At 44.4% G+C, this 57,429-nt stretch overlaps 1 protein-coding gene across 1 annotated transcript; it reads right to left on the bottom strand.

Moving 5' to 3' along the window:
• Positions 1-14,517: 14,517 nt before the first annotated feature.
• LOC138663163 (zinc finger protein 300-like) lies at positions 14,518-32,947 on the bottom strand. The gene is made up of 4 exons (XM_069749310.1): positions 32,828-32,947; positions 32,647-32,744; positions 32,358-32,448; positions 14,518-17,034 (listed from the first exon to the last, which is right to left on the bottom strand). The coding sequence occupies exons 1-4, from the start codon at positions 32,910-32,912 to the stop codon at positions 16,073-16,075; spliced, it is 1,236 nt and encodes a 411-aa protein (XP_069605411.1). The 5' UTR covers positions 32,913-32,947; the 3' UTR covers positions 14,518-16,072.
• Positions 32,948-57,429: the final 24,482 nt, after the last annotated feature.

Raw genomic sequence — 57,429 nt, 5'->3', positions numbered from 1 at the left:
CTGTGCTGTTAGTTCGGCACGGTGGGTCTTTTTGCCCCTTTGCGTGGTTTTCGTTTTAGGGTTTTTTGTAGACTGCATAGTTCTCTTTGCTATCCTCGCTCTGTCTAGAATATCGGGCCTCACTTTGCTGAATCTATTTCATTCCTACGTTTGTCTTTTCATCTTGCTAACAGTCATTATATGTGGGGGGCTGCCTATTCCTTTGGGGTATTTCTCTGAGGTAAGTCAGGCTTGCATTTCTATCTTCAGGCTAGTCAGCTCCTCAGGCAGTGCCGAGTTGCATAGGTAGTTATAGGCGCAATCCACTGCTGCTTATAGTTGTGTGAGGATAGATCAGGTACTGCAGTCTACAGAGATTCCACGTCTCAGAGCTCGTCCTATTGTTTTTGGTTATTGCCAGATCTCTGTATGTGCGCTGATTACTGCACGCTGTGTTGCCTGATTGCCAGCCATAACACCCCCCGCAGCAACGCGATGTGATCGCGTTGCTGCGAGGGTCTCCTCACCTCCCTCCCTGCTCGAGCCCCGGATCCAAGATGGCCGCGGATCCGGATCCTGCAGGGAGGGAGGTGGCTTCACAGAGCCTGCTCAGAGCAGGCACTGTGAAGCAGCCTGCACTCCTATCAGATCAGTGATCTGACAGAGTGCTATGCAAACTGTCAGATCACTGATCTGTGATGTCCCCCCCTGGGACAAAGTAAAAAAGTAAAAAAAATTTTCCAAATGTGTAAAAAAAATAAAAAAAAATATTCCAAAATAATGAAAAAAAAAAAAAAAATATTATTCCCATAAATACATTTCTTCATCTAAATAAAAAAAAAAAAAACAATAAAAGTACACATATTTAGTATCACCGCGTCCGTAACGACCCGACCTATAAAACTGTCCCACTAGTTAACCCCTTCAGTAAACACCGTAAGAAAAAAAAAAAAAAACGAGGCAAAAAACAACGCTTTATTATCATACCGCCGAACAAAAAGTGGAATAACACGCGATCAAAAGGACAGATATAAATAACCATGGTACCGCTGAAAGCGTCATATTGTCCCGCAAAAAAAGAGCCGCCATACAGCATCATCAGCAAAAAAATAAAAAAGTTATAGTCCTGAGAATAAAGCGATGCAAAAATAATTATTTTTTCTGTAAAATAGTTTTTATCGTATAAAAGCACCAAACCATAAAAACATGATATAAATGAGGTATCGCTGTAATCGTACTGACCCGAAGAATAAAACTGCTTTATCAATTTTACCAAACGCGGAACGGTATAAACGCCTCCCCCAATAGAAATTCATGAATAGCTGGCTTTTGGTCATTCTTCCTCACAAAAATCAGAATAAAAAGCGATAAAAAAATGTCACGTGCCCAAAAATGTTTTCAATAAAAACGTCAACTCGTCCCGCAAAAAACAAGACCTCACATGACTCTGTGGACCAAAATATGGAAAAATTATAGCTCTCAAAATGTGGTATTGCAAAAAATATTTTTTGCAATAAAAAGGGTCTTTCAGTGTGTGACGGCTGCCAATCATAAAAATCCGCTAAAAAACTCGCTATAAAAGTAAATCAAACCCCCCTTCATCACCCCCTTAGTTAGGGAAAAATAAAAAAAAATGTATTTATTTCCATTTTCCCATTAGGGCTAGGGTTAGGGCTAGGGTTAGGGCTAGGGTTAGGGCTAGGGCTAGGGTTAGGGTTAGGGCTAGGGTTAGGGCTAGGGTTAGGGCTAGGGTTAGGGCTAGGGTTAGGGCTAGGGCTAGGGCTAGGGTTAGGGCTAGGGTTAGGGCTAGGGCTAGGGTTAGGGTTAGGGCTAGGGTTAGGGTTAGGGCTAGGGTTAGGGCTAGGGTTAGGGTTAGGGTTGGGGCTACAGTTAGGGTTGGGGCTAAAGTTAGGGTTAGGGTTTAGATTACATTTACAGTTGGGAATAGGGTTGGGATTAGGGTTAGGGGTGTGTCAGGGTTAGAGGTGTGGTTAGGGTTACCGTTGGAATTAGGGTTAGGGGTGTGTTTAGATTAGGGTTTCAGTTATAATTGGGGGGTTTCCACTGTTTCGGCACATCAGGGGCTCTCCAAACACGACATGGCGTCCAATCTCAATTCCAGCCAATTCTGCGTTGAAAAAGTAAAACAGTGCTCCTTCCCTTCCGAGCTCTCCTGTGTGCCCAAACAGGGGTTTACCCCAACATATGGGGTATCAGCGTACTCAGGACAAATTGGACAACAACTTTTGTGGACCAATTTCTCCTGTTACCCTTGGGAAAACACAAAACTGGGGGCTAAAAAATAATTTTTGTGGGAAAACAAAAAGATTTTTTATTTTCACGGCTCTGCGTTATAAACTGTAGTGAAACACTTGGGGGTTCAAAGTTCTCACAACACATCTAGATAAGTTCATTGAGGGGTCTAGTTTCCAATATGGGGTCACTTGTGGGGGGTTTCTACTGTTTAGGTACATTAGGGGCTCTGCAAACGCAATGTGACACCTGCAGACCAATCCATCTAAGTCTGCATTCCAAATGATGCTCCTTCCCTTCCGAGCCCTCCCATGCGCCCAAACGGTGGTTCCCCCCCACATATCGGGTATCAGCGTACTCAGGACAAATTGGACAACAACATTTAGGGTCCAATTTCTCCTGCTAACCTTGGAAAAATACAAAACTGGGGGCTAAAATATAATTTTTGTGGAAAAAAAAATATTTTTTATTTGCATGGCTCTGCGTTATAAACTGTAGTGAAATACTTGGGGGTTCAAAGCTCTCACAACACATCAAGATGAGTTCCTTAGGGGGTCTACTTTCCAAAATGGTGTCACTTGTGGGGGGTTTCTACTGTTTAGGTACATTAGGGGCTCTGCAAACGCAATGTGACGCCTGCAGACCATTCCATCTAAGTCTGCATTCCAAATGGCGCTCCTTCCCTTCCGAGCCCTCCCATGCGCCCAAACGGTGGTTCCCCCCCACATATCGGGTATCAGCGTACTCAGGACAAATTGGACAACAACATTTAGGGTCCAATTTCTCCTGCTAACCTTGGAAAAATACAAAACTGGGGGCTAAAATATAATTTTTGTGGAAAAAAAAATATTTTTTATTTGCATGGCTCTGCGTTATAAACTGTAGTGAAATACTTGGGGGTTCAAAGCTCTCACAACACATCAAGATGAGTTCCTTAGGGGGTCTACTTTCCAAAATGGTGTCACTTGTGGGGGGTTTCAATGTTTAGGCACATCAGTGGCTCTCCAAACGCAACATGGCGTCCCATCTCAATTCCTGTCAATTTTGCATTGAAAAGTCAAACGGCGCTCCTTCCCTTCCGAGCTCTCCCATGCGCCCAAACAGTGGTTTACTGCCACATATGGGGTATCAGCGTACTCGGGACAAATTGGACAACAACTTTTGAGGTCCAATTTCTTCTCTTACCCTTGGAAAAATAAAAAATTGGGGGCAAAAATATAATTTTTGTGAAAAAATATGATTTTTTATTTTTACGGTTCTGCATTATAAACTTCTGTGAAGCACTTGGTGGGTCAAAGTGCTCACCACACCTCTAGATAAGTTCCTTAGGGGGTCTACTTTCCAAAATGGTGTCACTTGTGGGGGGTTTCAATGTTTAGGCACATCAGTGGCTCTCCAAACGCAACATGGCGTCCCATCTCAATTCCTGTCAATTTTGCATTGAAAAGTCAAATAGCGCCCCTTCCCTTCCGAGCTCTCCCATGCGCCCAAACAGTGGTTTACTGCCACATATGGGGTATCAGCGTACTCAGGACAAATTGGACAACAACTTTTTGGGTCCAATTTCTCCTGTTACCCTTGGTAAAATAAAACAAATTGGAGCTGAAGTAAATTTTTTGTGTAAAAAAGTTAAATGTTCATTTTTATTTAAACATTCCAAAAATTCCTATTAAACACCTGAAGGGTTAATAAACTTCTTGAATGTGGTTTTGAGCACCTTGAGGGGTGCAGTTTTTAGAATGGTGTCACACTTGGGCATTTTCTATCATATAGACCCCTCAAAATGACTTCAAATGAGACGTGGTCCCTAAAAAAAAATGGTGTTGTAAAAATGAGAAATTGCTGGTCAACTTTTAACCCTTATAACTCCCTAACAAAAAAAAAAATTGGTTCCAAAATTATGCTGATGTAAAGGAGACATGTGGGAAATGTTACTTATTAAGTATTTTGTGTGACATATCTCTGTGATTTAATTGCATAAATATTCAAAGTTTGAAAATTGCGAAATTTTCAAAATTGTCGCCAAATTTCCGTTTTTTTCACAAATAAACGCAGGTACTATCAAAGAAATTTTACCACTATCATGAAGTACAATATGTCACGAGAAAACAATGTCAGAATCACCAGGATCCGTTGAAGCGTTTCGGAGTTATAACCTCATAAAGGGACAGTGGTCAGAATTGTAAAAATTGGCCTGGTCATTAACGTGCAAACCACCCTTGGGGGTAAAGGGGTTAAAATATAGAATTAATAAAGATAAAAATATAGCTATAAAATTCTCCTTTTGGATTTATTTTTTCTTTTATATAAAATACTAATTATGAAAATTGTGGTGAAATTTTTAAAAACAATGATGAAATAATCTTTATATCCTCACTTGGAATGAAACAAGGAGAATTCCTTCTGTCCTTCTCGTGGGTTAAAGTTTAAATGAAGTTCCCGTAAAAGATAAAGAGAGAAACTAGGAAGCTACAAGCAGATTTATCCTATCAGCCTGTATGATCGCTAGTTACCATTGTGCTTTAGTGATTTCCTCCCCGTTCAGAGAGATTAGTGTGCCAGTAAATCATTAAGCCGGTGATGCGCCCGACAAACAGCCTGTGCAAGGTAATTATCTGGTCATGAGCTAAAAAGAAAAAAATCATGTTTGTTTGTGATAAGTTAAGTGGGTTTTATCTGACTGTGCAGTGGAGCCGAGCACAAGTAAAGGTACCGTCACACTAGATGATATCGCTAGCGATCTGTGACGTTGCAGCGTCCTGGCTAGCGATATCGTCCAGTGTGACAGGCAGCAGCGATCAGGCCCCTGCTGTGCTGTCGCTGGTCGGGGAAGAAAGTCCAGAACTTTATTTGGTCGCTGGACTCCCCGCAGACATCGCTGAATCGGCATGTGTGACACCGATTCAGCGAGGTCTTCGCTGGTAACCAGGGTAAACATCGGGTTACTAAGCGCAGGGCCGCGCTTAGTAACCCGATGTTTACCCTGGTTACCATTGTTAAAGTAAAAAAAACAACCGCTACATACTTACCTACCGCTGTCTGTCCCCGGCGCTCTGCTTCTCTGGTCTGGCTGTGAGCACAGCGGCCGGAAAGCAGAGCGGTGACGTCACCGCTCTGCTTTCCGGCTGCCTGGCGCTCACAGCCAGACCAGAGAAGCAGAGCGCCGAGGACAGACAGCGGTAGGTAAGTATGTAGCGTTTGTTTTTTTACTTTTTAGGATGGTAACCAGGGTAAACATTGGGTTACTAAGCGCGGCCCTGCGCTTAGTAACCCGATGTTTACCCTGGTTACCGGGGATCTCGGGATCGTTGGTCGCTGGAGAGCTGTCTGTGTGACAGCTCTCCAGCGACCAAACAGCGACGCTGCAGCGATCCGGATCGTTGTCGGTATCGCTGCAGCGTCGCTTAGTATGACGGTACCTTTAGGGGAAAGGAGCGAGAGGACTTGACGAGGAGCACAAATAAAGAACGGCTCGTTCCTGAGATCGCTCCATCTACTACTCCCTAGGTAATAATGAATATAATATATAAACCCTTAGTGTACTTTGTGAGTGTTTAAAATTGGTACATTTTCAGTTATTGAAATACAAGCCAAACTGCCGTATTCCCAGAACTTTGATCTGTTTTTAGACCTTCAAACTTTTGTCAGAAAACTGACGCTAAAAAGGCATTTTTTATTGAAAGAGATAAATTCACAAAATAAGTCGGATAAAACAACATCAGAGAAAAACCTTAAAGAAGCAGATGAGTTATTTCATTTGGACGTACCAGTGAAATCTAATTTCTATCCACTAGAAGATAAGGGACATCACATTAATGTTTTTAGTGATCTGATACAAAAACAGTTTGAAAAACTTTCCAGCAGTAATGTCAGCACACATATGCATAATAATAAAAAGAAAAAAATGAATCTCAGTCCAAGCGAAAAAAAAGCACTAAAATCTTTAGCCCAAAATGAAAACATTGTTATTAGATCAGCTGATAAGGGAGGAGGTGTGGTTGTACAGAATCGTAAAGACTATTGCAGGGAAGCGAATAGGATCTTATCAGACACAAATTATTATATAAAAAGCTCTTTGAATAAGTTTCTTACTTCCATACAGAAATATAATGAATTAATTGTTGAAGGAACAGCGCTAAATATTTTTAATAACAAGGAGAAGAATTTTCTCTGTGTCAAAAATCCAAGTATTCCTTTTTTTTACCATCTACCTAAGATGCACAAGGATACTGCTAATCCTCCGGGAAGACCAATCATTTCTAGTATTAACTCGCTAACCTGTAATCTTGCCTATTACATAGATAGAATCATGTTACCACACGTCTTTAATCTCAATAGCCATCTCCGTGACTCCACCCATTTACTTCAACTTCTACAGGGAATCCCTTGGAAAACAGGATATTGTTTTCTTACTATGGATGTATCAGCATTATATTCGAATATTCCGCATGATATTGGGTTAATATGCGTTAATTTCTTCCTTTCCAGTGATAGCAGGCTTTCTATAGCACAAAAAAATTTTATAATGAAAGGTTTGGAATTTATCTTGAAAAACAACTACTTTATGTTCGAAAGAATTTTTTCATCAGTTGAAAGGGACTGCAATGGGCTCTAAAGTAGCACCAACTTTCGCTAATCTGTTTATGGGGGTTTTTGAAGAAATATTTATTTCAAATGAACTATGGAAGAAAGAGATCATTTTTTATAAAAGGTTTATTGATGATCTGATTTTTATTTGGGACAACACAGAAAATAATATTAACTCATTTATCCAATATATTGATAATAATAATTGGGGTCTGTCCTTTTCTGCAAATCATGATGTGAACTGTATTAATTTTCTTGATATTTCCTTTTATATCAAAGATGATTCTATTTGTAGTAGAACATGTTTCAAGGAGATTGACAAAAATAGCTATATTCATTTTAATAGCGGACACTACTCAAAATGGCTACATAATATTCCTAACAATCAGTACCATAGAATTAGGAAAAATTGTACCACAGATCAAGATTTTAGGGAACAAGCAACTCTATTAGAAAGGAGGTTTTCAGCTCAAAAATATCCATCATTTTTAACCAGACATGCTTTTAATAACTCTGTGAATAGAAGCCAGGAATCATTAATAAATGATAAAACCAAAACCCCAACCAACAAAGAATATACACTCAACTTTATTACTCAGTTCAGTTCAGAACATAAAGAAATACGAAATATCCTTAAAAAAAACTGGCATATTTTGATGAATGATCCTATTCTTAGTAAAATTTTACCCAGAAACCCCAAAATTACTTTTCGCAGAGCCCCTACAATTAGAAATATGATAGCTCCCAGTCGCCTTAAACCTCACAATGATACATCTAACAATGAGATCATAAATACAATAAGGGTATGTTCACACGTTCAGGATTTCCATCCTTTTTTTTTCCTGACTGTTTTTTAAAAAACTGCAGCTCTTGGCAGAAAACGCAGGTCCTTTTTTTGGTCCTTTTTTGGTCCGTTTTTGATGCGTTTTTTGATGCGTTTTTTGATGCGTTTTTTTGATGCAGTTTTCTAGCCAGAGTCTGTGTGTTTTCTAGGAATTTTTTTAGGGTTAAAATGGCTGAAAATACCCTAACCCTACCCCTACCCCTAACCCTACCCCTAACCCTAACCCTACCCCTATTCTAACCTTAGTGAAAAAAAAAAAAAAAAAAATTCTTTATTTTTTTTATTGTCCCTACCTATGGGGGTGACAAAGGGGGGGGGGGGGTCATTTACTATTTTTTTATTTTGATCACTGAGATAGGTTATATCTCAGTGATCAAAATGCACTTTGGAGCGAATCTGCCGGCCGGCAGATTCGGCGGGCGCACTGCGCATGCGCCCGCCATTTTGCAAGATGGCGGCGCCCAGGGAGAAGACGGCCGGACGGACACCGGGACGCCGGGTGAGTATAAGGGGGGGAGATTAGGGCACGGGGGGGGCATCAGAGCACTGGGGGGGGGCATCGGAGCACTGGGGGGGGCATCGGAGCACGGGGGGGCGGGATCAGAACACGGGGGGGGCAGCCACACTCCGCCCACGCACTTCCGCCCGCTCCCCGCACTTCCTGCTGCAGCGGTTCTGCACATCAAATCGCAGTAAAACCCGCAGATATATTTTTGATCTGCGGGTTTTACTGCGGTTTGGACCTCACAATGGAGGTCTATGGGTGCAGAACCGCTGCGGCTCCGGAAAAAGAATTGACATGCTCCTTCTTTTTTCCGGGAGCTATTCAGCGCGTCTTTTTTTTAACAATTTCCGGACCATGTGCACAGTGTGTCCTGTTTTCCATAGGGTACAGTGTACTGTACCCTGCATGGAAAACAGCTACGGAACCGCAGCGGCAAAACCGCCGCGGTTCCGCGGTAAAAAACGCACTGTGTGAACATGGCCTAAAAGGTATTTTTAAGTGCGGTTCAAAGAACTGTTTATGTTGCTTTAGCATCAAACACAAATCTGATAGTATAACATCATTTGTGACGAAAGAGAAATTTATGATCAATCACTTTCTAAATTGTAACTCGGAATTCGTTATATATGTAATAGAATGTCAATGTGGCAAACAATATGTGGGGAGAACCACACAACCTCTGCATTTAAGACTAAATTCCCACAGGCACAATATTAAAAAAGGCTTTCTTGCCCATGGTTTGTCAAGACACTGTACTTTGTTACATGAAAAAAATTTTAATAAATTAAAAATTAGTCCCATCGACCATATTCCAGCAAATGTTCCCAATAGAGTAACGAAACTAAATAGAAAGGAAGTCTACTGGATATATAAACTAGGCACCCTAAAACCAGGGGGTCTAAATGAAATCACTGAAGTTTTTATTTAGATAATGTTGGTCCTAATTGTAGAGGAACATTTAGAATATTATTAATGTACTAATCAAAAGGGGTATAATTAATTGCACATCTTTATATATATTATAAGGATAAATTAAACAATAAGGAGTTTGCACTCATGAAGATCCTAGCACAACACACTTTAAATTTTAACATTAATTAAAACACTAGCTCTATTAGTCCACTAATATCTAAATTTATAGCAACTTTGATGCAATAGTCACATAGTATCAGAACAATTAGGGAGATCAAACCCTAGAAGTTCTGGGAATACGGCAGTTTGGCTTGTATTTCAATAACTGAAAATGTACCAATTTTAAACACTCACAAAGTACACTAAGGGTTTATATATTATATTCATTATTACCTAGGGAGTAGTAGATGGAGCGATCTCAGGAACGAACCGTTCTTTATTTGTGCTCCTCGTCAAGTCCTCTCGCTCCTTTCCCCTTACTTGTGCTCGGCTCCACTGCACAGTCAGATAAAACCCACTTAACTTATCACAAACAAACATGATTTTTTTTCTTTTTAGCTCATGACCAGATAATTACCTTGCACAGGCTGTTTGTCGGGCGCATCACCGACTTAATGATTTACTGGCACACTAATCTCTCTGAACGGGAGGAAATCACTAAAGCACAATGGTAACTAGCGATCGATCGTACAGACCGATAGGATAAATCTGCTTGTACCTTCCTAGTTTCTCTCTTTATCTTTTACGGGAACTTCATTTAAACTTTAACCCACGAGAAGGACAGAAGGAATTCTCCTTGTTTCATTCCAAGTGAGGATATAATGATTATTTCATCATTGTTTTTAAAAATTTCACCACAATTTTATATAAAAGAAAAAATAAATCCAAAAGGAGAATTTTATAGCTATATTTTTATCTTTATTAATTCTATATTTTAATACATTATTTAATAAATAAATGCAAATATATATGAATCAGGTATAGAAGGGTGGCAGCCGAATTTGTTCACCAGGAATAACTCCTCTGGTGGCGACATTGATAGTGAAGGGAGCAGAATGGGGATGGTTGAATCCCTCAAACAATTTCTTGTCCCGGGATCTCGCACACATTTTTATTATATTTTTTTTATTTTTTATACCTTCCAATCTGAAAAATAAGTGAAATTTTAGTATATTGTTCATCGATTATAATTATGATAGTAATGATTTACATATGTGTTAAAAATAGCTTGTTTCTATGGAATACGGTTTTATTTGAACTTTGACACTGTCTGTCACATGCCAGAAGACTGCTTGGCGCCGTTATTTGAATTCAGAATGTATATAAGCGGGGCAACAGTACCATGTGTCATATCTCTGTGTGGAAACTTCCTGAAGAAGAAGCCATGAGCTTCGAAACGCGTTGAATAAACCACCCGAACATCTTACAAGTATATCTGGATCTATTATTTGTCGCAGCAGCGCGGATGTAATCCACATTTCATCTATTATAACGGTTCTGAGAGGTCGCAGCGCCGACCTGTGGATCTGCAGCAGCTGACAAACTACACGCTTGTACTGTGTACTACCAGGTGAGCAGTTCTCTCACAATTGATCAGAAACAATCCTGGGGATAAGACCCTATTTGCGCTTTTTTTGTCTCCTATCTTTCAATACATACTAAATTACAGCATACAATATTATACTGTTCACGACCTTTGACGTATATTTACATCAAAGTTCATGTCCCTTCATTTGATGTGGGCTTTCACGCCCGTGGTCAGCATTCACAGATTTTCATTACTGCAACGTATAGAACAATTGATCAGAAGATCACAGCCTCAAGTCTCCTTGACTATTGAAGTCAGTAAAATGTGTGAAAAAAAGTTCTGAAAAAAATAAAAAACCCTTTTGCCCCATTGAAAATAAAACAATAAAAAATACACATATTTGGTATAGCGGAGTTCAGAAACGTCCGATCTATCAAAATATAAAGTAAATTAATCCGATCCATAATGGTGTAACGAGAAAAAAATTAAGTCAGACTTACGTTTTTTTTTGCCTGTCTCAACATTGCAATAAGAGGTGATCAAAGCATTGTATGTACCCAAAAATGGTATTAATAAAAACATTGGTTCGGCAATCAAAAAAATAAACCCATCCCTAGAGCATAAAAATGAAAATACTACGGGTCTCAGAAAATGGTGAAATAAGCCCCCAGAAAAAATTTCTTACAAAATTCTGAATTTTTTTTCACTTCCTAAATAAAGAAAAACAACTACATGTTTAATATCTGAGCACTCGTACTGACCTGGAGAATCATATTGTCAGGTTAGTTTTACCATATAGTGAACATGGTAAATAAAAGAACAAAGAAAAAACAATTGTGGAATTGGTACTGGGAAATCTTAGTGTCATTCATGTCCTTTCCAGGGAAATTGAGGGTTTGGAGTATTTACATTTTTTGACTATTTGATAGACAACAATTTTTTTGGTTGATTCGAACTGTCATAAATGGAGTTAAGAGTTATACAGATCAAAGGCTGGGGGCATCTGATCATCGCTTGCATCCTCTGGAGCAGGGATCAGATTGAAGCAGGTTATCTGATGGAGAGCAGACAATGGAGTCTGTATACAGATTAATGAGCGGTAGCTGTCACTGGATAAACATTTGGGTGAATGTTGTGAATTCTGCTCTTGGGCTCCCTCCGGTGGTTGTTGATGGTAATGCAGTTGTGCCTGGGCGGCAGTCCTGGACAGGTGTTTCTGCTAATTGCAATTCGGACTGGGGTATTTAGCTTTGCAGGACTCATTAGTCCTTGCCAGTTGTCAATGTTCTATTGGAAGTATTGGTTCTCTGCCTGGCCTCTCCTGCTTGCTGCCATTTCAGCAAAAGATAAGTGTCTGCTTCATTTTTTTAGGCACACAGGCTGTGTGTCTATTTTCTGTGCTGTTCATAGTTTCTATTTTGTTCCAGCTTAGACTGTCCTGTTGTTTTCTCAGTCTGGTTGGATTCGCTGGAGTCGCAGATATACTCTCCACATCTTTAGTTAGGTGGTGGAGCTTTTGTATTTTTCTGCTGTGGATATTTTGTAGTTTTTGTGCTGACCGCTTAGTATCCTGTACTATACTTTCATGCTGTTCCAAGGCTGCCTGATCATAACAGGTGAGCAGATGTGTCCCTGTAGGCCTCCACTTCATTTTTTCTCATTAATGTACACTCTGCACCCCATCTTGACTGAAAAAAAAAGAAACGTAGAAATTTTTGCAAATTTATTAAAAAAGAAAAAATGAAATATCACATGGTATTCAGACCCTTTGCTCAGTATTGAGTAGAAGCACCCTTTTGAGCTAGTAGAGCTATGAGTCTTCTTGGGAATGATGCAACAAGTTTTTCACACGTGGATTAGGGGATCCTCTCCAGTTCCATCAGGTTGGATGGTGAACATTGATGGACAGCCATTTGTTATTTTAGCTGTGTGCTTAGGGTCATTGTATTGTTGGAAGATGAACCTTCGGCCAAGTCTGAGAACCAGAGCACTCTGGAAGTGGTTTTCATCCAGGATATTTCTGTACTTGGCTGCATTCATGTTTCCTTCAATGGCAACCAGTCATCCTGTCCCTGCAGCTGAAAAGCACACCCGTAGCATGATGCTGCCACCACATTTCACTTTTGGGATTGTATTGGGCAGTTGATGAGCAGTGCCTGGTTTTCTCCACACATACCGCTTAGAATTATCACTAAAATGGTCTATCTTTGTCTCATCAGACCAGAGAATCTTATTTCTCATAGCCTGAGAGTCATTCATGTGTTTTTTTTAGCAAACTATGTGTGCTTTCATATGTCTTGCACTGAGGAGAGGCTTCCGTCGGGCCACTCTGCCATAAAGGCCCGACTGGTGGAGGGCTGTAGTGATAGTTGACTTTGTGGAACTTTCTCCCATCTCCCTACTGTATCTTTGGAGCTCAGCCATAGTGATCTTGGGGTTGTTCTTTACCTCTCTCACTAAGGCTTCTTTCACATTTCCGTTGGAACGCGGCCGTCGCTAATTGTCGGCGCGATGTACCGACGGACGTTGTGAAAATTCTGTGCAATGTGGGCAGCGGACGCAGTGTTTCAACGCGTCTGCCACCCACTGTAAAGTCCCAGGGAGGAGGGGGCGGAGTTCCAGCCACGCATGCGCGGTAGGAATTGCAAGACCCGACGTACAAAAAAACGTTCTCTTGAACGTTTTTTCGCTACGACGGTCCGCCAAATACAGACGCATCCAGTGCACGACGCATGGAACGTGTGTCCATACGTCGGGATGCGTTGGTAATACAAATCTATGTGCAAAAAACTCATCCTGCGGGCAACTTTGCAGGATGCATTTTTTGCACAGAACGACGCATTGTGACGGCCCCTAAAACAACGGAAGTGTGAAAGAAGCGTAAGGCTCTTCTTCCACAATTGCTCAGTTTGCCTGGAGGGCCAGGTCTAGGAAGACTTCTGGTGGTCTCAAACTTCCTCCATTTAAGGATTATGTAGGCCATTGTGCTCTTAGGAACCTTGAGTACTGCAGAAATTATTTTGTAACCTTGGCAAGATCTGTGCCTTGCCACAATTCTTTCTCTGAGCTCCTTGGCCAGTTACTGTGAAACCATGATTCTCATTTGGTCTGACATGCACTGTGAGCTGTGAGGTCTTATATAGACAGGTGTGCGCCTTTCCAAAACAAGTCCTATCAGTTTAACCACAGCTGGACACCAATGAAGGAGTACAACCATCTCAAGGAGGAGCACAAGGAAATTGACTTAAATATGAGTGTCTCAGCAAAGGGTCTGAATACTTATGACCATGTGATATTTCAGTTTTTCTTTTTTTAATAAATATGCAAAAATGTCTACATTTCTGTGTTTTTGCTGGGGTGTAGACTGCACATTAATGAGAAAAAAAATAATTTTTTTGAATTTACCAAATGGCTACAATGAAAAGGAGTGAAAAATGTAAAGGGGTTTGAATACTTTTCGTACCCACTGTAAGGGCTCATACGCACTTGTGCGAGACTCGGATGAGTCTCGCACGGCTATACCCGGAGCTGCTGCCAGCACTCAGATCGGAGCGTGCGGCCGCATAGGAAAACGTGCAGCCAGCCGCACGCTCCGCTCCTCTGTGCTAGGTGCAGTGCCAGGTATTGTCGTGCGAGACTCATCAGAGTCTTGCGCAAGTGAGTATGAACCCTAAGTTGTAGGAGCTGACAAAAGAAGCAAACATTAGCTATTTAAAATGATCAAAAATCAAAGTTTAAGAATAATATGACAACAGTGTATGGTTCTTGACCAACTGAAGAACACACGCATAAAATGCAAAACTCAACATATAGATCATAGTCTAATCCTTCTGGTTTACAGAAAATAGACTTGTAGATAATTAAGATTGCGGTGTCACATCAGATTTATATTTTTTTATGTTTGGCTGCTGTCACACACAGATGATTATTATTACAAAAACTGCATCGCCATATTTTGAGAGCTATAATTTTTCCATAGACACATGACTTTTTTAATTGCTTTTTATTCCGATTTTTGGGAGGCAGAATGAACAAAAAAAAAAAATACATAGTGGATGCTTTCCTGAAACGGAAAGTACTTGCAAGCAGCATAATACAAAGAATAGCAGGTTTACCCAGAATCCTTTGCAGTAGGCGGAGCTATGCAAATCATCTCTTTCCACCCCAGTCTAATCCACAGCGCTTGGAACCGCCAAGCGTGCAATGCTGCGGATTAGTTTCTAAATTTACACAGCCAACCAATTCCTACCTGTGGACACGTGTTTCGGGCTTTTCGGTCTCTTTCGTCCCGCTACATTTAGCATAACTTGGGTCTCTCCCTAAGGTGGCTAGCATACATGTATCAAAAAAAAAAAAAAAAAGTAATTCATATATTATTTTTATTTTTTTATGCCGTTCCGCATGTAGAAAAATTGATAAGACCGTTTCATTCTTCAGGTCAGTACGATTACAGCGATACCTCATTTATTTTTTAATGTTTTAGTGCTTTTACACAATAAAAACTATTTTATTCAAAAAAGAATCACTTTATTTTGAGAGCTATGACTTTTTTATTTTTCTGCTGACGGACCGGTATGGCAGCTTGTTTTTTGCAAGACAAGATGACATTTTCAGCTGTACAATTTTTATGTAGACTGTTTTTTTTTTTATCGCAGATTTTTCCACTTTTTGGTCAGCAATATGACCAAAAAGTGGAAAAATTTGTTTGTTTTTATGGTGTTCACTGAAGTTTTATAGGGACTAGTGGGACAGTTTTATAGGTCGGGTTGTTCCAGAAGGGTCGATACCAAATATGTGTACTATTTATCTTATTTTAAACATAAATATATTTATTATATTAATATTTTTTTCTTTATTTTGTGATTTAATTTTTTTTTTTTTTACAATTTATTAACTTTTTTTTTTTACTCTTACATTGTTCCAGGATGGGACATCAACTGTATAATGACAGATCGCTGATCACAGTGCCATATCTATGGCGGTTTGTCGGAACACAGCTCCTGTGGTGCTGTATATATGCAGCGCAAGTCGGAAAGGGGTTAAATAATGCTGTCTACAAATGAACAATGAGCCAAGTTATGCCCTTTCAAATACCTGTCTCTTCCAACATGGACAATAGGAGATATTCTTTCTAGTACAGACCATTTGCTATCTCCCCTATAAGCTGAGAATCCAGGAGCTAAGGTTCCAGGATTGACACCTACCTCCAGCAAAAGCCCCTTTGTGCTTACAATACTGGTATATCCTGTTTCACCCTTTTGTCAACTAAATATAACTCTACTGTCTGATTGGTTCCCTTATTGATTATTTCCTTCAGTCTGCATGAGTTTTTAGATGATGAAAAAGATATGATTCCCAGGAATAACATTTCCTACAATCTTAACATAAAGAATGGTTTCTACCATGTGTGAGTTCTCTGATGTGCAACAAGTTTTGAACTCGTACTATAATTCCCATATTCTGGTCATGAATATGGCTTCTGTCCTGTGTGAATTCTCTGATGTTTAAGAAGATCTGATCTCTGGCTAAAACATTTCCCACATTCTATACATGGATATGGTTTCTCTCCTGTGTGACTTCTTTGATGTTTAAGAAGATCTGATCTCTGGATAAAACTTTTCCCACATTCTGAACATGAAAATAGCTTCTCCCCTGTGTGAGTTCGCTGATGCATAAGGAAATGTGCTTTCTGGTTGAAACATTTGCCACATTCTGGACATGAATATGGCTTCTCTCCTGTGTGGATTCTTTGATGTTTAAGAAGATCTGATCTCTGGATAAAACATTTCCCACATTCTATACATGGATATGGTTTCTCTCCTGTGTGACTTCTTTGATGTTTAAGAAGATCTGATCTCTGGATAAAACATTTCCCACACTCTGAACATGAAAATGGTTTTTCTCCTGTGTGACTTCGTTGATGCATAAGGAAATGTGATTTCTGGTTGAAACAATTCCCACATTCTAGACATGAATATGGCTTCTCACCTGCATGATTTCTGTGATGGCTAACAAGATCTGGTTTCTTAGTAAAACATTTCCCACATTCTGAACATGAAAAAGGCTTCTCCCCTGTATGACTTCTGTAATGTGTAAGCAAATTTGACTTACGGTTAAAACATTTTCCACATTCTGAACATGAAAATGGCTTTTCTCCTGTGTGAATTCTCTCATGTGTAAGCAATTTAGATTTATGTTTAAAATATGTCCCACATTCTGAACAGGAAAATGGTTTCTTGGCTGTGGGAATTATTTGATGTTCAACATCACTTTTGTGGTTTTCATTCTGCTTAACAGTCTGTGATGAATCCAAATAGGTGACTGATTGAAAAAGCACAGATGATTGATTTTTGCTCTGAAGGGCTGTAGGTATAGCTGGAATAATGGCATGCTGTTCATAGGTTTCCGGTTTGACATCACAGTCATCTGCCAAGAATAAAATGGATTTTTATTATTTTTCAATATCAATGCCTTATATTTTACGTCATTTATATATTCATAATTCTATACAACTCAAAGTATAATGATACTATAACCTAAGACAGTGGTGAGGCACCTGTTCACAAATCCCATTGTACTGAACCTTTAAAGAACAATTGAGAAATATAATACACAAACGTAGAAAAGTTTGAAATAATAAAACGGAGGATTAAAAGTACGCTTTATTCCATTACATTCTATAGCAACAGCTAAAAATATACACCATAAAAACATGTAAGAATCTTAAAGGGGTATTCCCATCTCTGATCAACTATCCCAATATGTAGTAGGTGTAATAATAATATTAGGAAATATATAGTATAGTTTTTCTGACTCACTATGTTGCTCACCCCATATGCAGGGCATTGCATTAGCTTAGGTATCCATGGTTACTACCACTCATATAGTGACTGTTAGTTGTTAGTGGTCATAACCTAACCATACCTAAGATACGGCAGTGCCCTGGACATGGGGTAAGCGACAGAGAATAAGGAAAACTATACCACATTTCTAATTGGAAGTATTTGCTATTATTACACCTACTATATTTTGGGATATTGTTCTGGATGGTCTGTGTTGGGGAAGCTATCGTCCTTCGGTGGGTCTGGACTGACTAAGATATGCCGCCCAGGCAAGTTGGTGATCCCTGTGAGGCAGCTTTCCCGGAAGAGTGGACTGACAAGGAGTCAGCAGGTGGAGCAGGAGCTCCCGTCAGGTACCTATACAGACTGTTGGTGCTTGTAATGTTCTATGAACTGTGTGGTCTCCCACGGTCACTGAACGGAGTGAGGTTCAGCGTGTTTAGAGACCGCGACCCAATGTCATATGTGCTGTATGTATGACTTGGGACATTGGTGAACTGTACGGCGTACGGACACCCATGGTAACTGGGCGAAGTGAGAAGTCCAGCATGTTTAGTGTCTATGAGACAAAGCCGTTAATGAAGGGTTTAAGATAAATCTGCGAGTTAATATCACCAGTTGGTGCCTATTGTGTTTGATGAAATATATAATGTGAACTGTGCACAACCCGGTTTATGACACTTTAATAAACCGTATAGACTGTGTTTAAGCGAAAAATCATGCCTGACCACGTTAATTCCGTGCCAAGCGAGTGTCCCCCAATACACTCAGTAAGAGCAAAATATATATATATATATATATATATATATATATATATATATATATATATATATATATATATATATATATACGTCTGCAAAATGTTCAGTTTGTCTGATTTCTCTCTTTAAAGGCATATTTTGGAGTAAAATGTAAAATTGTTCTTTTATTCTATAAACTTCTGACAACATGTCTCTGAATTTCCAAATAATAAATTTAGTATTTTTTTCTTACTAAGAAAAATGGTCAAAATGAAATATAAAAAAACCCATGGCTTTCAGACCTCAAATAATGCAAAGAAAACAAGTTCATAATCATTTAGAAATAACAATACTAATGTTTTAACTCCGGAACAGTTCAGAAATTAATATTTTGTGGAATAACCATGATTTTTAATGAGCTTTCATTTGTCTTGGCATGCTTTCCACCAGTCTTTCACACTGCTTCTGGCGCAAAAATGTAAGTAGTTCTTGTTTGTTTGATGGCTTGTGACTATCCATCATCCTCTTGATTAAATTCCAGAGGTTTTCAAAGGAGTTCAGGTCTGGAGATCTTCTTTCCATGACGTCCTCTTCTGATCTTCAGCCACGGCTCCGGCGCAGGCGTACTTTGCTCTGCCCTGTTGAGGGCAGAGGATAGTACTGCAGTGCGCAGGCGCTGGGCCTCTGACCTTTCCGGCGCCTGGGCACTGCAGTACTATCCTCTGCCCTCAAGAGGGCAGAGCAAAGTACGCCTGCGCCGGAGCCGTGGCTGAAGATCAGAAGAGGACGTCATGGAAAGAAGATCTCCAGACCTGAACTCCTTTGAAAACCTCATGGAAAGAAGATAGGAGGCGCCGGAGCGGACCGGTGACGCCCATCCGACCTGACCAGCAGCGGGACCGCCCCTGGGTGAGTATAATCTAACGTCTTTTTCTCCTTTTTCAGGTAACATCGGGGGCTTATCTACAGCATTACAGAATGCTGCAGATAAGCCCCTGATGCCGGTGGGATTACCTCACCCGCGATTTTCGGGGTGACAGGTTCCCTTTAAAACCTACAACACTGCCCTTCACCTCTCCAAACAAACCTATTTCAACACCATCATCACCTCAAATCTAATATCCCGAAATGTCTCTTTGACACTTTTCATTTCCTATTCAACTCAAGAGTGCAGTCTACAACCACGGATCTCTGCGCTGACGATCTTGACAATTATTTCAAAGAAAAAAACGGACCTTATTAGACAGGAAATTATCTCCCAATCCACTCATACCATGCACTGTCCTCCCTCCCCTACTACATCTCGCACACTCTCCTTGCATCTATTTGCCCTACCACTTGTACCAGTGACCCCATTCCGTCACATCTCCTCCAGTCCCTTTACACTGCTGTCACCTCTCACCTAACAAAAATATTAAACCTCTTTCTCTTCTGGTATATTTCCCTCCTCATTTAAGCATGTCATTATACATCCATTACTTAAAAAGCCATCCCTCGACCAAAACTGTGCCACTAACTATAGACCTGTCTCTAATCTTTCCTTTATCTCTAAACTCCTGGAACGCCTGGTCCACTATCTCTCAGATAACTCTCTTCTCTCTACAATCCAGTTTCCGCTCTTTACACTCTACTGAAACTGCCCTCACTAAAGTCTCTAATGATCTACTAAGCGCTAAATCTATTGGTCACTACTCCATGCTAATTCTCAAAGCTCTCTCTGCAGCATTCAACACTGTGGATCACCAGCTCCTCCTCAGTATGTTCAGCTCCATTGGTCTCAAGGACACCGTTCTCTGCTGGTTCTCCTCTTATCTCTCTGACAGCTCCTTCACTGTATCTTTTGTTGGCTCCTCCTCCTCTCCGCTTCCCCTTACAGTTGGGGTTCCTCAAGAATCGGTTCTAGGCCCCCTCCTTTTCTCTTTGTACACTGCCCCTACAAACAATCAGATTTGGTTTCCAGTACCATCTCTATGCTGATGACACCCAATTATACATCACTTCTCCAGATATCATGCCTGCCTTTTTAGAAAACACCAGTGATTGTCTTACCACTGTCTCTAACATCATGTCCCGTCAAAAACTGAACTTCTTGTGTTTCCTCCCTTCACTAACCTCCCTATGTCCGACATTGCCATTTCAGTGTGTGGTTCCATCGCTTGTCCCCAGCAACATGTCCGCTGTCTTGGGGTCATACTTGATGTCGAGATTTCATTCAACCCTCACATCTGATCACTGGCTAGCTCTTGTTATCTGCACATCAAAAACATTTCTAGAATTTGACCTTTTCTTACTTTCAACTCTGCAAAAAAACTCTTACTGTTTCTCTTATTCATTCCAGTCTGGACTATTGTAATTCTCTTCTAATCGGTCTCCCTTCTTACCAAACTCTCCCCACTCCAATCTGTCTTGAATGCTGCAGCCTGGATCATATTCATCAACAATCATTATTCTGATGCCGTTACCTTGTGGCAGTCATTACCCTGGTTACCCATCCATTCCAGAATCCAGCACAAACTTATTACCCTCACCCACAAAGCACTCCATGGCTCGGCACCAACCTACATCTCCTCCCTCATCTCAGCCTACCACCCTACCCGTGCCCTCAGTTCTGTTAATGACCTGAGGTTAACATCCTCAATAATCAGAACCTCCCACTCTCATCTCCAAGACTTTTCATATGCTGTGCCAATTCTTTGGAATGCACTACGCAGGATAATACGATTAATCCTCAATCCACACAGTTTTAAGCGTGCCCTAAAAATGCATTTGTTCAGACTGGCCTACAGCCTCAACACATTAACCTAACTATCCCTGTGTTGCCCATTCAACATTTTTATCATAACCAGGTGCCTTGCATCATGTTCTCACATGCTTTATGCATTTAAAAGCTCTCTGTGTCTGTACTGTTACATACTTAGGCTGATAACTGGTTCATACAGCATTACACGAACACCCGATTCTAACACTATGGCTGGTCCGAACAACAAAAGCAATTCTTACCATCCACCTTTCGTGTCTCCCCTTTTTCCTCAGACTGTAAGCTTGCGAGCAGGGCCCTCATTCCTCTTGGTATCTGTTTTGATCTAGGTGTTTACGGTTATGCTGTAATGTCTATTGTCTGTACAAGTCCCCTCTAAACTGTAAAGTGCTGCAGAATATGTTGGCGCTATAGAAATAAATTATTGTTATATAACTATATATAGATATATTGATGAAAAGCCAGAAATTCATCTTCCACGTACAAGAAAATCACAGCATGAGGCTACAGAATAGAACAGATACATTACAAACAGTATATACACATAGAATAGATATAAAGTCAGTCACACACACACATAATTAGTACAGTGTGTGTAAGATTTCCTGGCTATTGTAATGGGGGTACCTTCCCATGTATATTGGCCCCATCCTAGACTAAAAACATCAACTCTCAGCCACCCCAGAAAAGGCTCATCCACAGAATTCACCAAATCTGGCACTTAACCTAGCTCTTCTCACTTGCCCTGGTACGGTGGCAAGTGGGTTGATTGTTGGGGGGGGTTGATGGCACCTTTGTATTTGAACCATCGTGGGACAAATAGATTATTATCTCGGTGGACAGTTGAGGAATATTGTTATTATTTTAATTCTGTTACAGGAGACCTTAGCTTCAATGGACTGGGAGATGACGTCAGTATGGTTTAATTTAGATTAATTAAAGGAGTCTTTCATTTTTTCAATTGAAGACTTTATTCTGTGTGTGTGCGTGTTTTTTTTTTTTTATACAAATTGACTACGGGGTTAGTAATGAGGACGTCTTAAAGACGCTTCTCCATTACTAATCTCTGGGCTTGATGTCACCTGACAATACAAAGGTGACATCAATCCACCCAACTATCATCTCACTTGCCACCGCACCAGGGCAAGTGGGAAGAGCGAGGCTTAGCACTCCTTTTCACTTGCGAGACATACGGCCGTTTCTCGCAGGTTAAAACCCTCCTCTGGCGCCGGCACTCCAGAGCGGAGTGTGCGGCTGCATAGCAATATATGGAGCTGCACGCTCCGCTCCCAAGTGGCAGCGCCAGAGGAGGGTTTTAACCTGCCAGACACAGCCATATGTCTCGCAAGTGAAAAGGAGCCCTAAGTGCCAGGATTGGTGCTTCTTATATATGGGCTATTTCTGGGGCGGCTGAGAGCTGAGGTTTTTAGTCTGGAATGGGGTCAATTTCCATGGTCCCTCCGTAGGCTATTAATATTGGCCCGCAGCTCTCTCCCTAGCCTTTGCTGATTATTAATTAAAGGGGGACCTTAAGGCTATGTGCACACGTTGCAGATTTGGGTGCAGAATTTTCTGCACAAAATCTGCATCTCCTGGCAGAAACCGCAGGTGCAGATTTGATGAGTTTTTGTTGCGGATTTTGTGCGGATTTCATGCATTTATACCCCTGCGGATTTCTATAATGGAAAGGTGCAGAAACGCTGCAGATCCGCACAAAAGAAGTGACATGCTCCTTTCAATCCACTGTGTTTTACACGCGGAATTTTCTGCAAAATTAGCACAGCATTTTTTTTCCCTATTAATTTACATTATACTGTACATCACTTTGCGTGGAAAAAAAACGCGGATAAGCAGTAAATCCGCAACGTGTGCACAAGTCATTTTTTTGAGGAGCCCCCTATTTTAATAACCAGGAAAGACTAAGTATACAGCTGTGAGCTGATATTAATATCCTGGGAAGCTCCATGTGTACAACCACCTTCCCAGGCTATAAACATCAGCCCCCAGCCATCGGCTTTCCCTCTGCTGGTTAATAATTGTCACACTTGCATTGGCGAGTCTCATCCGAGATATGAGGACAACCACAGCATGTTCATAGATTTACATTGGTCAGAGTGCAGTCCGACTTTTTAAAAGGTTGCGCATGTTAGTTTTCCTTAGGCTATGTGTCCACCTTCAGGATGGCCGGCGGTTTGGTCGGAGCAGCAAACCCGCTCCGCCCTAAGTCCCGCCCCCTTCTGTGACGCGATGATGCCGGATGTGTTCATTGCACACGTCCGGCATCATCGCACCCCATACATAGGGCCCTGTGATTTACCTTGCAGCGGCGCCGCAAGGTACACGGACATGCTGCAATCTTAAAAGACACGCCGCATGTCCGGAATCGCAGGGCCGCCGGGTGCGTGTTACCACGCATAGTGGAGATGGGATTTCATAAAATCCCCTCCGCGATGCTGTAACATCTGGACGCTGCGTGTTTGACGCTGCGGCTCTGCAGCGTTTCCTGAACGTGGACACATACCCTTAAGGTTAGTACAATGTGATTTTTTATTTTATTTTTAAGCGGGGGCTCAGTACATCTCTCAACATTGTCCCCTGCTCGCGCTGATCGCAGGGGTCAATAATGTGAGCTGTCTTCAACGTCCGTTATGATACTGCTGCGGCACATGGTTGCCACATGTAAGAAGTACACGTACAAATGGACACAAATATCTCTGGTTCTGGCTTTTACAGTACTGGAAATATCAGGATGTGTGAACGATCCATAAGGCTGTATGCTTAGGACTTATCCACTGCTCATCCAGATGCCCCATTCCATTGTCTTTTTGTGATTACATTTATCTTTCTTAAATGGCTTTTTGTATTTTTATCTGTTTTCAATTGCGATCTAATAAAGTCTATTTTTAATCTCTATATTGTCTCACATTTCTCTATATACAGTCATGGACGAAAGTGTTGGCGCCATTGAAACGGTTTACTTTGTGTGTATTGGAATAACACAAAAAAAAAAATAAAGAGAAAAAACGCCTCCAAAAATGGTCCAGACAAAATGATTAGCGCTTTGCCAAAATTTAATTTCAGCCATGACTGTATCTATAATGTAGCTTTGGTTGCGTCCTTCTGTCCGAAGTTAGTGTAGACTGCGCCAGCGCAGTGTGGCCAGAATCAGAGGACGCATCCAGCGTTAATAGAGGTGACAGGAAGGACGATGAGGATGGAGGAGGAGTGTAGCACCGGAGATTTCGGTATATGTAGATGCTGACCGAATACTTGAGGACTTACCGCGAGCTCCTGCGAGGCTGGAGGAGTTTCCGGTGATATTTTATTAAAATATTTAACACAGACTACGCGCTGCGGGGGAAAGGTGAGTAGGAAGGTTTATGGTTTTTTCCTTGTTTGTTTGTATATATTACAGTGCAGCAGGGCTGGTTCAGTGTGACAGACAGTGACCAGAGGAAAAGATTGCAGCAAACGTGGTTTTAATGTCCACACTCACACAGTGTACAGCATATGGAATCCTCCGGATCGCAGCAGGGAAACAAAGCAGTCACTGGGAGTCCGGTTGCCGAGGGCAACAGCACCACCGTATAACACTGCGGGGTTCCAGGAGTTTGCTCTGCTGGCTCTGTGTTAACATAGGCTGAGCTTCTGCAGAGCCGTCTTGCTCCGCAAGTTGCACACTCCAAACTGACACACCCAAACCCTTCCTGCAGGTTTTTTTCTAAAGTGGAATCTGTGTCCATGGGTCACTTATAAAACCCAAGACCCGGCCTGGAGGAAACGGACCAGCACCACTACCTTCCTGCAGTCCATTCCAAAAAAAAAGGCAATAACAGGTTTTCCTGAACAATGCCTTGGTCAAATAGCTTGTCCAGGTCCACACTTACTTTTACTTTGCCTTGTGACTCCCAGGCATCCTACTATGACCACAAGGCACTCCAGCGGGTCTAATACGCTTCTGAGCGCGTCCTGAATATTCATTTCTCTAAAGTATCAACACAAGTGACTGCCGGCAGCAGCAGGAAGCCGGTGGCTGACACTGCGCGCTACTGAAGAGCAATGAATACTCACTGCTCTATGTGCGCACAGTCCCGGTGAGTATTCCGGCAGCTGTACTCAGCTTGTGAGCAGCACATGACATCCCTGCCATGCGAGGACACTGCCAGGGAACGGAGGAAGGCAAGTGTAATGGTTTGTTTAATCTTTTGTGATGGGACCAGTCGTACCATGAACGGGATGGGGCCAATCATACCAGGATAAGGAGGGGGCCATGCATGCCAGGATAAGGATCAGGCCATGCATACCAGGACTGGGATGGGACCATACATACCAGGATAAGGATGAGGGGCTATGTGTAGCAGGATGGGGATATTAAGTACAGAAGTGACCACATTTTTTGCTTCAGTTTTTTTCTCCTAATTTCCTCCCCTAAAACCTTAGTGTGTCTTATGGTCCGATGCGTCTTATAGTCAGAAAAATCCGGTGCACAGGATAGGAGAAGTGATACTGTACAATATACATACACACAGGACAGGAGGAGTGGCACGGTGCAGTGTATATATACAGAAGTGGTACTGTGCAGTGTATATATACAGGACAGGAGAAGTGGTACTGTGCAGTGTATATATACAGGACAGGAGGAGTGGCACTGTGCAGTGTATATATACAGGACAGGAGGAGTGGTGCTGTGCAGTGTATATATACAGGACAGGAGGAGTGGTGCTGTGCAGTGTATATATACACAGGACAGGTGGAGTGGTGCTGTGCAGTGTATATATACAGGACAGGAGGAGTGGCACTGTGCAGTGTATATATACAGGACAGGAGGAGTGGCGCTATGCAGTGTATATATACACAGAACAGGAGGAGTGGTACTGTGCAGTGTGTATATACAGGACAGGAGGAGTGGTACTGTGCAGTGTGTGTATATACAGGACGGGTGGAGTGGTACTGGGCAGTGTATATATACAGGACGAAGGAGTGGTGCTGTGCAGTGTATATATACAGGACAGGAGGAATGGTACCGTGCAGTGTATATATACAGGACAGGAGGAGTGGTACTGTGCAGTGTATATATACAGGACAGGAGGAGTGGTACTGTGCAGTGTATACAGTATATACAGGACAGGAGGAGTGGTACTGGGCAGTGTATATATACAGGACAGGAGGAGTGGTACTGTGCAGTGTGTATATACAGGACAGGAGGAGTGGTACTGTGCAGTGTATATATACAGGACAGGAGGAGTGGTACTGTGCAGTGTGTGTATATACAGGACGGGTGGAGTGGTACTGGGCAGTGTATATATACAGGACGAAGGAGTGGTGCTGTGCAGTGTATATATACAGGACAGGAGGAATGGTACCGTGCAGTGTATATATACAGGACAGGAGGAGTGGTACTGTGCAGTGTATATATACAGGACAGGAGGAGTGGTGCTGTGCAGTGTATATACACATAATTGATACTGAGAAGAGAATGGCACCATTTATACAGGGCAGGAGAAGTATACACAGCTCCACAATATACAGCTCTGGCAATAATTAAGATACCACTGCAAAATGTTCAGTTTGTCTGATTTTTCTCTTTATAGGTATATTTTTGAGTAAAATGTAAATTGTTCTTTTATTCTATAAATCTACGGAAAAATGTAGTTGAGCTGTATAAAACAGGAAAGGGATACAAAAAGATATCCAAGGAATTGATAATGCCCGTCAGCAGCATTTAAACTGTGATTAACGAATGGAAAATCAGGGGCTCTGTAAAAACAAAACCACGGTCAGGTAGACCAACAAGAACGTTGTCCACAGCATCCAGGTAAATTGTTCGGGATGCAAAGAAAAACCCACAAAAAACATCAGCTGAAATACTGAACTCTCTGAAAACTAGAGGTGTAGCTGTTTTAAGAAGCACAACAAGGAGGCACTTGAAGAGAAATGTGCTGCATGGTCGAGGTGCCATATATATGCGATTACTGCGCAAATGCCACAAAGTATCTTGCCTAAAATACACAAAAAAACAGCACAGAGACTACACTCCCTGACAGAAGTTATGTCGCTTATCCATGTTATGTAGCTAAAAGCTTATAACCTGACGATAATTCATCCATTGGTTGTATAAATTATTCTTTTGAAAGCCGAAACCCTCCGAAATGTGGTTTAGGTTAAGAAAATAAATTGGCATCAATGCAGAAATATTGATCAGTTATTGGACACGGAATGGTCAGATTTTGGCAAGACAAAAGTTTTGTCGCCAACAGAAATTAATGTGATATTCAAACAAATAAGTAACTTAAAATACAAATATATGTTGCCTAACATTGGTGAATGAAGTTGTGGTGCTACTAGAGTCATATTTAATATTTTGTGTGACTTCCGTGAGCTTGAAGGACTGCATCCATGCGGTTCAACAATGATTCATACAATTTATTAATGAAGTCATCAGGAATAGCAAAGAATGCTGTCTTACATGCCTCCCAGAGTTCATCTAGATTCTTTGGTTTTGTCTTCCAAGCTTCCTCTTTCATCCTACTCCAAACATGCTCAATGATGTTCATGTCTGGTGACTGGGCAGGCCAGTCCTTGAGCACCTCGATCTTTTTTGCCTGGAGGAACTTTGTTGTAGAGATGGATGTAGGAGATGGAGCACCATCCTGCTGCAGAATTTGACCCCTTTTAGGATTTGGAATATAAGAAGTAGCTAATACTTCCTGATATTTTAGGCTATTGATATTGCCTTACAGCTTGCAAATGTTTCGCATACCCCCATACTGAATGTAACCCCAGACCATGATCTTTCCACCACCAAATTTAACTGTTTTCTGGGTGTATTTTGGGTCTATACGGACTTCAGTAGGTCTCCTGCAGTATTTGCGGCGGCTGTGGTGTAATTCTACTGAAGATTCATCAGAGAAATCCACCTTCTGCCACTTTTCCAGCATCCATCTGTTTAGCAGGCTGTGGGACTTTGCAAATGTCACACGGTTTTTTATTTACCTTTTGTTTAGTGCTGGCTCTGGGCACTGATTCGACCATGGAAGCCATTCCAAGACAGAATCCTACAAACTGTTCCAGTTGACACAGGGACTTGAGGTGACCAGGCCTGTTGGAGCTCTGCTGCAGTGGAAGAGGGGTTTGCCTTGGATTTTCTAACCAACAAACGTGCCTCCTGAGCAGTTGTCTTGCAGGGTCTGCTGGACCTGGGTTTGTCAAACACATCTAGGGGGACTTGTCAGGGAGTCACAAAAACACTGAACTTTAGGAAGGCAAAGTTTGACCAGCTTAGAGATGCCCTTAATCTGGTAGACTGGGACAATATCCTCAGAAATAAGAATACAGATATTAAATGGAAAATGTTTAACAACATCCTAAATAGGCACTGTAAGCGGTTTATACCTTGTGGGAATAAAAGGACTAGAAATAGGAAAAACCCAATGTGGCTAAACAAAGAAGTAAGACAGGCAATTAACAGTAAAAAGAAAGCATTTGCACTACTAAAGCAGGATGGCACCATTGAAGCTCTAAAAAAACTATAGGGAGAAAAATACTTTATCTAAAAAACTAATTAAAGCTGCCAAAAAGGAAACAGAAGCACATTGCTAAGGAGAGTAAAACTAATCCCAAACTGTTCTTCAACTATATCAATAGTAAAAGAATAAAAACTGAAAATGTAGGCCCCTTAAAAAATAGTGAGGAAAGTATGGTTGTAGATGACGAGGAAAAAGCTAACATATTAAACACCTTCTTCTCCACGGTATTCACAGCGGAAAATGAAATGCTAGGTGAAATCCCAAGAAACAATGACAACCCTATATTAAGGGTCACCAATCTAACCCAAGAAGAGGTGCGAAACCGGCTAAATAAGATCAAAATAGATAAATCTCCGGGTCTAGATGGCATACACCCACGAGTACTAAGAGAACTAAGTAATGTAATAGATAAACCATTATTTCTTATTTTTAGGGACTCGATAGCGACGGGGTCTGTTCCGCAGGACTGGCGCATAGCAAATGTGGTGCCAATATTCAAAAAGGGCTCTAAAAGTGAACCCGGAAATTATAGGCCAGTAAGTCTAACCTCTATTGTTGGTAAAATATTTGAAGGGTTTCTGAGGGATGTTATTCTGGATTATCTCAATGAGAATAACTGTTTAACTCCATATCAGCATGGGTTTATGAGAAATCGCTCCTGTCAAACCAATCTAATCAGTTTTTATGAAGAGGTAAGCTATAGGCTGGACCACGGTGAGTCATTGGACGTGGTATATCTCGATTTTTCCAAAGCGTTTGATACCGTGCCGCACAAAAGGTTGGTACACAAAATGAGAATGCTTGGTCTGGGGGAAAATGTGTGTAAATGGGTTAGTAACTGGCTTAGTGATAGAAAGCAGAAGGTGGTTATAAATGGTATAGTCTCTAACTGGGTCGCTGTGACCAGTGGGGTGCCGCAGGGGTCGGTATTGGGACCTGTTCTCTTCAACATATTCATTAATGATCTGGTAGAAGGTTTACACAGTAAAATATCGATATTTGCAGATGATACAAAACTATGTAAAGCAGTTAATACAAGAGAAGATAGTATTCTGCTACAGATGGATCTGGATAGGTTGGAAACTTGGGCTGAAAGGTGGCAGATGAGGTTTAACAATGATAAATGTAAGGTTATACACATGGGAAGAAGGAATCAATATCACCATTACACACTGAACGGGAAACCACTGGGTAAATCTGACAGGGAGAAGGACTTGGGGATCCTAGTTAATGATAAACTTACCTAGAGCAGCCAGTGCCAGGCAGCAGCTGCCAAGGCAAACAGGATCATGGGGTGCATTAAAAGAGGACTGGATACACATGATGAGAGCATTATACTGCCTCTGTACAAATCCCTAGTTAGACCGCACATGGAGTACTGTGTCCAGTTTTGGGCACCGGTGCTCAGGAAGGATATAATGGAACTAGAGAGAGTACAAAGGAGGGCAACAAAATTAATAAAGGGGATGGGAGAACTACAATACCTAGATAGATTAGCAAAATTAGGATTATTTAGTCTAGAAAAAAGACGACTGAGGGGCGATCTAATAACCATGTATAAGTATATAAGGGGACAATACAAATATCTCGCTGAGGATTTGTTTATACCAAGGAAGGTGACGGGCACAAGGGGGCATTCTTTGCGTCTGGAGGAGAGAAGGTTTTTCCACCAACATAGAAGAGGATTCTTTACTGTTAGGGCAGTGAGAATCTGGAATTGCTTGCCTGAGGAGGTGGTGATGGCGAACTCAGTCGAGGGGTTCAAGAGAGGCCTGGATGTCTTCCTGGAGCAGAACAATATTGTATCATACAATTATTAGGTTCTGTAGAAGGATGTAATTCTGGGGATTTATTATGATGGAATATAGGCTGAACTGGATGGACAAATGTCTTTTTTCGGCCTTACTAACTATGTTACTATCTCCAGTCTCATCAAATCTTTTTGTAATTCTTTGTCCTTGACGCCGAGACACATTAAAGGTACCAGCTAGGGTTGAGCGAAACGGATCGTTCATTTTCAAAAGTCGCCGACTTTTGGCAAAGTCGGGTTTCATGAAACCCGACCCGATCCCTGTGTGGGGTCGGCCATGCGGTACGCGACTTTCGCGCCAAAGTTGCGTTTCGTATGACGCGCTTGGCGCCATTTTTTTCAGCCAATGAAGGGGCGTGGGTAGAGTGATGACATAGGCGTCCACGCCCCTAAGACCTATCGCCATGTTGTCGATTGTGCGCTGTAGCGATTTGCAATGTGTAACACCAGCTTTTCAGGAGAGAGAGGGAGGGAGAGAGGGAGAGAGGGAGAGAGGGAGAGAGGGAGAGAGGGAGAGAGGGAGAGAGGGAGAGAGGGAGAGAGAGAAAAAAAAAAATCCCATTGGCTTTGCATTGGGTTTCGGTCGATCCTCGACTTTTCGCCATAATCGGCCGATTTCACTCGACTCGACTTTTGAGATAGTCGGGTTTCGCGAAACCCGGCTCGACCCTAAAAAAGTCAAGGTCGCTCAACCCTAGTACCAGCCACCTCTGCACTGGATCTGATCTTCAGCTTCTTGATAATCCAGGCTTTGGTCGCAGGGTGGATTTTTGGCATGTCGTTAGAGCTCAAGATGCAGTTCAAGTGAATGTCTGGGGTGCTGGGTTTCTTTTTACACACACACACACACACACACACACACACACACACACACTAATTAACCAATCATTACTGAGCACAGGTGAGGATGTGAACTAGGATTGGGTGCATTATATGACCAGGTGTTATCAGGTTGTCTTGTCAAAATCTGACCATTCTGTGTCCATTAAATGATCAATATTTCTGCTTTTATGCCAATTTATTTTCTTAACCTAAACCACATTTCGGAGGGTTTCAGCTTTCAAAGGAATAATTTATACAACCAATGGATGAATTTAACGTCAGGTTATAAGCTTTGATTTACATAAAATGGATAAGCGATATAACTTCTGTCAGGGAGTGTAGCCTCAAAAGTTCTGGAACAAAGTAATTTGGAGGCATGAGACCAAAATTTAACTTTTTGGCCACAACCATAAACGTTACATTTGGAGAGAGGTCAACAAAGCCCATGATGACAGGAACACCATGCAGGGAGGTGGATCGCTGATATTTTGGGGATCTGTGAGTTACAAAGGCACAGGAAACTTGGTCAAAGTTCAGGGAAAAATGAATGCAGCACATTATCAGCAAATACTGGAGGCAAATTTGCAATCATCAGATTGGAAGTTGCGCATGGAACATACTTGGACGTTCCAACATGACAATGATCCAAAACACAAGGCCAAGTCGACCTGTCCTTGGCTACAGTGGAACAAACTGAAGGTTCTGGAATGGCCATCTCAGTCTCTTGACCTCAATATCATTGAGCCACTCTCGAGTGCGCAGTTCATGCTAGACAGAACAGGAATTTACAGGAACTGGAGGCTTTTTGCCAAGAAGAGGGGGCAGCTTTACCATCTGAGAAAATAATGAACCTCATCCACATCCATAAAAGACTTCAAGCTGGCATTGATGTTAGAGGGGGCAATACACGGTATTAAGAAATGGGGTATGTGAACTTTTGATCAGGGTCATTTAGATATTTTGGGTTGTCATGATGATTTAAAAAAAGAAAACACAGTAGTTTGACAGTAAATGGCTTCGCCCAACCACTACGTTTTGGTGTTATCATTCATATTCTCTGAAAAAAGGCCAAGAAAGCTAAAATTCTGCTAGGGTGTGTAAAGTTTTGAGCATAACTGTATTTCTTGTTCACCTAAAAACAGTTTGGCTTCTCACTTGACGGTCCTTCCAGGACTGGTACTTCCACTAGAAATTCAACATATAATTACAGTAGAATCTGTGATTACTCTGTATTTAGTTGTCACTACTCACCTGGGTAGTCATATGTAGGAATCTCTTCTTTACACCACTTATCACCCGTCACATATGTCTCTGTAGTATTAATATGGGTTAGATCTTCACCCTGAAACAAATATTGTAAAAGTCACCGACAGATGGAGAAGTCACATCTATGATCAGCTCTAATCCTGCCATCTCCACCGTTCTCATTACACAAGTATAAAACATAGAATACTGGTGGATAAAACAAGACTGAGCACAAGACCTTCACAGCCATCTACACATCATAGTGGAGATCTCATGACACCTTCTCTCCATCTACCTGATGATCCTGAGGAACATTGGGAGCTTCTTGTTTACAGTCCTGTGGAAGAAGAGGACGGGGACATCTCTCTGGTGTTGTCCTCTTACTGGATAGATCTGGAGGAAACACATACAGGGACTTACTTCATTCTTTACATACAGATAATTATAGGCCGTGTGTATTTACTCCTGTCTATTACCTGGTGATGTGAGGGGCTGGGGAACCTCCATCATTAAGTCCTTGTACAGATCTTTGTGTCCTTCTAAATACTCCCACTCCTCCATGGAGAAATAGACAGCGACATCCTGACACCTTATAGGAACCCGACACATACAATGATACCGTCATCCCCCGATCCCTTCATAATGTTACTATAGAATGTCCCAGCATTCACAGCAGTGTCACCTCTCCAGTCAGCAGCTCAATCATCTTGTATGTGAGTTCTAGGATCTTCTGATCATTGATGTCCTCATGTATCAGGGGGTGAGGTGGAGGCTCTGTGATTGAGCTCAGGGGTCTTCCCCATCCCTCAGACGCAGGGTCCCGACAGCGATCACTAGAGGTCTTCTGCACTACTGTGTAATCCTGGTTATGGAGAGACACATTAATAAATCTCACTACAGACATTTCCAGAGTCCTCACCTCTCCAGTTCTGTCCATCTGTTATTCCTATAGATAAGAATGATGTAATGTGACGTCATCAGAATCTCTCACCTCTCCAGTAAGACGGAAGAGGATCTCTAGGGTGAGGTGTAATATCCTCTCCGCCATCTTGTCTCTGTCCATATCAATGATTGATGGGTAAATCAGGAAAATTCTCTTCTATAGAAGATCTTCACTGAGAGGATCCGATATTGTAGAGACCTGAATGAGAAGAAGATGGAACATCATAAATAATGACTGGAGCAGCGATTCCTGTATAAGCCGTAATCTGTGGATCTGATCCTGTATGACGCCGGAAAAAGACACTAGTGAGTAGTGTCTTTTTCTTGTGGCCATTATTGAGCTCCAGTCGGAGGACTGGAGGAGGTTTGGCCTGAATGCTGCTCTCGTGGTGTGAACACGGACATATTACGTTATTTAGGGATATTCTCTTATCCTACTGGACGGTGATTTGAGGACTAAACTCTTTCAAGTGAACACATCCAAGAAACAGAACGTCCTGTATGTGCCGAAGTCTGCCGGAACAGAGCGGTCACGGATTTGCTCTTTCCAGTGATTCTGCGGCTTCTCTTTGGTTCTACTTTATTAATGGGACGTTACTACTGAAATCACTCAGAGTGTCAGCTGCCTCCACCACCGACCTCCACTCCACAGAGAATAATGGGGCCTCCAGCACCGACCTCCACCCGCAGAGCCGCACTCCACATAGAGAATAATGGAGCCTCCAGCACCGACCTCCACCCACAGAGCCACACTCCACATAGAGAATAATGGAGCCTCCAGCACCGACCTCCACCCGCAGAGCCGCACTCCACATAGAGAATAATGGAGCCTCCAGCACCGACCTCCACCCGCAGAGCCGCACTCCACATAGAGAATAATGGAGCCTCCAGCACCGACCTCCACCCGCAGAGCCACACTCCACATAGAGAATAATGGAGCCTCCAGCACCGACCTCCACCCACAGAGCCGCACTCCAGATAGAGAATAATGGAGCCTCCAGCACCGACCTCCACCCGCAGAGCCGCACTCCACATAGAGAATAATGGAGCCTCCAGCACCGACCTCCACCCGCAGAGCCGCACTCCACATAGAGAATAATGGAGCCTCCAGCACCGACCTCCACCCGCAGAGCCGCACTCCACATAGAGAATAATGGAGCCTCCAGCACCGACCTCCACCCACAGAGCCGCACTCCACATAGAGAATAATGGAGCCTCCAGCACCGACCTCCACCCGCAGAGCCGCACTCCACATAGAGAATAATGGAGCCTCCAGCACCGACCTCCACCCGCAGAGCCGCACTCCACATAGAGAATAATGGAGCCTCCAGCACCGACCTCCACCCGCAGAGCCGCACTCCAGATAGAGAATAATGGAGCCTCCAGCACCGACCTCCACCCGCAGAGCCGCACTCCACATAGAGAATAATGGAGCCTCCAGCACCGACCTCCACCCGCAGAGCCGCACTCCACATAGAGAATAATGGAGCCTCCAGCACCGACCTCCACCCGCAGAGCCGCACTCCACATAGAGAATAATGGAGCCTCCAGCACCGACCTCCACCCACAGAGCCGCACTCCACATAGAGAATAATGGAGCCTCCAGCACCGACCTCCACCCGCAGAGCCGCACTCCACATAGAGAATAATGGAGCCTCCAGCACCTACCTCCACCCGCAGAGCCGCACTCCACATAGAGAATAATGGAGCCTCCAGCACCGACCTCCACCCACAGAGCCGCACTCCACATAGAGAATAATGGAGCCTCCAGCACCGACCTCCACCCGCAGAGCCGCACTCCACATAGAGAATAATGGAGCCTCCAGCACCTACCTCCACCCGCAGAGCCGCACTCCACATAGAAAATAATGGAGCCTCCAGCACCTACCTCCACCGGCAGAGCCGCACTCCACATAGAGAATAATGGAGCCTCCAGCACCGACCTCCACCCGCAGAGCCGCACTCCACATAGAGAATAATGGAGCCTCCAGCACTGACCTCCACCTGCAGAGCCGCACTCCACATAGAGAATAATGGAGCCTCCAGAGCCGACCTCCACCCGCAGAGCCGCACTCCACATAGAGAATAATGGAGCCTCCAGCACCGACCTCCACCCGCAGAGCCGCACTCCACATAGAGAATAATGGAGCCTCCAGCGCCGCACTCCACATAGAGAATAATGGAGCCTCCAGCACCGACCTCCACCCGCAGAGCCACACTCCACATAGAGAATAATGGAGCCTCCAGCACTGACCTCCACCTGCAGAGCCGCACTCCACATAGAGAATAATGGAGCCTCCAGCACCGACCTCCACCCGCAGAGCCGCACTCCACATAGAGAATAATGGAGCCTCCAGCGCCGCACTCCACATAGAGAATAATGGAGCCTCCAGCACCGACCTCCACCCGCAGAGCCACACTCCACATAGAGAATAATGGAGCCTCCAGCACTGACCTCCACCTGCAGAGCCGCACTCCATATAGAGAATAATGGAGCCTCCAGCACCGACCTCCACCCGCAGAGCCACACTCCACATAGAGAATAATGGAGCCTCCAGCACTGACCTCCACCTGCAGAGCCGCACTCCACATAGAGAATAATGGAGCCTCCAGCACCGACCTCCACCCGCAGAGCCGCACTCCACATAGAGAATAATGGAGCCTCCAGCACTGACCTCCACCTGCAGAGCCGCACTCCACATAGAGAATAATGGAGCCTCCAGAGCCGACCTCCACCCGCAGAGCCGCACTCCACATAGAGAATAATGGAGCCTCCAGCACCGACCTCCACCCGCAGAGCCGCACTCCACATAGAGAATAATGGAGCCTCCAGCGCCGCACTCCACATAGAGAATAATGGAGCCTCCAGCACCGACCTCCACCCGCAGAGCCACACTCCACATAGAGAATAATGGAGCCTCCAGCACTGACCTCCACCTGCAGAGCCGCACTCCACATAGAGAATAATGGAGCCTCCAGCACCGACCTCCACCCGCAGAGCCGCACTCCACATAGAGAATAATGGAGCCTCCAGCGCCGCACTCCACATAGAGAATAATGGAGCCTCCAGCACCGACCTCCACCCGCAGAGCCACACTCCACATAGAGAATAATGGAGCCTCCAGCACTGACCTCCACCTGCAGAGCCGCACTCCATATAGAGAATAATGGAGCCTCCAGCACCGACCTCCACCCGCAGAGCCACACTCCACATAGAGAATAATGGAGCCTCCAGCACTGACCTCCACCTGCAGAGCCGCACTCCACATAGAGAATAATGGAGCCTCCAGCACTGACCTCCACCTGCAGAGCCGCACTCCACATAGAGAATAATGGAGCCTCCAGAGCCAACCTCCACCCGCAGAGCCGCACTCCACATAGAGAATAATGGAGCCTCCAGCACCGACCTCCACCCGCAGAGCCGCACTCCACATAGAGAATAATGGAGCCTCCAGCACCGACCTCCACCCGCAGAGCCGCACTCCACATAGAGAATAATGGAGCCTCCAGCACCGACCTCCACCCGCAGAGCCGCACTCCACATAGAGAATAATGGAGCCTCCAGCACCGACCTCCACCCGCAGAGCCGCACTCCACATATAGAATAATGGAGCCTCCAGCACTGACCTCCACCTGCAGAGCCGCACTCCACATAGAGAATAATGGGGCCTCCAGCACCGACCTCCACCCGCAGAGCCGCACTCCACATAGAGAATAATGGAGCCTCCAGCACCGACCTCCACCCGCAGAGCCGCACTCCACATAGAGAATAATGGAGCCTCCAGCACCGACCTCCACCCACAGAGCCGCACCCCACATAGAGAATAATGGAGCCTCCAGCACTGACCTCCACCCGCAGAGCCGCACTCCACATAGAGAATAATGGAGCCTCCAGCACCGACCTCCACCCGCAGAGCCGCACTCCACATAGAGAATAATGGAGCCTCCAGCACCGACCTCCACCCGCAGAGCCGCACTCCACATATATGGCTGCACTGTGCGCACAGGACCTGTGATGAGGTCACAGGAGGGGAGGAGTTAGGGGTCACATGATCAGGGGCCTCAGTGTATGCAGGACTCTGCTGTGCTGGTTGTCATGGTGCTGGATGAGGGGACGTTTATGTTTGGGGTCAGCAGGGGTTTACAGTGTGGATAAAGCGGAGCCGAGTGTGTACGAGGTGTACGGAGCGGAGCCGTGTGTACGAGGAGTACTGAGCAGAGGCCTGTGTGTATGAGGTGTACGGTGCGGAGCCATGTATGAGGTGTACGGAGCGGAGCCATGTGTGTACGAGGTGTACGGAGCGGACCCATGTGTTTACGAGGTGTACGGAGCGGACCCATGTGTTTACGAGGTGTACGGAGCGGAGCCATGTGTGTACGAGGTGTACGGAACGGACCCATGTGTGTACGATGTGTGCAGAACGGAGCAGTGTGTGTAAGAGGTATTTGCAGCGGATCCATGTGTGTACGAGGTGGACGGAGCAGAGCAGTGAGTGTATGGGGTGTACAGAGTGGAGCCGTGTGTGTACGAAGTATACAGCGGAACCATGTGTGGACAAGGTGTACGGAGCGGAGCCATGTGTGTACGGGATTGCCCATTTACATGTCTTGGGTGGCCATCTGGGCGTGGACAAAACTCAAGAACGGGAAATGCGATTGTTCTATTGGCCTGTATGTCACCAGGAAATCTTAAAGCATTGCAGGTCCTGTCCCATCTGCCAGGTAACTGCCCCCTCCTCTCACTTTCTAAGTCTTCTCGTGCCATTCCATTAGCCACCATACAAGTGCCATTTAAGCAAATTGCTATGGACTTGGTATGTCCCCTGGTTAAATCTGCTCGTGGGCATCAATACATGTTGGTCATCCTTGACTATGCTACGCAGTTCCCTGAAGCAGTTCTCCTGAGAAACTTCTCTGTAAAAAGTATAGCCCTAAGTTGATATACCTTTTTCTATGGACAGGATTATAGAGGGAGATACTGACTGACCAAGGAACACTTATGAGTAAGGTGATGAGGTAACTGTGTAAGGCCCTGCAAATTACACAACTGAAGATGTCCATGTACCATCCTCAGATGGATGGCCTGGTGGAAAGATTCTATAAAACATTGAAGAGTATGCTTAAGAAGGTCATAGAGAAGGACGGTCGAGACTGGGACCGTCTCCTGCCTCATCTGTTGCTTTCTATCCAGGAGGTTCCACAAAGCTCTAACAGATTCTCTCTGTTTGAACTTCTGTATGGCTAACATCCACAGGGTCGCCTTGATATAGCAAAGGAAACCTGAGAAGCCAAAATCACCCCCCACCGGAGCTTCATCAAGCACATCACCCAGATGCAAGAGGATTGTGAAGGGGATTCCCATCATAAAAGGACATCTCCTGAAGAGGCTCAATCTAGTGTCTACAACTAGTCAGCCAGGGTGAGAAACTTCAGCTCTAGGGACTGAGTCCTCGTACTAATTCCCACAGTGGAAAGTAAGTTCTTGGCCAAATGGCAAAGCCCCTATGAGGTGGTGTAGAAGGTTGGTGAAGTGAAGTACAAGATTCACCAACCAGGAAGACGAGAATCGTACCAATTGCACCACGGCAATCTTATCAAGCCATGGCATGACATGGAGCCCCTTGAAACTCCATGTTTGCTGGTCAAGCCAGAAGCAGATGTTGAATAAGTCGCAGTAGCGAAGACACTGTTGAAGGTCCAAAAACGGCAGGGTCGGGAGTTGCTGCAGCAGAACAGGAACCTGTTGTCAGATTTTTCAGGGTGTACAAAGGTCATAGAACACGAGGTTCTGACGGAATCCCATGTGCAGGTGAACTTGAAGCCCTAACGAATTCCCAAAGCCCGGCAAGAGCTGATTTACAAGGAAATAAAGCGTATGCCGAATCTCTGAAGTCTCCAAGTTCGATGCATATCTTATGCCGTGTGTCGATGACCTGATTGAAGAGACTCTGGAGCAAAACATCGGATTATAGATATTAAGGTTCAATTTTATTCAACTTTCTATGACCTACATACTGTCAAGGAGATACCGTGAAGAGCAGTACCAGAAGACCGCAGTGTCTGATGGCTACTGCTTCGTCGCTGAGAAGAAGCACTTCTCCTGTGTATTAAATGTGTTTTGGTTTCTTTCAGCAGGACAGGGGTTAATCGGTCTTGTGGAAATCCATGCTTTCAACTGTGCTAGGTTAGCCACTCAATCCTATAAAAGCTAGGCCTTCTGGCCAGATCCTTGTCTGAGTTAGCACTTGCTAGAGATAGACCTGGAGAGTGAAGAGCTGGTGGAGTTTATTTAGAGACTGTTGCTTGGTTTGCACGCTTGGAAACTCCTCATCCTTACCTGCCTTATTTTCTTCCCCCCCCGTTCTTCACACCCTGGTGAATACCACTGTTTAATACAAAAGCTTCAGTGTTTACAGTAAAGAAAAAGGTATAAATATATAATAAAAGGATATACAACTATGCAAAGCAGTATAAAGTAAACAGGAGAAAACTTACAGAAATCATCTTACTTTGTAGTCTGCTTCTGCTCTCTGAGGGGGGGGGGGCATATGGAGTTGGTGGAACACATCAGTTCCTAGACATATGTCACTACACACATATAGATATATACATATTTCACCATAATCCGGTTACCAACACTTATGGTTTGCTCCCTTGCGTATAAGATCAGTGAGAGGTTTAACAATCTGTGAAAAATCCCTAATAAATTTTCTGCAGTATTTGGAAAACCCTAAAAAAACTTTTTAACACTTTAAGATCACAAGATTAAACTCAATCAATTATGGCCTGCACCTTTCTAGGATCCATCGTAAAAACCTCAGCCCCAATGGTGAGCCCAGGAACCCCAGGAACGATATCTGTTGGACAGAAAAGGTAAATTTTTTCAATTTAACAAAAAATTCTCTCTAAGCTTTCGAAAAAAAAGAGACAAAAATGTGATCATCATCAAGGTATACCACAATAAACTTTCCAATAATATCAGAAAATATATCGTTCATAACATTTTGAAATACTGCTGACGCATCAGTTAAAAGGCATGACAAGATTTTCCAAAAGCCCTCAATGTTAAAAACACTGTCTTTCACTCATCACCCTCCCGGATGTGAATCAAATTGTAAGCCACCCTAAGATCCAGTTTAGAAAACCACTTAGCCCCCAAAAGGTGATTATATAGGTTGGGGATAAGTGGAAGTGCGTAAGTATTTTTAACTGTAATCTTGTTTAATTCCCATAAATTGAGGCGGTAAGTATTTTTAACTGCAATCTTGTTTAATTCCCATAAATCGAGGCAAGGAAGAAGGCCACCATCTTTCTTTTTAACAAAGAAAAATCCAGCAGTTACAGGGGACGAAGGAAGGATATGACCCTTCTGTAAACTTTAATTTACATATTTTTTCATGGCAGTACCTTTGTGTACGAACATATTTTCCAGGCGAGCTTTAGGTAATTTGGCATTAATTACAAGATCAATAGTACAATCACAGTGACGATGTGGGGGTAGTTTCTTCTCTTTTTCCAAGAACACATCTTCGAAGTCCTTCAGGCACCCCAGCAGACATTCTAGAGTAGAGGAGCAAATTTGTACAGAGCTAAGACATTTCTTATAACAATCGGGGCTCCATTCAACAATATCCTTCCAACACCAATTAATAACAGGATTGTGAATACATAACCATGGGAACTCCAAAGCCAACCCAGCAGGTAAATTGTCCAACACATAGCAGGAGATTGACTCAGTGTGAAATGTTCCCATTGTAAGTGTGAACTCCATAGTAACCACCTGGACAAGATTCCAAAGTAATGGTGTCTTCTCAATAGCAAAAATGTTAATGATTCTTTCCAACCTAACTGTCCCTAACCCTAATTTCTGAACCAGTCCAGAATCATTGAAATTGGCAGCAGACCCACTCTCAATGAAAGCCAACGCAGATAACCATTGTTTTTTTTAAGTAGCTCCATGTTTAACCCCTTCACCCCCAAAGGTGGTTTGCACGTTAATGACCAGGCCAATTTTTACAATTCTGACCACTGTCCCTTTATGAGATCATAACTCTGGAACGCTTCAACGGATCCCGGTGATTCTCACGACATATTGAACTTCATGTTAGTGGTAAAATTTCCTTAACATTACTTGAGTTTTTTGGTGAAAAAAATAGAAATTTGGCGAAAATTTTAAAAATTTCGCAATTTTCCGAATTTGAATTTTCATGCCCTTAAATCACAGAAATATGTCAAACAAAATACTTAATAAGTAACATTTTCCACATGTCTACTTTACATCAGCACAATAGAGAGTTATAAGGGTTAAAAGTTGACCAGCAATTTCTCATTTGTACAACATCATTGTTTTTTTAGGGACCACATCAAATTTGAAGACACTTTGAGGGGTCTGTTAGGGCTAGCGGAACGCACTAAGTAAATAGAGACGTTTATTATAATTGGTGCGTTCGCAGCCCGGGGTCCACCTTGCAGGAGGAACCTGCTGCTAGCGAATGGCGGCACTGTTTGGCGGTATAGACTAGCTCTGTTACTTCACAGAGTAGCCATGAGAGGAAAGCACTGTGCCCTGTTAGCCTCACAGGAGCAGAAGCTTACTGCCGAGCTGATAGCAATCAGTGGTTATGCAACATGCAATCTCCTCACCGGAGAAGCCAGTATTCTAGGGGCTTATTTCAGCCAGGTCCCTGAACACACTCATACAATCTCCTCACCGGAGGTGCCGGTATTCTAGGGGCTTATTTCAGCCGGGTCCCTGAATACATTCTCACATAACCACTGGCGCAAAGCAAACTTAGATTTGATACTAGCACATGGCCGTGCAGCCATGCGAACCTCATATAGCTGCAGCAAGTACAGGACATTCCTAGAAGGACCAATGAGAGGCTGCCACAGAGCCTGAGGAACTTCAGGACCTTCCTGGAGAACCAATGGGTCTTGCTGCAGTATCTAAGCATGTGACCCTCGATCTCGAATTAGAGATCTTACCCTGGGCATACTCAGAAGGGAAAAAGCAGTACTTAGACCCTAAAGCATCTGCTCGCCGCTGCCCAACACTGGCTTCAATGGCAGAAGCTGGAAAGGCAGCAGTAACCCTTTACACAGAGTCAGACTGAGGGAGATGCTGGGACCAACGTCTCCGCTGAGCATGCTCCACTGCGGCAGGAGAAGAATAGGAGACTGCAGCGGAGATGGCCCGAGATTCCCCCTGTGCAGAGGCAGGAACTCGACCCCTAACACCCCCCCTAGGCCCCCCCCCCCCGGACCTCGCTATGCTCGAAGGCAGTAATGAGCTGCGGAGCCCGAATGTGCTCAGCAGGCTCCCAGGACCTGTCCTCAGGACCATAACCCTTCCAGTCCACCAAATAAAAATTTTTGCCACATACCACCTTGCACCCCAAAATAGCATTCACCTTGTAATTGTCCGTAGACGAACCCGATGTTTCAGCAGATGACTCGGAAAACCGGGACATGTATATGGGTTTCAAGAGGGACACATGAAAGGTGTCGGTGATACCCAGGCGTGGTGGAAGGGATAAATGGTAGACCACAGGGCTAACCTGTTCGAGGACCTTGAAATGACCCAAGTAGCGAGGTGCAAACTTAGTGGACTCAACTCGCAGCCTGATGTTATGGGCGGAGAGCCACACCAAGTCGCCAGGAGTAAAGGTCGGAGCGGGACGCCGATGTGCATCGGCGGAGGACCTCATTCTCTCCTTGGAGGCATCCTGAGTGCGGTCCCAAATATCCCGTGCCTCCACAGCCCCGTCTGCCACCCTGGAGTCGGCGGAGGGCACGGGCATAGGCACAGGTACCCGTGGATGCTGACCATAGTTAAGGAGGAATGGGGTTTGTCCAGTGGAGTCGGCTACGGCAGAGATGTCAAACTGCATTCCTCGAGGGCCGCAAACAGGTCATGTTTTCAGGATTTCCTTGTATTGCACAAGATGCTGGAATCATTCTGTGCAGGTGATTAAATTATCACCTGTGCAATACAAGGAAATCCTGAAAACATGACCTGTTTGCGGCCCTCGAGGAATGCAGTTGGCACCTCTGGACTACGGCATTGTTCAGCGCAAACTCCACCTACGATAGCAAGGATGCCCAGTCAAAATGAAACAAAATGTCACAGATATGTGACCAAGGTCTGGTTGGCCCTCTCTACCAACCCATTCGTCTCGGGATGATATGCGGAAGAGAGATTTAACTCAATGCTGAGAAGACGACAAAGCTCTCTCCAGAACCGAGATGCAAACTGAGGACCCCGGTCACTGAAAATTTTGTCCGGCATACCGTGTAGGCAGAAGATGTGTTTTATGAACAACGCTGCCAAGGCCCGTGCAGAAGGGAGCCGTGGAAGCGGCACCAAATGCACCATTTTAGAAAAATGATCCGTGATAACCCAAATGATGGTACAGCCATGAGACTTGGGCAAACCCACCACAAAGTCCATGCCGACCATCTCCCAGGGCCTGTGTGCCACTGACAAGGGATAGAGTAAACCAGCTGGCCGTTGTCGAGGAGACTAATTTTTGGCGCAGGAGACACATGCCCGAATATAATCTCCAACGTCATGGACCATATGTGGCCACCAGTAGGTCCTTGCCAGCAGCTCAGATGTCCTCTTTGTCCCAAAGTGTCCACCCACCCTGGACGAATGAGCCCAAGAGAGAACCTCCGGTCGCAAATTAATGGGTACAAAAGTCTTGCCCGGAGGCACAGACTCTAGCGAAACCGGAGCTACGGTTCTCAGGCTCTCAGAAGGGTCAATTAGCCGAGGCTCCCCTTCCTCCTCCTCAGATAACACAACAGAGCGAGAGAGGCCGTCAGCACGAATGTTATTTTCCCCAGCGAGATAATGGAGGGTGAAGTGGAACCAGGAGAAGAACAACGACCATCTGGCCTGATGAGAATTTAGCCGCTGGGCTGTTTGCAAATACACCAAATTTTTGTGGTCCGTGAAGACTTGAAAGGGAAAGCGAGCCCCCTCCAAAAGATGTCTCCACTCCGAGAAAGCCAACTTCATTGCTAGCAACTCCCTGTCCCCGATGGAATAATTCCTCTCCGCTGGTGTGAAGGTCTTGGAGAAGAAGAAGCAAGGATGCTTCCGACCTTGAGCATCCTTTTGGAAGAGGACTGCTCCTGCACCAACGGATGAGGCATCCACCTCCATTATAAATGTCTTATCAACATCGGGACGATGTAGGATGAGAGCGCTAGAAAAATGAGACTTAATAGAAGAGAAGGCCTTGGAGACCTCCTCAGACCACAATTTAGGATTTGCTCCCTTCTTGGTGAGGGCTACCAAGGGAGCTACCAAAGTTGAGAAGTGGGGAATGAACTGGCGATAGTAATTAATGAACCCCATAAAGCGCTGCACCGCTTTAAGAGAATAGGGTTCTTGCCAGTCCATCACAGCCTGTAGTTTGGCAGGATCCATAGCCAATTCCTAGGCGGAGATGATATAGCCCAGGAAAGGTAAAGACTCCTGCTCAAACATATACTTCTCCAACTTTGCATAGCGGGAGTTTGCCCGTAAGAGGTCGAAGACTCTGCCAACATCTCTCCGGTAGGAATCAATATCTGGAGAGAAGATGAGAATATCATCCAGATAGACTACGACTGAGGTGGAGAGCATATCCCGGAATATGTCGTTGACAAAGTCTTGGAAAATGGCTGGGGCATTACAGAGCCCGAAGGGCATCACCAGATACTCATAGTGCCCATCCCTGGTATTAAACACTGTCTTCCATTCATCCCCCTCACGGATGCAAATCAGGTTATAAGCACCCCGCAGTTCTAATTTGGTAAATGCCCTTGCTCCCCGTAGCCTATCAAAGAGCTCAGAAATCTGGGGCAGCGGGTACTTATTCTTAACGGTGATGGCGTTAAGACCCCTGTAATCTATGCAAGGATGTAATTCTCCGTTCTTCTGCACGAAGAAGATCCCTGCCCCTGCAGATGATATTATGTTCCTAATGAACCCTCTTGCCAAATTTTCCTGGATGTATTGGGACATAGCCTCCGTTTCTGGGAGAGAGAGGGGATAGACCCGTCCCCGAGGAGGTTCTGCTCCAGGCAAGAGATCAATAGGACAGTCATAGGGACGGTGAGGCGGAAGGGTCTCCGCAGCCTTTTTGGAGAAGACGTCTGCATAGGACCAATAGCATCTGGGAAGAGACGAAAGATCTGCGGGTATCTCGGTGATGGAAACCTGAACGCACTCTCTCACACATCTGCCCTTACATGATTCACTCCAACCGAATATCCTCCCAGAGGTCCACTCAATATGTGGGGAGTGAAAACAGAACCAGGGTATTCCCAGCAGAATCTCATCCATTCCCTCGGGAAGGACAAGAAGGGAAATAATCTCCTGGTGGGAAGGGGACATGGATAACGTGAAAGGGACAGTCTGGTGTGTATTTTGAGATGGAAGTGTCGACCCATTCACTACTCTAACAGTCACCGGTTTCGCGAGCATCACCAGAGGTATTGCATGGCGCAGAGCAAAAGCAGAGAACATGAAATTCCCCTCTGCTCCATAATCCACACAAAGCTCGACTGCTAGAGAGGATGAGCCTAACACGATTGTCCCTTTGAAGGACAGCTTGGAGGAAAACGTCGCTGTATCTAGTGAACCTCCTCCAATGGTTACTAGATGCAATCGTTTACCCGACCGCCATGGACATTTATTTGCATAATGTCCTTCTTGTTGGCAATTTCTACAAACCACGGGTACTTGCGCGGTCCAAGACTTAGGTCCCGCTCGAGAAACCTCCATGGCCTCATGGGAGTCGGACGCCTGAACGGAAGATTCTAGAGGTCAGGTGAAGGTGGGAGCCAGCCGAAACCTCTACCTACACTGGGTCCACTCCAACCTTCGCTCGTTAAACCAGAGGTTGATACGGGTAGATATAGAAATGAGCTCCTCCAGTGTTGCGGGAATCTCCCTGGTGGCCAAGGCGTCCTTTACATGGTCTGCCAGTCCTTTCCAGAACACCGGAATAAGGGCTTTATCCGGCCACTCCAGCTCAGAGACCAGAGTCCGGAATTGGACGGCGAACTGGCTGACCATGGATGAACCCTGTGTTATTGCCAACAATTGGAGCGCGGTATCCTGGGTGACACGAGGTCCCAAAAAGACCTGTTTCAGAGCGTCCAAAAAGAGAGGAGCACTCTGCGCCACACGATCATTGCGCTCCCACAGCGGTGTTGCCCACTCCAACGCCCTGCCAGACAAAAGGGATAAAATAATCCCACTTTCGCCTGTTCCGTAGGAACTCTAGATGTATGGAGCACTAACACACGAATCCCCGACATAGTTTACTGCAACCAGCAAACTTGTCTAAAAGCGGAAGACGGGATAAAGTCGGAGCAGGGGTGGCAGAGGACAAACTGGCTGCAGCTACACTTGCAGCCTGAACAGCGACTGCGGTAACATCCACAGCTGAGGTTGTGCGCTCAAGAGCTGCCAACCTACCCTCCAGCTGCTGGATGTACTGCTGTAAACGCTGATCGTCCGCCATTTACTAGCCAGACCCTGGCGCTAGTATTCTGTTAGGGCTAGCGGAACGCACCGAGTAAATAGAGACGTTTATTATAATTGGTGCGTTCGCAGCACCGTGCAGGATGAACCTGCTGCTAGCGAATGGTGGCACTGTTTGGCGGTATAGACTAGCTCTGTTACTTCACAGAGTAGCCGTGAGAGGAAAGCACTGCGCCCTGTTAGCCTCACAGGAGCACAAGCTTACTGCCGAGCTGATAGCAGTCAGTGTTTATGCAACACACAATTTCCTCACCGGAGAAGCCAAGCCGGTATTCTAGGGGCTTATTTCAGCCGGGTCCCTGAACACACTCATTCAATTTCCTCACCGGAGGTGCCGGTATTCTAGGGGCTTATTTCAGCTGGGTCCCTGAATACATTCTCACATAACCACACTGACGCAAAGCACATAACTTAGATTTGATACTAGCGCATGGCCGTGCAGCCATGCGAACCTCATATAGCTGCAGCAAGTACAGGACCTTCCTAGAAGGACCAATGAGAGGCTGCCACAGAGCCTGAGGAACTTCAGGACCTTCCTGGAGAACCAATGGGTCTTGCTGCAGTATCTAAGCATGTGACCCTCGATCTCCAATGAGAGATCTTACCCTGGGCATGCTCAGAAGGGAAAAAGCAGGACTTAGTCCCAAAAGCATCTGGTCGCTGCTGCCCAACACTGGCTTCAATGGCAGAAGCTGGAAAGGCAGCAGTAACCCTTTACACAGAGCCAGACTGAGCGAGACGCTGGGACCGACGTCTCCGCTGAGCAGGTTCCACTGCGGCAGGAGAAGAATGGGAGACCGCAGCAGAGATGGCCCGAAATTCCCCCTGTGCAGAGGCGGGAACTCGACCCCTAACAGGGTCTATATGATAGAAAATACCCAAGTGTCAGTTGATTACTAAGCTATTTTTCTTTTCTTTTCGTATTCTCATTTTATATTTCTTTTCTTGAGCCCCACCTACTTGGGCTCCCCCCTCTATTTCCTCCTCTTTCTATCTCCCCCCTGGGTGAGCTGTTCTCCTTCCACCAGTTCCGTGTGATAGGTCTGTACCATGATTTACTAGTTACTTTTATAATTTTAATGATACTATTTGCGTGCATGTCTCGCTCTTGGGGACATGGGCGAACTGATTTTAGGTATGCTTTCTTTTATTTACGGTTTTGAAAGTCCTCGCCTGTTGCGGGGGCAAGGAGTTATTGCTTATAAGTTAAAGTTACCGTAGTCATTCTAGAGGGTTTACTCCCTCTAATTTTTCTTTTTTCTTTTCTCTCTTTTATGTAAGATTTATGCAAGGTTTGTGAACGAGTGTTTTTTGTGTTACTCTTCTCAAATTGTATATTATAAGAAAAAGTACTTTGCTCATTGTCGTAGTTTTTAACTACTGTTTTTCTTGTAAAATTCTCTTCTCTTTAATAAAAATATATTTACACAAAAAAAGAAAATACCCAAGTGTGACACCATTTTAAAAACTGCACCCCACAGACCCCCCTAAGGAACTTATCTAGATGTGTGGGGAGCACTTTGAACCCCCAAGTGCGTCACAGAAGTTTATAATGTAGAGCTGTAAAAATAAAAAATCTTATTTTTTTTTCACAAAAATGATCTTTTAGCCCCCTGTTACGTATTTTCCCAAGGGTATCTGGAGAAATTGGACCCCAAAAGTTGTGCAATTTGTCCTGAGTACGCTGATACCCCATATGTGGGAGAAAACTACTGTTTGTGCGCATGGCAGAGCTCGGAAGGGAAGAAGTGGCGTTTTGGAATGCAGACTTTGATGGAATGGTCTGTGGACTTCACGTTGAATTTGCAGGGCCCCGATATACCTAAACAGTAGAAACCCCCCACAAGTGACCCCATATTGGAAACTAGACCCCCCAAGGAACTTATGTAGATTGTGGTGGTGATCACTTTGAACCCCCAAGTGTTTCACTAAAGTTTATAATGCAGATCCGTGAAAATAAAAAATCTTTTTTTCCACAAAAATGATTTTTTAACCCCCAGTTTTGTATTTTCCCAAGGGTAACAGGAGAAATTGGACCCCAAAAGTTATTGTCCAATTTGTCCTGAATACGCTGATACCCCATATGTGGGTGTAAACTACTGTTTGGGTGCATGGCAGAGCTCGGAAAGAAAGGAGTACCGTTTACTCTTTCAATGCAGAATTGTATGGATTGAGATCGGACGTCATATTGCATTTGCAGAGCCCATGGTGTGCCTAAACAGTGAAACCTCCCAATTCTAACTCCAACATTAACCCCAACACACCCCTAAGCCTAAACCCAACCCTAACCACACCCCTAACCCCAACACACCCCTAAGCCGAAGACACCCCTAACCCTAATCCCAACCCCATGACACCCCTAACCCCAACACACCCCTAACCATACCCCTAACCCTGACACACCCCTAACCCAACCGTAAACGTAATCCAAACCCTAACCCCAACTCTAGCCCTAACCCTCACTTTAGCCCCAACCCTAACCCTAACTTTAGCCCCAACCCTAACTTTAGCCCCAACCCTAACCCTAATAGGAAAATGGAAATAAATACTTTTTTACATTTTATTATTTTTTCCCTAACTAAGGTGGTGATAATGGGGGGATTGATTTACTATTCATAGCGGGTTTTTATAGCCGGTTTTTATGTCGGGTTTTTATGATTGGCAGCTGTCACACACTAGAAGACGCTTTTTATTGCAAAAAATATTTTTTGCGTTACCACATTCCAAGAGCTACAATTTTTCCATATTTTGGTCCACAGAGTCATGTGAGGTCTTGTTTTTTGCAGGACTAGTTGACTTTTTTATTGGTATCATTTTCGGGCACATGACATTTTTTGATCGCTTTTTATTCCGATTTTTGTTAGGCAGAATGAACAAAAAACAGAAATTCGTGAATTTCTTTTGGGGGGGCGTTTATACCGTTCCGCGTTTGCTAAAATTGATAAAGCAGTTTTATTCTTCGGTTTAGTACGATTACAGCGATACCTCATTTACATCATTTTTTTATGTTTGGGTGCTTTTATACAACAAAAACTATTTTATAGAAAAAATAATTATTTTTGCATCGCTTTATTCTAACTGTTTCATTTTTTCTCTGATGACGCTGTTTGGCGGCTCGTTTTTTGCAGGACAAGATGACATTTTCGTCAGTACAATAATTATTTATATCTTTTTGATCACGTGTTATTCCAGCGATATGATGATAAAGCATTGTTTTTTGCCTAGTTTTTTTTTCTTTTTTTACGGTGTTCAGTGAAGGGGTTAACTAGTGGGACAGTTTTATGGGTCGGGTCATTACGGACGCGGCGATACTAAATATGTGTACTTTTATTGTTTTTTTTATTTACATAAAGAAATGTATTTATTGGAAAAATATATATGTTTTATTTAGTTATTTAGGATTATCATTATTTTTTTTTACACATGTAAATATTTTTTACTTTCTTACTTTGTCCCAGTGTGGGACATCATGTTATAGTGTCAGATCGCTGACCTGACACTTTGCAATGCACTTAGCGGCATGCTTTGAGCAGGCGCTTGCAAGCCACCTCCCTGCAGGGCCCGGAAGGAGCCCCGCAGCCATCTTGGATCCGGGGCCTGCAGGAAGGAGGATGGAGGAGACTCTCGGAGCAACGCGAAAAAAAACAGGGATTAGGCATACTGGTAATATTGTTTCCAGGAGAACATCCTGACAGCACCATGGAGGTTGTCCTTCCTTCCATCCTTATAGGGACAGGAAATACACGAGAGATTAAAAGGACCCATCCCATCCCCAAACCACAGAGATTTTTCAAGTTCCACACCAGGATGAATGCAATCTTATTTATTTAGATTCTGTACAAGCATATTATTACACATACAAATCTTAGGGAGGGAATTACCAGTGCTGTCAGGATGGACTCCTGGAAACAATATTACCGGTAGGTCTAATCCCCGTCTTCCAGAACATCCCTCCTGACAGCACCATGGAGAATACCAAAGTAGAAACTCACTAGGGTGGGACTGCTGCCTGCAGTACCTTACCGCCGAAGGCCATCTGGCTACCTGTCAACGTATCCAGTTTGTAGTGTCTACAGAGAGTGTTTAGCATAGACCAGGTGGCTGCTCTACAAATCTATTCTACTGAGGCCCCTGCCCTTTCGGCCCAAGAAGTAGCTCCCGCTCTGGTGGAATGGGCTCTGAGATGGTCTAGCTAAAGAATGCCTAGACACCTTATTCCCTTTATTCTTACCCCCATATTGAACAAATAAATTTGTGCCTTGCCTCCACTCTCAAGTGTCTTCTGAGTAGTGAATAACTGTGCGTCTAACATCTAACGAGTGAAAAAATGTCTCTTTCGTCTCTTTCGTTTTTTGGGTGCTGACAAAATGAGGGAAGAATTATCTCCTGGTTTAAGTTTTGGGGAGATAACCCGGGTTTTCTTCCTAAAGTGGTAAGTTTTAGGATTATATGATCCTCAAAGATCTGAATACCGACAGAGCTTGAATTTCACCTAGTCTTTTAGCCGAGGTGATGGCAAACAAACACAGACTGTTTTGAGTGTGAGTTTTGCAATGTCTGTCTCTGTTATTGGCTGATACGGGGCTTTACATAGAGCATTGAGAACCACATTTAAATCCCACAGGGGAACTGATCTTATTGTGGGTCTTAACCTCTGGATGGCTCTAGAAAAACGTGCTATCCATGGATGAGATACCAAAGGGAAATCAAAGAAAATACTTAAGGCCGCTATTTGAACCTTTAATGTGCTTGGACTCAAACCCTTGTTAAAGGGGTTGTCCACTACTTTCAATTAACCCCCCAATCTATCCCCCCGGGGCCCCTAATGAATTGGGCAATTACCTTCCGTTGCCGTTTTCGCCTGTGAGCGGCGCTATTCAGGCTGCTGAGTCCGGGTCACGTGACCCCCAGACTGCAGCCGCCGCTCATTTCCGCCGACGTCACGTCAATTTCCAGACTCTAGAAATTGACGTGACGTCAGCAGCAGGCGTGACCCAGCCTCACAGTCAGCAGTCACTCAGCAAGAGTGACTGGGCTGTGGGCGGTGCTGGGGGCTGCCTGCAGGGCTGTGCTGGGGGCGGGCGGGGCTCTGTGTGCTCACTGCTGCTGGGATCATGATGTGCGGGTGGGGCTGTGCTGCGGTCGCCGGATGTCTGCCCGCCGGCGATGTGCGGGGCTCTGCCCGCCGGCGATGTGCGGGGCTCTGCCCGCCGGCGATGTGCGGGGCTCTGCCCGCCGGCTTGTGCGGGGCCCTGCCCGCCGGCGTGTGCGGGGCTCTGCCCGCCGGCGTGTGCGGGGCTCTGCCCGCCGGCGATGTGTGTGTGTGTGCGGGCGATGTGTGTGTGCGTGCTGGCGATGTGTGTGTGTGCCGGCGATGTGTGTGTGTGTGTGTGCCGGCGCTGTGTGTGTGTGCAGGCATCGTCCGATGGGACTACAAGTCCCATCGGGCTCTGCCTGCTACACTGACAGTGATTGACACATTAGCCAATGATGGGTGTTGTGAATTCTGTGGCTGAGTTCACTTCTGTGGTCACAAGTGGTATTGCAGTCTCTGGGCTTCCTCCCTCAGGTGTTTTGGTGAGCTCGTTGGCTGCCTTGCTATTTAGCTCCACCTGAGTCTGTCTTCCTTGCTCCTTGTCAATGTTCCAGTGTTGGATCTGAGCTACTGCATCTTTCCTTGGGCCTGCTGCTCTGCTAGATAAGTGCTTCTAGTTTGTTTTCTGTTTTTTCTTTCCAGCTTGCTATTATCTTTTGCTGGAAGCTCTGAGAAGCAAAGGGGTGCTCCGCCGTGCTGTTAGTTCGGCACGGTGGGTCTTTTTGCCCCTTTGCGTGGTTTTCGTTTTAGGGTTTTTTGTAGACTGCATAGTTCTCTTTGCTATCCTCGCTCTGTCTAGAATATCGGGCCTCACTTTGCTGAATCTATTTCATTCCTACGTTTGTCTTTTCATCTTGCTAACAGTCATTATATGTGGGGGGCTGCCTATTCCTTTGGGGTATTTCTCTGAGGTAAGTCAGGCTTGTATTTCTATCTTCAGGCTAGTCAGCTCCTCAGGCAGTGCCGAGTTGCATAGGTAGTTGTTAGGCGCAATCCACTGCTGCTTATAGTTGTGTGAGGATAGTTCAGGTACTGCAGTCTACAGAGATTCCACGTCTCAGAGCTCGTCCTATTGTTTTTGGTTATTGCCAGATCTCTGTATGTGCGCTGATTACTGCACGCTGTGTTGCCTGATTGCCAGCCATAACAGTACAAGGAGCCAGACCAATGATTCCCAATAGAGGGAAAAAAGAAATCCTGACATCATTTTTTTTTCTTAGCTCTGTCTTCAGTCTTTTTTTTCCCCTAGACATTAGAGTGCTTCAGGACACAGCTGTGGACATGGATATTCAGGCTCTGTGCTCCTCAATGGATAATCTCGTTGTAAATATACAAAAGATTCAAGATACTATTGATCAGAAATCGATGCTAGAACCAAGAATTCCGATTCCTGATTTGTTTTTTGGTGACAGAACTAAGTTCCTGAGCTTCAGAAATAATTGTAAGCTATTTTTGGCCTTGAAACCTCATTCTTCTGGTAATCCTATTCAACAGGTTTTGATTATTATTTCTTTTTTGCGCGGCGACCCACAGGACTGGGCGTTTTCTCTTGCACCAGGAGATTCTGCATTGAGTAATGTTGATGCATTTTTCCAGGCGCTGGGATTGCTTTACGATGAGCCTAATTCAGTGGATCAAGCTGAGAAAAATCTGCTGGCTTTATGCCAGGGTCTGGATGATGTAGAAGTATATTGTCAGAAATTTAGGAAATGGTCAGTACTCACTCTGTGGAATGAATCTGCACTAGCGGCTTTGTTCAGAAAGGGTCTCTCTGAAGCTCTTAAGGATGTAATGGTGGGATTTCCTATGCCTGCTGGTTTGAATGAGTCTATGTCCTTGGCCATTCAGATCGGTCGTCGCTTGCGCGAGCGTAAATCTGTGCACCATCTGGCGGTATTGTCTGAGAGTAAGCCTGAGCCTATGCAGTGCGACAGGACTATGACTAAAGTAGAACGGCACGAACACAGACGTCTGAACAGACTGTGTTTCTATTGTGGTGATTCTACTCATGCTATTTCTAATTGTTCTAAACGCACTAGGCGGTTCGATAGCTCTGCCGTTATTGGTACTGTACAGTCCAAATTCCTTTTGTCCATTACCTTAATATGCTCTTTGTCATCATATTCTGTCATGGCGTTTGTGGATTCAGGCGCTGCCCTGAATCTGATGGATTTGGATTATGCTAAACGTTGTGGATTTTTCTTGGAGCCTTTGCGGTGTCCTATTCCGTTGAGAGGAATTGATGCTACACCTTTGGCCAAGAATAAGCCTCAGTACTGGGCCCAGCTGACCATGTGCATGGCTCCTGCACATCAGGAAGTTATTCGCTTTCTGGTACTGCATAATTTGCATGATGTGGTCGTGTTGGGGTTGCCATGGCTACAAACCCATAATCCAGTATTGGATTGGAACTCTATGTCGGTAACCAGCTGGGGTTGTCAGGGAGTACATGGTGATGTTCCATTTTTGTCTATTTCGTCATCCATTCCTTCTGACATCCCAGAGTTCTTGTCGGACTTTCAGGATGTATTTGAAGAGTCCAAGTCTGATGCCCTACCTTCGCATAGGAATTGTGATTGTGCTATCAATTTGATTCCTGGTAGTAAATTCCCTAAGGGTCGTTTATTTAATTTGTCCGTACCTGAACACACCGCTATGCGCAGTTATGTGAAGGAGTCCCTGGAGAAGGGACATATTCGCCCATCGTCGTCACCATTGGGAGCAGGGTTCTTTTTTGTAGCCAAGAAGGATGGTTCGCTAAGACCGTGTATTGATTACCGCCTTCTTAATAAGATCACTGTTAAGTTTCAGTATCCCTTGCCATTGATATCTGACTTGTTTGCTCGGATTAAGGGGGCTAGTTGGTTTACTAAGATTGATCTTCGTGGTGCGTATAATCTGGTGAGAATCAGGCAGGGAGATGAATGGAAAACGGCATTTAATACGCCCGAGGGTCATTTTGAGTATCTGGTGATGCCGTTCGGACTTGCCAATGCTCCATCTGTTTTTCAGTCTTTTATGCATGACATTTTCCGTGAGTATCTGGATAAATTCTTGATTGTTTACTTGGATGACATTTTGATCTTCTCAGATGATTGGGAGTCTCATGTGAAGCAAGTCAGAATGGTTTTCCAGGTACTGCGTGCTAATTCCTTGTTCGTGAAGGGATCAAAGTGTCTCTTCGGTGTGCAGAAAGTTTCATTTTTGGGGTTCATCTTTTCCCCTTCTACTATCGAGATGGATCCGGTTAAGGTTCAGGCCATCCAGGATTGGACTCAGCCGACATCTCTAAAAAGTCTGCAGAAATTCCTGGGCTTTGCTAATTTTTATCGTCGCTTCATCTGTAATTTTTCTAGCATTGCCAGACCATTGACCGATTTGACCAAGAAGGGTGCTGATTTGGTTAATTGGTCTTCTGCTGCCGTGGAAGCTTTTCAGGAGTTGAAGCGTCGTTTTTGCTGTGCCCCTGTGTTGTGTCAACCTGATGTTTCTCTTCCGTTCCAGGTCGAGGTTGATGCTTCTGAGATTGGTGCAGGGGCGGTTTTGTCACAGAGAGGTTCTGGTTGCTCAGTGTTCAAACCATGTGCTTTCTTTTCCAGGAAATTTTCTGCTGCTGAGCGTAATTATGATGTGGGCAACCGAGAGTTGCTGGCCATGAAGTGGGCATTCGAGGAGTGGCGTCATTGGCTTGAGGGTGCTAAGCATCGCGTGGTGGTTTTGACTGATCATAAGAACCTTACTTATCTTGAGTCTGCCAAGCGCTTGAATCCTAGACAGGCCCGTTGGTCGTTATTTTTTGCTCATTTTGATTTTGTGATTTCATACCTTCCGGGCTCTAAAAATGTGAAGGCGGATGCTCTGTCTAGGAGTTTTGTGCCCGACTCTCCGGGGTTATCTGAGCCGGCGAGTATCCTCAAGGAAGGAGTCATTGTGTCTGCCATCTCCCCTGATTTGCGGAGAGTGTTGCAGAAATTTCAGGCTAATAAACCTGATCGTTGTCCGGCCGAGAAACTGTTCGTCCCTGATAGGTGGACTAGTAAAGTTATCTCTGAACTTCATTGTTCGGTGCTGGCCGGTCATCCAGGAATCTTTGGTACCAGGGAGTTGGTTGCTAGATCCTTCTGGTGGCCATCTCTGTCACGGGATGTGCGTGCTTTTGTGCAGTCCTGTGGAATTTGTGCTAGGGCTAAGCCCTGCTGTTCACGTGCCAGTGGGTTGCTTTTGCCCTTGCCGGTCCCGAAGAGGCCTTGGACACATATTTCGATGGATTTCATTTCTGACCTTCCCGTTTCTCAAAAAATGTCGGTCATTTGGGTGGTCTGTGATCGCTTTTCTAAAATGGTCCATCTGGTGCCCTTGGTTAAATTGCCTTCCTCCTCTGATTTGGTGCCTTTGTTCTTCCAGCATGTGGTTCGTTTACATGGCATTCCTGAGAATATTGTTTCTGACAGAGGTTCCAAGTTTGTCTCGAGGTTCTGGCGAGCCTTTTGTGGTAGGATGGGCATTGACCTATCTTTTTCCTCGGCCTTCCATCCTCAGACTAATGGCCAGACCGAACGAACCAATCAGACCTTGGAAACATATCTGAGATGTTTTGTTTCCGCTGACCAGGATGATTGGGTGTCATTTTTGCCGTTGGCTGAGTTCGCCCTTAATAATCGGGCCAGCTCGGCTACCTTGGTCTCTCCATTTTTCTGCAATTCTGGGTTCCATCCTCGTTTCTCTTCAGGACAGGTTGAGTCTTCGGACTGTCCTGGTGTGGATTCTGTGGTGGACAGGTTGCAGCAGATCTGGACTCAGGTAGTGGACAATTTGACCTTGTCCCAGGAGAAGGCTCAGCTTTTCGCTAATCGCAGACGCCGTGTGGGACCCCGACTTCGTGTTGGGGATCTGGTTTGGTTATCTTCTCGTCATATTCCTATGAAGGTTTCCTCTCCTAAATTTAAACCTCGTTTTATTGGTCCGTATAGGATTTCTGAGATTCTCAATCCGGTGTCTTTTCGTCTGACCCTCCCAGACTCCTTTTCCATACATAATGTATTCCATAGGTCGTTGTTGAGGAGATACGTGGCACCTATGGTTCCATCTGTGGAGCCTCCTGCCCCTGTTTTGGTGGAGGGGGAATTGGAGTATATTGTGGAGAAGATTTTGGATTCTCGTGTCTCTAGACGGAAACTCCAGTATCTGGTCAAATGGAAGGGTTATGCTCAGGAAGATAATTCCTGGGTTTTTGCCTCTGATGTCCATGCCCCAGATCTTGTTCGTGCCTTTCATGTGGCTCATCCTGGTCGGCCTGGGGGTTCTGGTGAGGGTTCGGTGACCCCTCCTCAAGGGGGGGGTACTGTTGTGAATTCTGTGGCTGAGTTCACTTCTGTGGTCACAAGTGGTATTGCAGTCTCTGGGCTTCCTCCCTCAGGTGTTTTGGTGAGCTCGTTGGCTGCCTTGCTATTTAGCTCCACCTGAGTCTGTCTTCCTTGCTCCTTGTTCCAGTGTTGGAT

The sequence above is a fragment of the Ranitomeya imitator genome, chromosome 2 (assembly GCF_032444005.1).
Source record: "Ranitomeya imitator isolate aRanImi1 chromosome 2, aRanImi1.pri, whole genome shotgun sequence".
NCBI classification, from domain to species: Eukaryota; Metazoa; Chordata; class Amphibia; order Anura; family Dendrobatidae; genus Ranitomeya; species Ranitomeya imitator.
This window is presented reverse-complemented; position numbering and strand designations above follow the sequence as displayed.

Bases quoted from the DNA above. Each gene is read 5' to 3' on its own strand.
- LOC138663163 (XM_069749310.1), bottom strand. From the start codon at position 32,912: ATGGAGGAGTGGGAGTATTTAGAAGGACACAAAGATCTGTACAAGGAC. The intron at 32,449-32,646 runs GTAGATGGAGAG...TATTTGTTTCAG, and splicing joins ATGTTCCTCAGGATCATCAG to GGTGAAGATCTAACCCATAT. The intron at 17,035-32,357 runs GTGAGTAGTGAC...TATTCTTGGCAG, and splicing joins TCCTACATATGACTACCCAG to ATGACTGTGATGTCAAACCG.